Consider the following 72,089-nt stretch of genomic DNA (forward strand, 5'->3'; position numbering starts at 1 on the left):
GTTGGCCACAATTGCTGCAGCATAGACTCCAGCAGAGAGCAGCATTTGGCAACAAGAGACAGATTCAACACAGTGGTCCGGTTTGCCCACTGGTAGTCCCTGTATTTCTTTGTCCAGTTGAAGTAATTGATTATAAAATATTTTACATTCTATATCTACTAAACATCTATTGTTTTAGATCCAAGATGCAAACGAGGTCATTTATGGTATGCACACAGCCAGCTCAGCTCAGAAATCACCTGTACGGTATACTGTGTACAAAACATCAGGAACAGCTTCCTACTATTGAGTGGCACTCCCTTTTTGCCCTCAGAACAGACTCAATTCATCAGGGCATGGACTCAAATCAAATCAAATTTTATTTGTCACATACACATGGTTAGCAGATGTTAATGCGAGTGTAGCGAAATGCTTCTAGTTCCGACAATGCAGTAATAACCAACAAGTAATCTAACTAACAATTCCCAAACTACTGTCTTATACACACAAGTGTAAGGGGATAAAGAATATGTACATAAAGATATATGAATGAGTGATGGTACAGAGCGGCATAGGCAAGATACAGTAGATGGTATCGAGTACAGTATATACATATGAGATGAGTATGTAAACAAAGTGGCATCGTTCAAGTGGCTAGTGATATTACATAAAGATGCAGTAGATGATATAGAGTACAGTATATACGTATACATATGAGATGAATAATGTAGGGTATGTAAACATTATATTAGGTAGCATTGTTTAAAGTGGCTAGTGATATATTTTACATCATTTCCCATCAATTCCCATTATTAAAGTGGCTGGAGTTGAGTCAGTGTGTTGGCAGCAGCCACTCAATGTTAGTGGTGGCTGTTTAACAGTCTGATGGCCTTGAGAAGCTGTTTTTCAGTCTCTCGGTCCCAGCTTTGATGCACCTGTACTGACCTCGCCTTCTGGATGATAGCGGGGTGAACAGGCAGTGGCTCGGGTGGTTGTTGTCCTTGATGATCTTTATGGCCTTCCTGTAACATCGGGTGGTGTAGGTGTCCTGGAGGGCAGGTAGTTTGCCCCCGGTGATGCGTTGTGCAGACCTCACTACCCTCTGGAGAGCCTTACGGTTGTGGGCGGAGCAGTTGCCGTACCAGGCGGTGATACAGCCCGCCAGGATGCTCTCGATTGTGCATCTGTAGAAGTTTGTGAGAGCTTTTGGTGACAAGCCGAATTTCTTCAGCCTCCTGAGGTTGAAGAGGCACTACTGCGCCTTCTTCACGATGCTGTCTGTGTGGGTGGACCAATTCAGTTTGTCTGTGATGTGTATGCCGAGGAACTTAAAACTTGCTACCCTCTCCACTACTGTTCCATCGATGTGGATAGGGGGGTGTTCCCTCTGCTGTTTCCTGAAGTCCACAATCATCTCCTTATTTTTGTTGACGTTGAGTGTGAGGTTATTTTCCTGACACCACACTCCGAGGGCCCTCACCTCCTCCCTGTAGGCCGTCTCGTCGTTGTTGGTAATCAAGCCTACCACTGTTGTGTCGTCCGCAAACTTGATGATTGAGTTGGAGGCGTGCGTGGCCACGCAGTCGTGGGTGAACAGGGAGTACAGGAGAGGGCTCAGAACGCTCCCGTGTTGAGGATCAGCGGGGTGGAGATGTTGTTGCCTACCCTCACCACCTGGGGGCGGCCCGTCAGGAAGTCCAGTACCCAGTTGCACAGGGCGGGGTCGAGACCCAATCGATATGCTGATACAATTTAGGGAGTCTTGTTTTCAGATTAGCCTTGTTAAAATCCCCAGCTACAATGAATGCAGCCTCAGGATGTATGGATTCCAGTTTGCAAAGAGTCAAATAAAGTTCGTTCAGAGCCATCAATGTGTCTGCTTGGGGGGGAATATATACGGCTGTGATTATAATCGAAGAGAATTCCCTTGGTAGATAATGCGGTCGACATTTGATTGTGAGGAATTCTAAATCAGGTGAACAGAAGGACTTGAGTTCCTGTATGCTTTTGTGACCACACCATGTCTCGTTAGCCATAAGACATACGCCCCCGCCCCTCTTCTTACCAGAAAGATGTTTGTTTCTGTCGGCACGATGCGTGGAGAAACCAACAAGGTGTCAAAAGCATTCCACCGTCGTGTCAAGTTGGCTGGATGTCCTTTGGGTTGGTGGACCATTCTTGATGCACACGGGAAACTTGAGCGTGAAAACCCCCAGCAGCGTTGCATTTCTAGATACAAACCGGTGTGCCTTGGTACCTACTGCCATACCCTGTTCAAAAGCACCTAAATGTTGTGTCTTGCCCGGTCCCCCTCTGAAGGGCACACATACACCACCCACGTGTCAAAGCTTCAAAACCCTTTAACCCGTCTCCTCCGATTCATCTACACGGATTGAAGTGGATGTAACAAGGGACATCGATAAGTGTGTACAGCTTTCACCTTTTCAGTCCATGGCATGGAAAGAGCAGATGTTCCTAATGTTTAGTACACCCAGTGTATATTGAACACTTGCTGACTAGGGACACCTAAAACGGCACAATTACCAGACTACTAAAAGTTCCTGTTAATGAGGGGGAACATCTCAATTAGTATAAGATATTAGTAGAAGTAGTAAAATATATATTTGTGACAGGCCACCTATTGAGGAATAGAATGGACCAGACAACATGATAAAATAATTATATATATATATTGGTTTTATCATGTCTGGTCCATTGGTCCATTCCTCAATATATATATATATATGTGTGTGTGCTATTTAAAGAAAATCACATTTTTGTCCATTAAAATAACATAGAATTGATCAGAAATACAGTATAGACATACAGGGATTCGATGGAGCGGAAGGTTATCGGAGAATGGAGTTGGCGAAGCAAGCACGGCGGCGCGGACGGAAGCCCGAGAGTCATCCCCAAAAATCTATTGAGGGGGGGCTCACAGGGAGTATGGCTACGCCAGGTAGGAGACCTGTGCAAACTCCCTGTGCTTACCGGGGGGCTAGAGAGACCGGGCAGGCACCGTGTTATGCAGTGGTGCGCACGGTGTCCCCAGTGCGGGTGCATAGCCCGGTGCGGTATATTACAGCTCCGCGTATCGGCCGGGCTAGAGTGGGCATCGAGCCAGGTAAGGTTGGGCAGGCTCGGTGCTCAAGAGCTCCAGTGCGCCTGCACGGTCCGGTCTATCCAGTACCACCTCCACACACCAGCCCTCCGGTGGCAGCTCCCCGCACCAGGCTTCCTGTGCGTGTTCTCGGTCCAGTACCACCAGTACCAGCACCACGCATCAGGCCTACAGTGCGCCTCGCCTCTCCAGCGCTGTTGGAGCCTTTCTCCTCTCCTGCGCAGCCGGAGTCTCCCGCCTGTTCAGCGCAGCCAGAGCCTTCCTCCTCTACTGTGCTGCCGGAGTCTCCCGCCTGTTCAGTGCAGCCAGAGCTGCCAGCCTGCATGGAGCAGCCAGAGCTGTCGGTCTGCATGGGGCTGCCAGTCTGCAAGGAGCAGCCAGAGCTGTCAGTCTGCATGAAGCAGCCAGTGCTGTCAGTCTGCATGGAGCAGCCAGAGATGTCAGTCTGCAAGGAGCTGCCAGTCTGCAAGGAGCTGCCAGTCTGCAAGGAGCTGCCAGTCTGCAAGGAGCTGCCAGTCTGCAAGGAGCTGCCAGTCTGCACGGAGCTGTCAGTCTGCAAGGAGCTGTCAGTCTGCAAGGAGCTGCCAGTCTGTAAGGAGCTGTCAGTCTGCAAGGAACTGCCAGTCTGCACGGAGCCGCCAGAGCTGCCAGTCTGTAAGAAGCCGCCAGAGCTGTCAGCCTACATGGAGCAGCCAGAGCCGCCAGTCAGCGTGGAGCAGCCAGAGCCGCCAGTCAGCATGGAGCAGCCAGATCTTTCAGTCAGCCAGGATCCGCCAGTCAGCCAGGATCTGCCAGATCCGCCAGTCAGCCAGGATCCGCCTGTCAGCCAGGGTCAGCCAGGATCTGCAAGTCAGCCAGGATCTGCCGAAACCACCAGCCAGCCAGGATCTGGTAGATCCATCAACCTGCCTGAGCTTCCTCTCACTCCTGAGCTTCCTCTCACTCCTGAGATAATTGATAATTGATCATTAGAAAACCCAATTATGATAGCACAGCTGAAAACTGTTGTCCTGATTTAAAGAAACAATAAAGCGGGCCTTCTTTAGACAAGTTGAGTATCTGGAGCATCAGCAGTTGTGAGTTCAATTACAGGCTCAAAATGGCCAGAAACAAATAATTTTCTAATGAAACTCGTCAGTCTATTCGTGTTCTGAGAAATGAAGGCTATTCCATGCGAGAAATTGCCAAGAAACGGAAGATCTCGTACAACGCTGTGTACTACTCCCTTCACAGAACAGCGCAAACTGACTCTAACCAGAATAGAAAGAGGAATGTGAAGCCCCGGTGCACAACTGAGCAAGAGGACAAGTACATTAGAGTGTCTAGTTTGAGAAACAGACACCTCACAAGTCCTCAACTGGCAGCTTCAATAAATAGCACCTGCAATACACCAGTCTCAACGTCAACAGTGAAGAGGCGACTCTGGGATGCTGGCCTTCTAGGCAGAGTTGCAAAGAAAAAGCCATTTCTCAGACTGGCCAATAAAAAGAAAAGATGAAGATGGGCAAAATAACAGACACTGGACAAAGGAAGTCTGCCTGAAGGCCAGCATCCCGGAGTCGCCTCATCACTGTTGACGTTGAGACTGGTGTTTTGCGGGTCCATGCATCCAAAGCTCTCTCTATGAATTTGAAATGGTTACATTTCTCCAGCCCCATCCATCAGCTTTTTACCGAAATGGGGGTGAAGTAAGCTTTGTTATTTTTTCTACTGCTGCTTGCCGTTTTTAATTAACAATCACATACACCTGGCACTGGCAGACCAACAAGGGTGTGTTCACAATAGGTTGACAGTTCTACCCGTTTTGCACCAGGTTATCAGCCTCTCTCATCTGGACATCATTTCCTTGTTCTACGCAGCCAAGGAAACTTTTGGACCGTGAAAGGAACCTCACACAATGGCTCTTCCATATTTTTATTAATTGATCCTGGCGCTTCCTGGTCCATTTGCTAATGTTCGTTTTCAGACATCACACCAGGAAGAGAGTACTCAGGAGGACTAGAAAGGTTTTCCACACAGGACCAATGGCCCCTGCCCCGTTGGCATTGGGCTCCTCAACCCTGGCTTCACCATGCTCTGGTACCAAGTTGCTGGTCAGGTAGGCTCCGGTACTGGGGATCCACAGGGAGCAGTTGTAGGCCCCTTCCCCAGAGATGGTCTTTCTATTCAGAGAACTAGTTATTGTAAAAAATGTTCCATCCTTCACTTGTTTAGTTTTGATTTTAGGGTCCCCAGTCACATTGTTGTGTCCCTGGAACCAGTGCACCTCTCCGTCAGGGTAGACCTCAGTGAAGGTGCAGGTTGGGCCCTCATCACTGACGCTGGACTGGGCCTCCCTGTAGCACTCTGAATGGAAACAGAGCAAGTTTTTTTTAAACACAAAGAATATGGCTGAGGTGGGGGGTTCTTGAGAAATGGTGCAATGCGCTTCCGTAAGCCCCCTGACACCATTAGTCATACATTTTGCTCAGTGGAGGCACTATAAAGTGCCTTGTACTTCCTGGTGGTTAGGCAATGTCCATTTGCTACCACTGACCTATATGCAATATTGACAAACAGTGCAAAATACCAATTGCAGAGGAGGCTGGTGGGAGGAGCTATAGGAGGACTGGCTCATTGTAATGGCTGGAATGGAATTAATGGAACAGTCAAACAAGACTACTATTCCATTTAACCCATTCCAGCCATTACCATGAGCCAGTCCTCCTATACCTCCTACCACCAGCCTCTTGTCAAAGTCTTCGGGAATACATGCTTGACAGATGTCTAGGTTATGACAGTATTACATGAGTGAGAATGGGCCAGGACACTCGCCTTGCAGCTTCACCGTTGTGGTGACCTCCTTTACTCCTTGATTGGAGCGCAGCTTGCACAAGTACTTTCCCTGCTCCAGTGGCTGTACCTGCAGCAGAGTCAGGGTCAGCTGTGTCTGTGGGGTATAACTACACTCCATGGCACTAGGTGTGTTCCCTGGGTGGGTCCCCATCACTCCAGTCGCGTTAACATCACACAGGCACTTCCCGTCCTGCCCGACCCAGGCCAGATGATTTATTGACAGCCCCTCCTGGAAGGTGGAGATTCTGCATTGGAGGGTAAGACTCTGGTGACATGGCACAATCAGAGAGTCAACAGTGCTTAGCTTCACCAGCTCTGTGGATTAAGGAGATATTGGAGTTAGTTTCTTCACTTAGCTCTCTTGGAATGGCTGTGCTCTACTAATGCTTGTTCCTGACTTAAACCACTCCATTTAATGTTAGGAAGTGTTTCAACTTGATTTGCTTACCTGTCGTGAGCGTGACAGCAACACAGAGCCAAAGTATCACAGTTTGCTGGGTGAATAGGTTCATCTTGTGTCTCCTGACTTGATCTCCTATAGAGAGACATAAGTTACACATTGGTCATGTTAAACTAGTACAGTATGTCCCTCTCACTCAGTCTACCGGATATTCACCTTTACCTGTTGCAAACACAGTGCACTTATTCATGCAACTGATTGATCCTTACAAGAAAAGTACATATCTGATGCAACACTACATCACTCTCCTACATCGTCAAATAGTCCTTACAGAGCCTGGAGGTGTGTTTTGGGTCATTGTCCTGTTGAAAAACAAATGATAGTCCCTCTAAGCGCAAACCTGATGGGATGGCATATTGCTGCAGAATGCCGTGGTAGCCATGCTGGTTAAGTGTGCCTTGAATTATAAATAAATCACTGACAGTGTTACCAGAAAAGCACCCCCACACCATCACACCTCCTCCTCCATGCTTCCCAGTGGGTACCACACATGCAGAGATTATTCGTTCACCTACTCTGCGTCTCACAAAGACATAGCAAATGGAACCAAAAATATAACATTTGGACTCATCATACCAAAGAACAGATTTCCACCAGTCTAATGTCCATTAATCGTGTTTCTTGGCTCAAGCAAGTCTCTTCTTCTCATTGGTGTACTTTAGTAGTGTTTTTTGTTGTTGCAGTAATTCGACCATTAAGGCCTGATTCATGCAGTCTCCTCTAAACAGTTGATATTGAGATGGGTCTTACATTAACTCTGTGAAGCATTTATTTGTGCTGCAATCTGAGACTGGTAACTCTAATGAACTTATCCTCTGTAGCAGAGGTAACTCTGGGTCTTCCTTTCCTATGGCGGACCTCATGAGAGCTGGTTTCATCATAGTGCTTTATGGTTTTGTGACTGCACTTGAGGAAGCTTTCAAAGTTATTGAAATGTTTCGTATTGACTGACCTTCATGTCATAAAGTAATTGACTGTCATTTCCCTTTGCTTATTTGAGCTGTTCTTGCCATAATATGGACTTGATCTTTTACCAAATAGGGCTATCTTCTGTATAGCACCCCTACCATGTCACAATAAAAAAAATGATTGGCTCAAACGCATTAAGAAGGAAATAAATTCCACAAATTAACTTTTAAGAAGGCACACCTGTTAATTCAAATGCATTCCAGGTGACAACCTCATGAAGATGGTTGAGAGAATGCCAAGAGTGTGCAAAGCTGTCATCAAGGCAAAGGGTGGCTATTTGAAGAATCTCAAATCTCAAATATTTAGTTTTATTTAACACTTTATTGGTTACTACATGATTCCATATGTATTATTTCATAGTTTTGATGTATTCACTGTTATTCTTGTCACGCTCGTTATCCTCAAACTCCCTGTCATAAATCGACCAAGGCGCAGCCGTGCATGTAGTTCCACATCAGTTAATCAATTTTTAAAAAAACAGGTTAACAGCAAAGACCGTGACGCAACCGAGGTGCACACAAACACACACGGAAAAATTATTACCCACAACACACAGGTGGGAAAAGGCTAACTAAGTATGGTTCTCAATCAGAGACAATGATAGACAGCTGCCTCTGATTGAGAACCACACCCAGCCAAACACATAGAAATAGAAAATCATAGAACATGGAACATAGAACTGCCCACCCAAATCACCCAAATCACACCCTGACCAAACCAAAATAGAGACATAAAAAACTCTCTACGGTCAGGGCGTGACAATTGTACAACGTAGAAAATGGTAAAATAAAGAAAAACCTTTGAATGAGTAGGTGTGTCCAAACTTTTGACTGGTACTGTACATTACATATGTGGTGTTTGGGTCGACTGGACCCGGGGGTAATACACGCGTGGAAAAGTGTGTGTGTAGGTGAAAACATTTTTATTTATTTAAATGGAACAAAAAGGTTTGCTATGTGCCTTCACTCTGTCTTCCTCTTCAGCATAGCATCAATACCCTGTCTGTCTCTTTGCCTGTCTGCCTGTCTCCCACTTTTCTCGCACTCTTTACCCTTTGCAGTGTGTGAAACTACACACTATCTAGTAGGAATCTGCAGAATGTTATTACATTCAGGAGAAGGATGGTGGTGCCCCATCCACCCGACCCACAGAAACCAACAACTCCAATACCAGAAGTAAGTGTGAGTGATGTTGTTGCATGTGTGTGTGTCTGACTCTCCTACCTTGGCCTGCTGTAACTATATGTTAGTGATATGTTAAGTAAAATTCCTGAACGAAATGTTTTAATCCTTCTAGATTGCAGCCGGTGGCAACAAGAAGAGCTGCGATGTGTGTGGACCCAAGAAGGACAGGAAGACAGTACACATCAAGAGCAAGAAATACATTTGCAACACACACACAGTAAAACTCTGTCCCTCATGTGATGTGTAGACCGGCCTTAATTTGGTTCAATTGGGCTCATTTCCATAAAATTCTGTATGTAGAATTAGTCTTTCCAATTTGTTCAGGTCAACCAAACATAAATCGTAATGAAAACCTTGTTTCATTTATATTTGTTCAAGATACCCATGTCTCGATTATAATAGATTTTTGTTGTCAAAAATCTAATTTCATTTAAAAAACGAATAGCGGTTTTATTGATAAATGTGATGTCACCATGGAAAGGCCAAAACTCCATCCCACCCCATAGTTTTGACAAGTTGGCTGGATGTCCTTTGGGTGGTAGACTGGGAAACTGTTGAGCGTGAAAAACCCAGCAGCGTTGCCGTTCTTGACACAAACCGGTGTGCTTGGCACCTACTACCATACCCTGTTCAAAGGCACTTAAATCTTTGTCTTGCCCATTCACACTCTTAATGGCACACATATACAATCCATGTCTCAATTTTCTCAAGGCTTAAAAATCCTTATTTAACCTGTCTCCTCCCCTTCATCTACACTGATTGAAGTGGATTTAACAAGTAACATCAATATCGGATCATAGCTTTCACCTGGATTCACCTGGTCAATTTGTCATGGAAAGAGTGTTTTGTACACAGAAAAATCACTTTTTTTGTCTGCACTAGGCCTTTAAAAGTACAGCTAGATAAGTTATATTGCGATAGGTCTGACGGATACAGAAGCAAACTTGACTCACCCCAATGTGAAGTAGTGCTTGTCCCTTGCTTCTTTGAGTAACTGTTTCTGAGTCCTTCTGAGCTCCTTCTCAAATAAATCCTCCCATTTCCTTGTAGGTTCCTTTAGCAAGGTAAGGAGGCTTTGTGGGGCTGCTGTACTTATCTCTGAGAAGGGTATGTCTCATAACTACCTCTTGCTGCTGTTCTGAAAGAGAGTAAGAGAAAGTGTGTGTGACAGAGAGAGTGATGGGTTAATGATAAGTCAAGGGAAATTGTAATATAATAGGAGATGTTGCTCTGATTGGGTGCCAACATCAAAGGGTGTTGTTGCAGAAATCACTCCCACTCACGTGATTGGCTCATTCATAATAAGGAAGTGCTTTCACTTGATAGGTTTCAGTGTTAACTTTTTCAACGTCATCGCTTAGACATGGTCAAATGGATAGAATGTGTCTTTACATTTGGTACTATAAGTTTATGACGGTGTTTTGACTGACATCTTAATCTCACAGACAGCATATTCAAGTAACTCATCAATGCATTCATGTTGTAGAACAAGGGTGAAAACACAGATGTTCTGCAAATTATCCTGCAGTAACAGGATCTCTGAGAGTGTTATAAAGTTTTTCGAAGGTTTGCGAAGTTCAAAAACATTTGAACCCTTTTTTGCTCGAGTCATCTATCATCATCACACAGTCAGACAGATAAGACTTCATTAGTGAGTGTTTATGCCACTTTGTTTCCTGAGTTAAAAAGAAAAAGATCACTCTCTGCGCTAGCGTGACACACACCTACACTCATCACTCCGAAGTGCCCTTTAGATTGTCCATGGGCGTTTTGTAAACTGACTAAGTAAATCACTAACCACTGTACCCGACAAGCCTTTCTCCTGCGCCGAGCTTGTATGTAAGCTGTGACAGTTCTACTCTGAGGGAACAGGTCAGGTCCCCCAAACTTGAGTGTTGTGGGTGTGAGGCAACTCAATATGCATGTAGAATTCTGACTATACCTTGACCCCTCAGTGGTGGATGACCTCTAGTGGAACACCCCAGGGTGGGAGACAACAGCAAAGAGAGAGGAGCCTGGCAGGGTTTCACTGATGGCTGACCCACAGGGCTGACCTCTCTGTTGGACCTATGTGGTCTACTCTGTGGAAGTGGTGTGTGTGTGCAAGTGTGTGTGTGTGTGTGTGCTGCAGTTCTTCTGTCTGTGTATGTACTGCATATGGTGTACTCTCGTCTGTGTGTGTGTGTGTGTGTGTGTGTGTGCGTGTGTGTTCAGGCTGACTGTCTCAGCTCTAGGGGCATCAGTTCTCCTCCCACATCAGCACTGCAGTAGCTGCCAACAACAAAGATATAGGAGACGCTGCAGGCTCCAGTAACATGAAGGCTACATCTCCACTAAAACAATACACCGCTATAGAACAGAGAGCCTCTGCCTGCTTCATCACCAGCCCACTACCAGTGCTTACGTTTGAGATTGAACATGGTGGTAGCGTGAGACGAAGAGATTTTCTGCCGTGTTCTGACCTTTTGTGCTGTACCCCACACTAGGCCGTGTTGATATAGCAATGTGCTGCTTGGATGCCTCTCCTCTGATAGGTGTGTATATTCCTCAGTGCATCTGCATTTTAATGCTCAATTGTTTGGTCTGCCACCAGCACAGCAACCTTATGTGATGGGAAACAAGCCATGTGCTAAGAGCAACTTTGAATAAAACATGAAGTCTAATAATAACTGTGTTGTCACCACCGACAACAGGAAATCTTTGCCAACAATGCCACGCTGCATTTCACACTTTCAGCCAACCGTTTCCCTGCAAATGACAGAATGTGGTGACTCTTTCTATCTCTGTCTCTCTCGCCCTGGCACGACACACTGCGTTACAGTTTATTTTCACAGCTTGTCGACACTCATCCAATACTTAATTGCTGTTGGGCCAGATTATCCCAAAATGCAGTTTTTGTCCCCGTAATGGTGTCTAAAATGATCCGGCTCTAATGCGAGTGACTCATGCGACTTTGCCGAGGTAGTTCGTAAAGTCGTTAAGTTAACATTTTCAAAAGTTGACACTAATTCCACACTGGGAGAGAGGCTGTGGCATGACTTCCTGCACTCTGGGCAGTTGTCATGGTTATTAGTCAGGTGGATTTACGATCGCATTTCCGTGGTAATCCTAGACCAGAGGTGACAGCAGCCTATCGGTACCAAGCACATACTTTATGCCCTTCCGCCTCATCCTTCTCCCCTTTTGGCATTTCGGAGATATCCTTGCCTGGCTGTTTTAAGCTTGTACTAGGTCAGCTTACTGTATGAATCACACTTCTCCCATATATCATGAGCCAGAGTCCTAAGGGACAAAGTCAAAAGTACAATCCAAAGTACCAATTGTTATTCAACTCCTTAGGCCCTGACTATTATGACTAAAGCCAAAGCTATACAAATCTTCTGCAAAGTTCAGCTAACTTGGTTTGAGATGTAGAATTCTGATGGGCACCAAGTTGGCACCAATAGTTTGGAGGACAGTTTTCCAAACTCTACAGTTTTGCGCTTAAACCAGACCAGCTCAGCTCCTCTGAGCAGTGACAGGTCAATGAATGATCTTTTGGTCATACTCTCTGGCTGAATTTCTTAAGTGGTCTTCTAATGTCTGTCCTTTTTCTCTCTCTCCCTCTCTCTCTTAGGACTGGACAAAGCAAGAATAAAAGGGGATGGTTAGCTTACACAGACAGAGCTGTTACATGGGACCTGCAGAGCTGCCAGACCTCTTTACTCGGTCTGCCTCTGAGAAGTTGAAAGGAGAAGGAGCTTTTAGGCCTAGTCCATTAACTAAAGGGCAAGCGAGTAACTGTTCTCCCTCTCCATTCCATCCCCATCTCTCCATAGAGCTTTTCTCAGTGCTTTGTCCACGGCAGCGTAGCCTAGTGGTTAGAGCATTGGACTAGTAACCGGAAGGTTCCGAGTTCAAACCCCCGAGCTGACAAGGTACAAATCTGTCGTTCTGCCCCTGAACAGGCAGTTAACCCACTGTTCCCAGGCCGTCATTGAAAATAAGAATGTGTTCTTAACTGACTTGCCTGGTTAAATAAAGGTAAAATAAAATAAAATAAAAAATTCAGGGGCACAGGGGCATCTTCGAAATGAGATGGAATGTTGACCAACTCCCACCACATTCACTACCCACTCAAGCCTGGAAGGCTACATGAAAAGAAATTGGTCTTTTTTTAATGTTTCATGGAGAAGTGATGGAGTGAGTGGTAAGCCAAGAAAGAGTTGGTTGTACCTATCACCATTTCTCATTTATACGTGTTGTATGCCCCTTTCTAAAGGTAGTTCCTCAGCAGGTTACTGTACTCAGGGGTGTTTTTAGACTTTATCAGAGTTGATTTCAAACATCTAAGAACTCAAACAATAGTGTGAAAACAACTCTTCAAAGACGAACGCTAATTTAAAGGAAATGGGTTGTACTATATTTCAATGAAAGAATATGGGAACATTTGGGACTTTCCCCTTTTCCCCATGAATAGGCTGTTTATTCTATGGCTTGCAGCAGCTCGTCAGAACATTTCTGTTGCATGTGTCAAGGTTTGGCACAGCCTTATAAACTTTGACCCAAGGAATGAATTCTCATTTTTTAATTTCATGCATTGTTTCAACTTCTACATACCAGTCACAGTAAGGTTGGACTCTCCTGTGCATCTAATATTTAGCTACACCACCAACATCTAACATCGAAATGTAGCATTGTTATCATGCGTGAGTCATCATGTGTGAGACATTATGAATGAGGACTATTGGGAACTTTTCTCCTGCCTGTATCCATCAAAAGGCCAATGAAAAGCCATTTGACATCCCATCAGACCTTATCTCTTCCACTTCAACTCCCTCATGCGACCACAATAACACAATGACAGACAATGTTATATCCGTTGTATGGGAGTCATTGACACATGGTGGAAGAATGGGCATGCTGGGTCGACTGTTACACAAAGTAACACAGAGGAACTGACATTCATAGATGGCCACATGGCTTTGATTTTCTCTCATAGAAGATGCATCTCAATACTCTAAAGCAGCTGCTTTCCCTCATCCATTCCACTGGTGAAAGATTCCACACAAAAAAATACCCAGTGCAGATAAATGGGAGAGGAAGCCACTTTACACTATTGAGATATACCCAAAGTTCTGTACAGGCTCCTTCACTCACAGTAAGCAACAGCAGCACTCATTGCCACTAAAAGGAGCTGCATGGTCAATCTGATGTCTGCATTCCTACTTCTTGCACTTCGCGGAGCAGTGCGGAGCTATTGTGAAGGAAGTAGTCAAGGAAATAAGTTTGTGTTCATACAGGAACTCCCGCCCCCACGTACCGTCAACCAATCATGTCAATGCGGAGCTATACAGAGCCCTCCGCATTGTTACAACATTTGAGAGGCGCACGACAATGACATATAGAGTTTGATTTGGCCTCTGCCCCCTCTCATTGACACCATGGAAATTCAAGGGTGACTGGGGTACTGCAGGCATTGTTTGCAGAAAACAGGATCCCCCATTATAGTGAATAGACAAATGCCGATCTTCGTGATAAATCTGTGTAAATAAAATACAAAATCAAAGACAATCATGGCACCAATAACTGCTTCTAATACACCAGATGTATGTCCATGAACCGATAATTTTTTATATCACACACAGAAGTTATAAGAATCATTTTGCAACTAATGGCAGTTACTCAATGAGGGGGCAGCACTGAGCTAGCCTGAAATGTCACTTCCTGAAGTAACTCAAACGGCGCATGTTATGTCTCCATGAGATGCCATCTTAATAAAGGGGGACTGCCTCCTAAAGGGCCTATGTGGCATCGATATGAGTCAGAAACATTCATTATAGTGTCAAAATTGACTACAAAATGTAAATAAGAGCAGTAAAGTCAGTCTCGTCCAAAAACAAGATTTGGATGTGAGTGCGTCATGACGAGTATTGGTTGGGTATGGATTACTTACATGTAGAAACTAAATCAATGGCTACAGAGGGACTTATCTTTAAAAGGTAGAGTCCTAATAACCAAGGCTGAAGGTATCTCTAGAAGGACATATGGTGCTCTATCTTTATATCTTGACAGTAAAATAAGCAAGGAGAAAGACCAGATGCTTTTCAACTTTCTTTGGAGAAACCGTACCCATTACATTAGGAAAACTGTTGTAATGAACACTTATGAGAATGGAGGACTGAATTTTCTGGACTTTAAATGAGACTTTTAAGATCAATTGGATAAAACAATTCCTAAGAAGACCCACTTCTATCTGGAATTGTATTCCTCATCATGTCTTCTCTGTCTTCTCTACTTCTGGTGGCCTTAACACCTGTTAGGGAGGCTGCGAATTTTCGCAGCTTGTTGTTAAAAATCGCACAAGATTTCAACGTCCTGCTACTCATGCAAGGAATATAGTAAATGCATATGATTAGTATGTGTGGATGGAAAACACTCTGAAGTCTCTAAAACTGATTAAATCATGTCTGTGGCTATAACAGAACGTGTTTAGGAGACAAAATCGCAAGGAAAACTGTTCACCAAAAACACAAAGAAAATATCCATCCGCCAGTCTCTGTATTGTCTAAGGCAAGGGAAAATAGATAGAGCCCCGTTTACAATGCCTACAGCTTCCACACGATGTACTGGAAATTCAGTTGTAGTTTATCCTTGGTGGGATGACGTATAGGCACTTCCTGTCTTGGGGTCCACCGAAGGAAGTTATGAAAGGGAGAATATGGACGAGGATTTCAAGACTTGCTGCTATCGAATACAGATCGCCCCGTGATCAATTTGATCGATTATTAACATTTATTAATACCTAAAGTTGGTTTACAAAGGTAGTTTGAAGTGTTTTGTTAAAGTTTATAGGCAACTTTTTTAATTAAAAAAAACGCGGTTGCGTTTTAGAAAGGTGCTTTTTCCTGGATCAGACGGGCTTCATAAATGGACATTTTGGGTATACATAGACCGATTTAATCGAAAAAAAGACCCAATTGTGATGTTTATGGGACATATAGGAGTGCCAACAAAGAAGCTCGTCAAAGGTAATGAATGTTTTATATTTTATTTCTGCGTTTTGTGTAGCGCCGGCTACGCTAATTATTTCTGTTTACGTCCCCTTTGGGTATTTCGGGGGTTGCATGCTATCAGATAATAGCTTCTCATGCTTTCACCGAAAAGCATTTGACAAATCTGACATGTTGCCTAGATTCACAACGAGTGTAGCTTTAATTGAGTACCCTGCATGTGTGTTTTAATGAAAGTTTGAGTTGTATCGAGTACTATTAGTTGGCGCTCTGAAATTTCCGCTGATTTGGTCCCTGTACAGGGACAGCAGCCTTAACTTCATATTGTTTTGCAATTATAATATTGACAAAGTTCCAGTGAAACTTTCTGCTTTTCATCTGCAGCTTTTCTTGTCATGGTCCTTAATTTATTAAAAAAAATTCTCCACACAGATATTATATATGGAATAAATCGGAATATATTGTATAAAAATACCTCTCTGTTTTTAGAATATTGGTTCCGAAATAATATCCTATTGGTGAGCCAACTGGTAAATGCAGAGGGTCTTTTACTCAGTTAAATAATTCTTATCACTTTACAAGGTCTCTGTAACACCTAAAGATTTTGCAATTGTTTTAGATGCCATTCCCTCAGGTGATGCTATGTTATTCAGAAACGTGTCAAGACCTGACCCTCAGAGCCTACCTTCTATTGACCCTGTTGACTCATCAGTAGGAAAGATTTGTTTCTCTTTTGGTCCATTCAACAACAGAGCGATACGATCCTTGTTTCAGCAGGATGTTGTATCTATACCTTATGTCGTGCCTTATTGGAATGGATTTATTGATAATATCTGTTGGGAAAAGTTTGGATGGTGCCACACACACACATACCTACTTGTTAACAAAATTAAGGAGGTTTCCTTTAAAATTATTCATAAATATTATCCTGCCAACCACTATATGAAGAAGTTTAAGGAAAACATAAACTCAAATTGCTCCTTTTGTGTAATGACCATCCAGAAACAGTGTTGCATCTTTTTTGGCATTGTATGCATGTAAGAAAAATGTGGCAAGACATCAATAGGTTTATAATTGAACACATTTATGAAGATTTGACACTATTGTGGAGAGATGTACTGTTTGGATTCTTTACATACAATAGAAATAAGCTGAAACATTTTTATGTAATTCATTTCATTATTCTTTTGGCCAAATTTCATATACACAAATGTAAATTTACAAACAGAAAACCACATTTTCGTACCCTACAAAAAGAAATTGAATTGAATTTTAAGACGGTTAAATGCTCTACTAACAAAAAAGCTGTTAGAATTGTAAGTATATGCATGTCCCTTAAGGTCCTTGTGTAATTGTAATGTGATATTGTACCCCCTAGCTCGATTGTCCATTGTTTGTAATCTATGTATGCTTGTGTTCCCTCATGTGCTTTATGTATTGATTTGTTGTTAATAAAATAAAATAAAATGAATAACTTACATGCCCGCTTTTGCTAATGATGTCCAATTTGCAAAAAGACAACAAGGTGGGATCCGCCCCCAGCTGCCATGTGTTGTGGACATGTTGTCAAGTCTGCAACGCATGGACACTTGCTCAGCATAGTGAAAATTGGCTTCCATAAAGTTGGTGCAAACTTCTAATACATTCAACAATGTTGCGCAAGATGGCAAAGAATGTATTACATACAACAAACGTACGACACGACAGCTGTGAGGTGAGTAACTAGCTAGATAGCTGTCACGTTCTGACCATCGTTCGTGTGTGTTTTCCTTGTTTTAGTGTTGGTCAGGACGTGAGCTGGGTGGGCATTCTATGTGGTGTGTCTGGTTTGTCTATTTCTATGTTTGGCCTGATATGGTTCTCAATCAGAGGCAGAGTCATTGTCTCTGATTGGGAACCATATTTAGGTAGCCTGTTTTGTGTTGGGTTTTGTGGGTGATTGTTCCTGTCTCTGTGTTTGCACCAGATAGGGCTGTTTAGGTTTTCGCACGTTTATTGTTTTTGTTAGTTTATTCATGTATAGTGTCTTTATAAATTAAACATGAATAACCACCACGCTGCATTTTGGTCCGCCTCTCTTTCCCCAGAAGAAAACCATTACAATAGCTATGATACTGGGATCTAGCTAAATAAATAGCCTCACCCTGAGGGTGGGTATATGGAATGTTCCAACAGGAATCTGTTCCAAAAACTTTGTAAAGTACAAGGTTGCCAACAAACAACGCATACAAAGTAGCACAATCAATTCATCTTGCTTACTGCCAAATAGGCATAAACTCACCACGTAGCTTATTCTTAATGTTTGTCCATAGGCTACCAGAGTGAGGACAGACATTCTTTGGAATAAACGTGGTGAGTAAAAACTTAATGAAAGCCAACTCCCTACCTGGCATCTTATCGACAGCTATACAGCTTTGTACACGTTATTTGTTGGCAACCTTTTTTGGAACAGATTCCTGTTGGAACGTTCAACAAATTATACCCACCCTCTCCCTAATGTGTAATTTGATGTATTGTCATAGAGAGGAAGATTTGCATAGCTAACGTTGCACCTGACGATAAGGTTTGATAGGATGTAACGTTAACCAGCTTGCTATAAATAATGTTTCAACTCGAACTAGCTAGCTAAGAAGATAATTACACTTTACACCCTGCTAGCTAACGTTATCTAGCTAGCCAATTCATTTCAACTCGGACAAAGATATTGATAACTAACCTGATTTTGATAAATAACAAGGATATTGGTAACTAACCTGATATTGATAACTAACCTAAACTGATTTGCAAGTTAGGTAGCGAGCTACTTTTATGAGAAAAGGCAGGTTGTTTGGGTTAGCACTCGTTCTCGATAACCCAGACCCTGTCGGCATTCTGCCTTTACTGTAATGGAACTGGGAGTCATGATCAAGGGCTAGGTTAGAACCAGCGAACGTTAGCTAGCATTCAGGGGCTTCTTTGCTTCTAGTGCTAAAGCAACATGCCTGTTATCATGAAAGTCTATTGTGTATTATGTAGCGCAAAGATAAAGGATGGTACCTGTCTAGCCTGAGTACCAGTCTTTTTAGCTAACATGCTATAAATAAGTGTCCGCAAGTATACAGCAAAGGAACAATACACATCTGGTTGCATAGTAACGATGTCAGGGCCACTGGCCTGAATCTCAAACACGAGACCTATGTGGCAGGGTCTACAGAGAATGACAGATTACAAGGCTTTGAGGACAATACAGTGCCACTGACGCGGCCCGCTACCAAAGACTGTGGGCTCTGCTTCTCCGTAGCCAACGTGAGTAAAACATTTAAACATGTTAACCCTCGCAAGGCTGCCAGCCCAGACTGCATCCCTAGCCTCGCCCTCAAAGCATGCGCAGACCAGCTGGCTGGTGTGGTTACAGACCTATTCAGTCAATCCCTATCCCAGTCTGCTGTCCCCACATGCTTCAAGATAGCCACCATTGTTCCTGTTCCCAAGAAACCTAAGGTAACTGAACTAAATTACTATCCCCACATAGCACTCACTTCTGTCATCATGAAGTGCTTTGAGATACTAGTCAAGGACCATATCACCTCCACCCTACCGGTCACCCTAGACCCACTTAAATTTGCTTACCGCCCCAATAGGTCCACAGACGATGCAATCGCAATCACACTGCACACTGCCCTAACCCATCTGGACAAGAGGAATACCTATGTAAGAATGCTGTTCATTGACAACAGCTCAGCATTCAACACCATAGTACCCTTCAAACCCATCATTAAGGTTGAGTCCCTGGGTCTTGACCCTGCCCTGTGCAACTGGGTCCTGGACTTCCTGACGGGCCGCCCCCAGGTGGTGAAGTTAGGAAACAACATCTCCATTCCGCTGATCCTCAACCCTCGGGCCACACAAGGGTGCGTTCTCAGCCCCCTCCTGCACTCCTTATTCGCCCACGACTGCGTGGCCATGCATGCCTCCAACTCAATCATCAAGTTCAGACGACACAACAGTGGTAGGCTTGATTACCAACAACAACAACACAGCCTACAGGGAGGAGGTGAGGGCCCTCGGAGTGTGGTGTCAGGAAAATAACCTCTCACTCAATGTCATCAAAACAAAAGAGATGATCGTGGACGAGGGAGCACCCTCCTATCCACATCGACAGGACAGCAGTGGAGAAGGTGGAACGTTATAAGTTCCTTGGTGTACATATCACCGACAAACTGAAATGTTCCAACCACACAGACAGTGACATCTACAAACACCCAATGTCACAGGAAGGCAAAAAAGATAATCAAGGACAATAACCACCCGAGCCACTGCCTGTTCACCCCGCTTCCATCCATAAGTCAAGGTCAGTACAGGTGCATCAAAGCTGGAACAGAGAGATTGAAAAACAGCTTCTGTCTCAAGGCCGTTAGATTGTTGGAATAATGATATTTATTTTAATTCACAGGCTATACATAACCTGGTGGATTTGTTGTTCAGCAGTGTCGTGGGAACCCCCCACCACATCAGGAGCAGAAGGCTGAGGCAGTACGTGGCCATGCACCAGTCTCACATCAGGTTGGTCACATTGGATCTGGCTATACGTCTGATAAAGGAGTTTATATGTTTAAAGTAATGACTAAAGAATTCCACCCTGAAACGTAATTAACGATGTGAAATGTATTAGAATTATTAGACTATTATCCAATAATGTATGGTTGAGACAAGTTAAGGGTGAGAAATGTGTGGTTGAGAAAACACAGAGGACAATTGAACTACACATGACCTGGTTGTAACTCTAAAAAACTTACGACAGAAAAGAGGACCTGCCAAGGCCCCTCTAATCTAGGGAGGAAAGGAATGGAGAGGAACTGCCAGGCTGGTAGAATAGTGATAAACGAGGAATGTGAACTGTGGAAAAAGATACAGCCCACCTACTGTTTGTGTGTGTATGGGGGGTTATAAAGACTGTTCACATTTTGGTTGACTTTAGAGCTCTCTGAATAAAGAACAAGAGTCTTTGCCTAATTATTATTAAACCAAGGGTCTTACAAACCTTAGGGATTGGTCAAAGCTTAAATTATTATTTAGTTATCATCATTGGGATTGAAAATTCTCGTGACAACGTCACAATACAATCACTCGTCTGTCTTGGAGTTAACCTAACAACCATTGATAATATAGTGCTGTGTGTATCAACTTTACCTAGCTTTTCTACCGATGAAGGACAAGAGAGATGGTTTGTCATGGAGTCCCCTGACTAAAAGACAGATTGATACACTTAGCATTACAATTATACAATTATACAATTATTTCATCGTATTTTGTTGTTTTTGAATTGAATGGGGTCGGGGGAACTGTCTTATATGAGACACTATACGAAGGGATGATGACTAACATGTTCCACCAAACAAGGTACAGTATCTGTATCGGCTGTGAATGATGATAGAAGAAAGACAAGTGTAATATTGGCACATTGTTATATTAGCAGGACACCACTTCTACAGTATTACTTGAAGGATTGTTTATTCTACATGGAACTATTACACTTGAAAGTCATCAGAACATTTTGTTTAGAATATCTACACAAGTTCAGCAATTACACACTTCTCATATTACTCTTTAGGCTACTGTCCGAGTCAAAGCTTCCTGCAGGAAGCTAGGCCAGTACATACAGGGTGCAATAAGATCATCTTCCTGCATCTCACATCTGCCTGTATTCATTGAACTCCTGCTGGACCCATGGGTTAAGGCAAACTGTCATATCCAGGATGTAATGTCAGGCACTCCACCCCTCCTGCCACCTATCTGCACCTGTCTGTAACCTGTAATAAATCACATAGATGAAGGGGACTTCCTCACCCGCTGGAGACTTGAAGACAAAACTTCACCCAGAGAGCTGTGCATGTCAGTGTGTGGTTAGACAGTCAAATCCTTAGAATAGACATTGTGTAGAATGCCATGCTAGTTCTGGGACAGCTGAAGTTGTACCAACGATTTTTATGCTCCTTGTTCTGTGGTTGTACTCTATACACAACTTATTTTCATTTGCTAGGTAGTGTAGGCATACTGTCTTTACAAGCAAATTACTATGATAGCCTATTTACAGCAGAAAATGTTTTGTCTTTGTAACACAAACACACCCATCGATTTTTGTTGTTGTTGATAAATGTAGCTACTTTCAAGATAGCCATGTTTGTGCAATGTCCACATGTAGCCTACACCTGTTGGAATACTAGTTCTGGGATTTGTCCTAACAGTGGACATAAGGAGAGATGAGATGAGACAAAACTAGCTAGTTATTTTTTGAAAGCTGAGTTGACTGAAGAACGGTCATTCAACTTGCAGTTGTTGATATCATTTCCACGGTAACATGCCTTTACATGACCATAATAAAACTTAAAGTTGCAAGCTACTTTTGTAGTAAGGTGTTGTATAACGAGTGTCTCATGAAACACATTCCAGACACTTGTACCTTTTGCTATCTTGGCATAACTGTGATTTGACAGAAATATCAGATAGCTAGCTAGGCTATACCCAAGCTATGCTAGCTAGCTAGCTAGCTGCTGTCAGGTTGACTAAACACAAGGTTTGTGAAGGCTTTAGCCGGCATACTGTATAGAACTGAATTAGGAGATCATTAGCAGGGACACGTCCTCAATTCAGCAGATATGAATTAGCAGGAACATGTCCTCAACTTCAAAACTTCTCTCCATAGCAAAGCTAGCCTAGCTTACCTTGCTGTCACTACGTTACTCACTACTGCCCTTGTTTGTTTGTTGTGATTGAATGGCAGACACACCCAATAAACACCCACATTATACCACACCCTAAAGACAACTCTTGTTTGGGCTTCAGTAATGGCCGCTGCATTTTGTAATGAGCACCGTAAGAAACACGTTCATAATAGGTGAGTGCAGTTCACCTTTAACCGACTTCATTTGGCTTCAATGTGCTATTGAATCTTCACATATGATTGGTGTCACTTGATTGATGGCTTTGTCCATTCATATACAGTGACTTCAGAAAGTATTCATACCCCTTGACTTATTCCAAATGTTCAAGTCTTGCCATAGATTTTCAAGCTGATTTATTCCAAAACAGTAACTAGGCCACTCAGGTGATTGGTCTTGGTAAGTAACCCAGTGTCTGTTGGAAAACAGACTGAGCCAGGTTATCCTCTAAGATTCCTTTCTTTTTCACCTAAAAAAACTCCATAGTCCTTGCCGATGACAAACATACTCATAACATGATGCAGCCACCACCATGCTTGAAGATATGAAGAGTGGTACTCGGTGATGTGTTGTGTTGGATTTGCCCCAAACATACACTACTGGTCAAAAGTTTTAGAACACCTACTCATTCAAGGGTTTTTCTTAATATTTAATTTTTTCTACATTGTAGAACAATAGTGAATACATCAAAACTATGAAAGAACACATATGGAATCATGTAGTAACCCCAAAAATCTAAATGTATTTATATTTGAGATTCTTCAAAGTAGTCACCCTTTGCCTTGATGACAGATTTGCACAATCTTGGCATTCTCGCAACCAGCTTCATGAGGTACAGTAGTCACCTGGAATGCATTTCAATTAACAGGTGTGCCTTGTTAAAAGTTAATTTGTGGAAGTTCTTTCCTTCTTAATGTGTTTGAGCCAATCAGTTGTGTTGTGACAAGGTAGGGGTGGTATTAAAAAGAGATCCCTATTTGGTAAAAAACCAAGTCCATATTATGGCAAGAACAGCTCGAATAAGCAAAGGGAAATGACAGTCAATTACTTTAAGACATGAAGGTCAGTCAATACGAAACATTTCAATAACTTTGAACGCTTCCTCAAGTGCAGTCACAAAAACCATCTAATGCTATGATGAAACTTGCTCTCATGAGGACCGCCACAGGAAAGGAAGACCCAGAGTTACCTCTGCTGCAGAGGGTCAGTTCATTAGAGTTAGCAGCACCAGACATTTCAGCCCAAATAAATTCTTCAGAGTTCAAGTAACAGACACATCTCAACATCAACTGTTCATATGAGACTGTGAGACTGTGTGAATCAGGCCTTCATGGTTGATTGCTGCAAAGAAACCTCTACTAAAGGACAACAATAAGAAGAAGAGACTTGCTTGGGCCATGAAACATGAGCAATGGACATTAGAACAGTGGAAATATGTCCTTTGGTCTGATGAGTCCAAATGTGAGATTTATGGTTCCAAACGCTGATTATTTTTGAGACGTGGATTAGGTGAACGGATGATGTCCACATGTGTGGTTCCCACCGTGAAACATGGAGGAGGAGGTGTGGGGGTGCTTTGCTGGTAACGCTGTCAGTGATTTATTTAGAATTCAAGGCACACTTAGCCAGCAAGGCTACCACAACATTCTGCTGCGATATGCCATCCCATCTGGTTTGCAGTTAGTGAGACTATAATTAGTTTTTCAATAGGACAGTGACCCAAAACACCAGGCTGTGTAAGGGCTATTTGACCAAGAAGGAGGGTGATTGAGTGCTGCATCAGATGACCTGGCTTCCACAATCACCCAACCTCAACCCAATTGAGATGGTTTGGGATGAGTTGGACTGCAGAGTGAAGGAAAAGCAGCCAACAAGTGCTCAGCATATGTGGGAATTCCTTTAAGACTTTTGGAAAAGCTTTCCAGGTGAAGCTGGTTGAGAGAATGACAAGAGTGTGCAAAGCTGTCATCAAGGCAAAGGGTGGCTATTTGAAGGATCTGAAATATAACATATTTTGATTAGTTTAACACTTTTTTGGTTACTACATGATTCTATGTGTTATTTCATAGTTTTGATGTCTTCACTATTTTTCCATAATGTAGAAAATAGTAAAAAATAAAGAAAAACCCTTGAATGAGTAAGTGTTCTAAAACCTTTGACCAGTAGTGTAACACTTTGTATTCAGGGCATAAAGTACATGTCTTTGCCACATTCTATGCAGTTTTACTTTAGTGCCTTATTGCATACAGGATGCATATTTTGGCATATATTTTATTCTGTACAAGCTTCCTTCTTTCCACTCTGTCATTTAGGATAGTATTGTGGAGTAACTACAATGTTGTTGATCAATCCTCAGTTTACTCCCATCACAGCTATTGGACTCTGTAACGGTTTTGAATTCAGGCTGTAACACAACAAAATGTAGAATAAGTCAAAGGGTGTGAATACTTCCTGAAAGCACAGTATGCTTCATTGAGAGGATAATAATCTCTGAAGTAAACCTGAACAATAATGTAAATCCACTGACGCCATATCTTATTCACTGGAGAGTAGGGACTGTGGTTGTGGAGACGTATGTTTGTGTGTGTGTGTGTGTGTGTGTGCACACATGCATGCAAACACAGACATACTGTACGTAGAAGGACATACCTTTTATGCATGCATGCACGCTTCACTGAGAAATTACAGATTTGGCATTTCTTTACTCCAGCTAGGGACGCAAATACATTAGCGACACAGGTCTAATGGACTAGGCCTCTAGGGCTCGTACGGACCACTAATGCACTTGTCAACCACATACAACCCCAAGGGCCAATCGGCCCTAACTTTAGGCCTCTCCGTCTCTAAGCCCCTAAACTTTGAGGACACCTTAACCTCTGATTGCGACGGTCATTTATCTGCTTTACGAGCCATCCGCCTCTACACCGCTACTTATCGTAAAGGCAGCCCAGCGCCTGTACCACAGTGCATAAAGACAGAGATCGCACTGAGACTGCGGACAGGCGCCTGCAATCTGATCAGACATAGAGGGGGGGGGGGGGGGGGGGGGAGGGTTGAGTAGATGAGGAAATACTGTGTTTTAGCCCGAGCTCCCTCTCATTTGATCGTCACTTGATGGCCATGCTTGAATGGACATAATCTCATTAAAGTTTAGGACTTTTGTTATTTCTGTCATGTCAGATAGTGGCATTTCTATCATTCTGTGCTGTTATACAGCTCTATCTTTCTCCTGTTATTAAAGTGGGGTGGTGAAATGGTAGTATGGGTCGATGTACTTCTGCATTATGCAGTCTTTGTCAGAACTTGTTAAGGCAAAAGCTCTTGCATGTTGGTATTGAATGACTTTGCTAGGTTGTTTGGACCATACACCCTCTCTTGATATTGTTTCTATCTTGATGTCACTGCCTAATGCCCATAGGTTAATATTGGTCTCTTTGTTTTGATCTGTTTAAGACCTAGTGAAGTTTTATATTCTTATTTTCATCTAAAATGCCGTCTACTCAACTTTACATCAAGTAGTCTGTCACTTTTTTCGAGGGGACCTGAATCCCTGAAAGTGTATAAGAGATATTTAGGAATATTTATGATTCAGACTTTCCTGTCTTTTCCTGACAGGGGAGAAGGGGACATGTCCCACTAAGGGTTGGTGTTAAACTGAACAGTGAAAGCCCAGTGAAGACATTTAGACAGGAGAGGCCAACTGGCAAACAGGGGGCATCCTTAAAATGTTCTATCCATGTCACTTGCTATTGAACTTACACTTACATCCTTCTTTTGATATATTAATTAATATCATAATCATGGCTATCCATGTAACGTACAGTTGACCTTAGACTTCATTAAATATTATACTGAACAAAAATATAAAAGCAACATGTAAAGTGTTGGTCCCATGTTTCAGGAACTGAAATAAAAGATCCCAGAAATGTTCCATACACACAAAAATATTATTTCTCTAAAATGTTGTGCACTAATTTGTTTATATCCCTGTTAGTGAACATTTCTCATTTGCCAAGATAATCCTTCCACCTGACAGGTGTGGCATATCAAGAAGCTGATTAAACAGCATGATCATTACACAGGTGCAACTTGTGCTGGCGGCAATAGAAGGCCACTCTAAAATGTGCAGTTGTGTCATACAACACAATGCCATAGATGTCTCAGGTTTTGAGAGAGCATGCAATTGGCATGCTGACTGCAGGAATATCCACCAGAGCTGTTGCCAGAGAATTGAATGTTCATTTCTCTACCATAAGCCGCCTCCAACGTCGTTTTAGAGAATTTGGCAGTACGTCCAACCGGCCTCACAACCGCAGACCATGTGTAACCACGCCAGTCCAGGACCTCCACATCGTTCTTTTTTCACCTGCGGGATCGACTTAAACCAGCTACCCGGACAGCGGATGAAATTTAGTATTTCTGTCTGTAATAAAGCCCTTTTTGTGGGAAAAACTCATACTGATTGGCTGGGCCTGGCTCTCAAGGCCCACCAATGGCTGTGCCCCTGCCCAGTCATGTGAAATCCATAGATTAGGGCCTAAGGAATTTGTCAATTAACTGATTTCCTTATATGAAATGTAACTCAGTAAAATCGTTGCGTTTCTATTTTTGTTCAGTATACATTAAATTCTTCTGTGGATATACAATGCATAGAGCTTCATAATCAATGTAAAATTCCCGTTATCTGTCCATGGGACCATTGATCCATTCTCAGTCTCTAGCTGTCATTGAAGGTCATATCGCTCCACTTAAAGACATTTCTGATTGGAATAAACACCGTTGTCAGAAACTGGATGGGGATATATCGATTGATATTAAAGCAGCATCGTCACAGCAGTTAGCCTAGGGCCGATAGCGATGCTACAGATGCTATACGACCATAAAGGGACTGAAAGGCGCTCGATTAAGTTAACCCCGCCATCTGTGGCCTCATCATAATAGTTTCATCAATGGTTATCAGCGAACCATCACAGCGAACCATCACTAGAATAACAAAACCCTCAGTCTCTCAAAATGATGATTAGCTGGACAATAGCCATAGCCAACACAGCAGCCAAGAGACGTATCTGCCTATACAGATTGCCTATATACTTATAGTTATAGAGAGCTTTGGAATGATTGTTGACAAGAAAAATGGTCTAATAAATGTCGCTAGGACAAAGTGACAGGCTTAAATTGCTGTCTCTCTTTCACCAGCTGACTAATTGCTAAGGGCATTTGGCCTCATGTTTGAAATGCCACTGTATTGATTTTCTAATCATGACAGTTCATGGAAGTCTAGATAGCTCTCACCGAGAGGTGGCTGGCATTTTGTGCTTTTGATGCCACTGACGTGTCGCTCTGCACAATTCTGTCCGTATGGAGAGGGTGACCACATGTTAAACGTGGATAGTTCACTCCAAAATCGAAGGTTGCGAGATTCTTTCAGACCTCAGGAGCAGTCCAACGTTGATATTGGTGCACATCCCCTGTCATCTGGTGTGTAGAACCAGCTACATGCCTTAATCATATGAAAGTTAAGGCAAATTCGATCTTTCCCTCTCATCTGGAATTGAAAAATGTAGCTGGATCAAAACAGAATGGTCCGCGATGTGGACTCGACATTTGACCACGTTTTGAGGGTGTACATTGGAGTGAACTATCACTTCAACGTTTTGCCACTAGACTTGAAAAATCCAAGAGCGATATTATTAGCGTCATCGTGACCACTTCACTTCGTCTCTCCAGCCTTGACGTGATATGAGGAGGACTCATCGATTCTAACCAGGCTGTACTCATCCCACTGAAGTCACCCCCCCATCCCTCTTTCTCTCTAATCAGAATTAGCTCTGTTGTTGTACTCCCCTTCTAACCTATACAGGAGTGGCCATCTCAGAGATGCTTGTTGTCCTTTGTCTCCTCTCTAGATTGTAAATGGCGTCCATGTTTGCCCACAGAATATCACAGACGCATGCATCCATACACGGATGCAAGCACACACACACACGCACACACACACACACACACACACACACACACACACACACACACACACACACACACACACACACACACACACACACACACACACACACACACACACACACACACACACACACATCATAATCCCCATAGTGAAGGTTTGATGAAGGATATCAGTGTTAAACTCGTGTTTGAAGGAGGGTTATCCCTCGGAAAATGAGCTCGCAGGAGATCAGGGACACATTGTGTTGGGATCAGGGATGCTAATCTGGCTCAAAAACAACATTAGCTACCTGCTAAGATGCACAGCCATACCCAAACCCAGGGCCAGTGTTTGCTGAGATAGAGGATTATAGCCCATAGTGTTTGCCTGCACTTTGTTTTATCTACCTGCTGGCTTGGTATGTTTGTCCCTCTGGTCTGCGTCAAACATAGGTGTGTCGGAAATAGCACCCAATTCCCTATTTGACCATAGGGCTCTCAAAAGTAGTGCACTATTTTACATTTTTGTCATTTAGCAGACGCTCTTATCCAGAGCGACTTAAAGTAGTGAGTTTATACATTTTCATATTTTTTTTCGTACTGGTCCCTGTGGAAATCAAACCCACAACCCTGATGTTGCAATATCCATATTGGTCACCGCCATAGCCCTAGTTCTGGCTTCGTTCCTGGATATAAATGCTGTTCAGATGACGGTTGGAGGTGGTTTTATGATTTATTGCAGAGCAAACTCCCACGGCTAAAAGACTGACCCGGGGGCGATGAGCAACACTCAATGTCCACTTCACATATTCAGAGCTAATAGGAGAAAGTGGTCGTTTTATTGCCCAAGCTCTAAAGTGGATATTTCTCCTCAATTATAAGATTTTGATAATTATAACAATTCGACAAGAGTATCCTTGGCCATGAAATGTCTTTTCCTCTAAAATGCTTTGGTTTACACCCCCTCATCAGCTGTTTAGCGCTACACAAAACTTTAGTCACAGCTAAGAGACATCTCTATAGTCAAAACAGCCAATTTCAAAACTGCTGTTTTCTAATTGATCATTTTATTACTTTGTATACAGTATGTTGTGAAGGATCATGGACTCTAATTGCTTCCAATCACCCCAGGCCACGCACCTTCCCTACACACCTGTTCCCAATCCCTTAATCACCTCTCCTCTACCCTTTTCACTCATCTCACCCCCCCCCCCCCCCATATTAGCTTCTACCTGAGCACCAGTAATGGGTCATGCCTGGTGATGCCATGGGGCGGCCATTTTAAGTGACTAGTTATTATGTTGTTGGAGACACTATGTGCATATGCTGCCTTTGCGCTATGTTCTCTTTTGTATATGCATGTGCTTACTTTGATAATGCTAATGCCCTTTTTACATTTTGTCCTGGCAGCCTCCTTAGTTTGTCCCATTTCCTGTAATAGTCACCTGGCACTACTTTGTCATGCCTGCACCTTTTATGTTGTGTTCCTAATGTTTCCAGACCACCACATCCTTGTTATCCACATCCAATCTCCAAGGCCTTACAAGCCACAACTCCTAACCCACCCACCCTACCTGCATACCTACAAGCCCTGTGTGTATGTGTGTGTAAGACCTCTAAACCTGGATTCCTTCTCCATCCACTTAATTTGCATTCTGATAGATGTGCCATGGTAGCAGCAACAGTCCTGAATCTTATAGTCCGTCCTAGTCCGTTTCTTCAATATACATACTATATATATATATATATATATATATATATATATATATATATATATATATATATGATGTACCCTCTCGGATTCATAAGCCATCTTCTTATGGTACCGTGACAATTTGGCAGGAAGGAGAGCTATTGACGTAAACCTTACTCCCAATTACAAATATCATTTTGCAATTCATTTGAATCAGTGCCCGCAATCTGTGTCTGCTTGTTTGCTGGCATCACACACAATCTACAAATTACTAAGCTGGGAAGATGACTGCCATTTCAGACGCAAGCCATGATCTCACCCATAAAATATGGCCAAATGGTGCAGTAAAGAGAACACACCTCCATGATAGACCTCGAGGCGTTCTGTTCGCAACACTCTGATTTCACCCCTGCGGATGTTGTTAGGGAGGAGAAAGGGCAACTCAGAGGGAACGTGAAGGTGTGCAGACCTGGAGGAGTCTGCAGAAGTCGTTCACTTTTACTTTCAAAAGAACAAAGTCTAGACTTAACCGTTCATTCAGCTTTAGTATTCTGATCATGGCATTCCGAACGCATCATGCGTCTACATCTAAATGTGTCTACCGTGTCCGGATTCCCTTGTCCCGCACTATATTCAAATGCCAGTATGCATTCTACAAACTGGAATAGGCTAAATATGATAACACAACTGATGGCAGTAGCTTACTACTGTAGCTAACTAGCCAGCTAACCTCTGTATCAAGCTAGCAAGCAACGCTAAAGGGATTGCAAACGGGTTTGCATTTCAGGCCAGCAAACATGTTCCTCACAGGCTAAGAATGTATTTCCTCCAACGTTATGATGAAAAGGAGCCTCTCGGGCCCCAAAACTCATTAACTGAGAATTGTGGGAGGGGTGCTGATGACGTTGCCCACTGTATGCGCTTTTAGTAGCGTGACTGCATCCAGACAGAGGAGAAATCTGTACCCAATGCATTCCAGATCTGATCACAATCAGACAACAAAGCAACTTTTGTGCTTCTAGACCAGTCTTTTCAATGCGACCTTTGATTCTGATAGCAGAAGTCACATGTAAGTGTCAAGTGTAGACATGACCGAGGACTAGTGAGACAGACAGTTCCTCTATTGATTTACAGCAGACATGAGCAGATATGCCTCTCTTCTTCTCTGTATCAAAGTACTGTATCACCACAGACAACACAGATTTGTTTTCTTTGCCAAGAAAAGCAAATAGTCCGATTAGGTGTTGGTGTCTTATTTCTTTGATATACAGTTGAGTCTAATTTTGTTAAAGAACAATGGTTTCGACTTTTTCTGGAAACCTGGATACCAACTGTGATTGAATAGCGACCACGTGTCGCCTCTCTCAAAGACTCCCCAAGCCAGCCACCCGCAAATGACTTTCACCACTACTCACTCCACCAACACGCCGCTCTGATCATCTCTACCAGTCACCACTGCAAAGTAGCTCGTTACGGCGGTGAGGCAAGGTGACAATGTCACCTCGCACACAAGATTCCTTTTAACAAAGTGCTGGGCAGCTCGTTAGCCCATTTCATAGCACCTAATAAAACTATTACCCTTCAGGATTGATGAACTTGTCCATTAGAGAGAACATCACATTAGGATAAGCTGTTTCCTCCCAGGGATGCTGCTGATGAGAAAATGGCCTCCATGCTCCATCAATGTTCCCACACCATTTGTGACCCTGAGACTGAAGCCATCTCCCAGGAGAGCGGCTGGCTGCTTTCATCAGCAGTGTTGTTTATTATCTATGAATATCTCCCTGGTGTAGGCAACCAAAACAAATACGCCAGGACAAACATATTACACCCTAATCGATGACAACGGCACTCCACTGGGGTTTAAAAGTGTGTCGTTCTTGTTTTGAGCTCAGATGGGTTCCTGAAGGGGGAAAGTAAAACGCGTGACACGTTGATGCGTGGTGCATCTTGTTGGCTGCAGTCTGATAGTTGGCTGCAGTCTGCAGGGGTGACAGGTAGCCTAGTGGTTAGAGCTTTGACCTACTAACCGAAAGGTTGCGAGGTCAAATCCCTGAGCTGACAAGGTAAAAATCTGTTGCTCTGCCCCTGAACAAGGCAATTAACCCAAGCTGTCATTGAAAATAAGAATTTGTTCTTAACTGACTTGCCTAGTTAAAAAACAAACATATTTATATCCTCGTTCACTCTAATGGATTGGATAGTTCAGACAGACTTTTGAAAAGCCATCACCTGCTCGGTACTCAGCCCTGCACCTTTAGACTACTGCCCCAAGTATATATTCATTGAACACTGGTCACCTCACATTCTGTTTATATACTGTTGTTTACTCACTGTGTATGTACTATATTCTTGGCATAGTTCATCCTAATATATCTACTACTGTACATAGGGGAGAGTGGGGTAAGTTGAACCAATTTTATATTCAGCATCATTCCATCAAGGTAAATAGAGTATTTTTTCTAACAGATATCTACATATATTTCAAGGTGTTGTGTATCCATGGAAATAACAGGAATTCATATAAACATTCATTTTGAAAACAAAAAAGAAGTGGTCTCTTGGCACAACTTCTCCAGGGTATGGGGATAAGTAAAAAAAAAAATGTATGTACTGAATTAAATATTACCACTCACCTTTTTAAAACCATGTCTATCTTAATTTCCCAAACACAATTCAAAACAATCACAATTGCTTTTATTGTCTTTTAAGCATCTTTTAGCAGAGGCTTAACACCTGCAGTAACAAAAACTTTTTTTGAACACAACATAGGCCAGGCCCTGTTGTTACGTCATATCCCAGTGATAATGTCTTGCATTACACCTGGGAAGGAAACACTTTTTACTCAACTTGTCGTTGGCTCAACCAATGGCTCAACTTACCCCAAGGAAAACATTTTGCTACATTACGCACACAGTTACAAGGGTGCCCTTTCATGATAAGCTTCAATATGAAATTGTAAGCCTATCTATAAAATGATCTACTTTGGTTTAGATACTAGCATCGTGAAACGTCTTGGCCTAGATTGTGAAACGTAAGTGGCCTAGAGGAAGTTTTCCCTCTATTCCTAGACACAACCCAAAGCACACACTCTTTATCTGGTAACTGTTCTATCGTCTTAGATGTAGTTCTTAGGAAGTAGGTGGAGTAAATTAAACATCCTTCTCAATAGGTATCGAAAATGAAACCTGAAACACTCAATTTATCTTTCCGGACGGTGCTGCTTTGAACAACCTCAAAGTGTCTATGTCTGAAAAGTAAACTAATTGACTTTCACAACCTGTCAGAAACAGGCTTCAACTAGTTCAACAGCAGCCAGTGGGGTTTGTCTCCCTGTCAGAACGAGGTTTGTTGCTGAGCAAAGCTTGAGGTGACAGTCGGAGGAACACACATCAACAGAGCTTTGCGTTGGGCGGCTGCCAAGGCCATCCACTGAGCTATTCACACGGCTGAGGTGAGATAAACACCAACAGGCTGCTGCTGGGTTGATATTAGAAATACCACAAACCTCTGCAAACTGTAGGTTTATGTTTAGAGAGGCTTGAACGTAGATATCATCAGAGAATGAGAGACAGACATACAGATCTATGTAACCTATCCCAGAGAGGCTCAACAATCGCATGCTGTGCTCAAACAAATGGAACATATCCATTTACCAAGGTCGCAGCCTGCACTGCACTTCAGGTAATTTTATATGGGAACTGAGTGTGTGTACGTGTGTATTTCACCATGTGCATACTTCTACAATATAAACTCAGCAAAAAAAGAAAACTGCCCTTTTTCAGGACCCTGTCTTTCAAAGAATTCGTAAACATCCAAATAATTTCACAGATTGTAATGGGGTGCGTGCTGGTGGCAGGGAAGTCAGGCGCAGGAGAATGAAATTAGTATAAACAGAGTTATTTAATAAGTGCTTACAAACTCCGAAAACCAACATACAAAATAAAGAAAGTGGGTAAAAACCCGTCGCACACCATAACATACTTGGCACCAATACATACAACAAACAATTCCCGACAAGGGCATGGGGGAAAACAGTACGGAAAACAGTAGGGAAAATATAGAACATGTAATTTAGGGAATTGAAACCAGGTGAGTGTGAAAACAAGACAAAACAAATGGAACATGAAAAATGGATCGGCGATGGCTAGAAGACCGGTGACGTCGACTGCCTGAACAAGGAGATGAACAGACTTCGGCAGAAGTCGTGACACAGATCTTCATTGTAAAGGGTTTAAACACTGTTTCCCATGCTTATTCAATGAACCATAAACAATTAATGAACATGCACCTGTGGAACGGTCATTAAGACACTAATAGCTTACAGACGGCTGGCAATTAAGGTCACAGTTAAGAAAACTTAGGACACTAAAGAGGACTTTCTACTGACTCTGACAAACACCAAAAGAAAGATGCCCAGGGTCCCTGCTCATCTGCGTGAACGTGCCTTAGGCATGCTGCAAGGAGGCATGAGGACTGCAGATGTGGCCAGGGCAATAAATTGCAATGTCCGTACTGTGAGACGCCTAACACAGCATTACAGGGAGACAGGACGGACAGCTGATCATCCTCGCAGTGGCAGACCACGTGTAACAACACCTGCACCAGATCAGTACATCCAAACATCACACCTGCGGGACAGGTACAGGATGGCAACAACAACTGCCCGAGTTACACCAAGAACGCACAATCCCTCCATCAGTGCTCCGACTGTCCGCAATAGGATGGGAGAGGCTGGACTGAGGGCTTGTAGACCTGTTGAAAGGCAGGCCCTCACCAGATATCACCGGCAACAACGTCGCCTATGGGAACAAACCCACTGTCGCTGGACCAGACAGGACTGGCAAAAAGGGCTCTTCACTGACGAGACAAGGTTTTGTCTCACCTGGGGTGATGGTAGGATTCACGTTTATCGTCGAAGGAATGAACGATACACCGAGGCATGTACTCTGGAGCGGGATCGATTTGGAGGTGGAGGGTCCGTCATGGTCTGTGGCGGTGTGTCACAGCATCATCGGACTGAGCATGTTGTCATTGCAAGCAATCTAAACTCTGCATTACAGGGAAGACATGACCATGACATGACCCTCCAGCATGACAATGCCACCAGCCATACTGCTCATTGTGTGTGATTTCCTGCAAGACAGGAATGTCAGTGTTCTGCCATGGCCAGCGAATAACCTGTTGGATCAGAGGGTGAGGGCGAGGGCCATTCCCCCCAGAAATGTCTAGGAACTTGCAGGTGCCTTGGTGGTAGAGTGGGGTAACATCTCACAGTAAGAAGTGGCAAATCTGGTGCAGTCCATGAGGAGGAGATGCACTGCAGTACTTAATGCAGCTGGTGGCCACACCAGATAATAACTGTTACTTTTGATTTTGATCCCCCCTTTGTTCAGGGACACTTTATTCCATTTATGTTAGTAACATGTCTGTGGAACTTGTTCAGTTTATGTCTCAGTTGTTGAATCTTGTTATGTTCATACAAATATTTACACATGTTAAGTTTGCTGAAAAGAAACACAATTGACAGTGAGAGGATGTGTCTTTTGTGGATATATTGAAGAAACATCAAGATCGGTCAGGAAGTTAAAGCTTGGTCGCAAATGGGTCTTCCAAATGGACAATGCATACTTAAAGTTGTGGCAAAATGGTTTAAGGACAACAAAGTCAAGGTAGTGGAGTGGCCATCACAAGGCCCTGAGCTCAATCCCATAGAAGATTTGTGGGCAGAACTGAGAGAGTGTGTGCGAGCAACAAACCTACAAACCTGACTCAGTTACACCAGCTCTGTCAGGAGGAATGGGCCAAAATTCACCCAACTTATTTTGGAAGTCTACCCAAAACGTTTGACCCAAACAATTTAAAGGCAATGCTACCAAATACTAGTTGAGTGTATTTAAACTTCTGCCCCACTGGGAATGTGATGAAAGAAATAAAAGTTGAAATAAATCATTCTCTCTACTATTATTCTGACAATAAAAAATAAAGTGGTGATCCTAACTGACCTAAGGCAGGGAATTTGTACTAGGATTAAATGTCAGGAATTGTTAAAAACTGAGTTTAAATGTATTTGGCTAAGGTGTAAGTAAACCTCCGACTTCAACTGTATTTCCAGTATCAGTCAAAAGTTTGGACACACCTACTCATTCCAGGATATATTTTCTACATTTGGAATAATTAGTGAAGACATCAAAACTATAAAATAACACATGGAATCATGTAACCAACAAGTGTATTAAATGTCATTATTCAAAGTAGGCACCCTTTGCCTAGATGACAGCATTGCACACTCTTAGCATTCTCTCAATCAGCCTCATGAGGTAGTGACATGGAATGCATTCCTAATAACAGGGGTGCTTTGTTAAAGGTTCATTCGTGGAATTTCTTTCCTTCTTAATGCATTTGAGCCAATCAGTTATGTTGTGACAAGGTAGGGGTGTCATACAGAAGATAGCCCTATTAGTTAAAAGACCAAGTCCATATTATGGCAGAACAGCTTAAATATGAAGAGAAACAACAGTCCATTACTTTTAAGACATGAAGGTCAATCAATAAGGATTTTCTTTTTGAAGTTTCTTCAAGTGCAGTCGCAAAAACAATCAAGCGCTATAAGACCCAGAGTTACCTCTGCTGTAGAGGATACGTTTTGTTGGTGAAATTCATACTGAGAGAGACTTTGTCATTTCTTCAGACAATCATCTGTATTTAATATTGATTCATTTTTGCAATAACAAAACTAGTCAACCCAACAGTATGTACACAAATGCAGAGTTATTTATATAGCTGACACAAAGAATGCTTAGTCATGGTTGGTTCCACCCCTCATGCAGATTGGGGCATCATTTGCCACTCTGGGTTCATCCAGTCGTTATCTGCACGGGGTGGTTGTCTTAACCCCACCCTGGCTTAGTTTCCCAGTTGCAAGGATCATTTTGAGACAATGAGAGATTGTTCTACTCCTTAGCTATCTCTAGTTAAACACATTTGTGTCTATGCAATAGAGTCGAACTCATTTGTCATCTCAAGCCATCTCTAGTGACTCCCAGATTAGCTGCAGGGAACTAGATTGGAGACAATAAAAGCACAGCAGGACATAAATATCTTCCTATGTGTTAAGTATTAATGGCTAACTCTTAATATCAAACAAATCCGGGAAATACGTCATTTTTCCATCCCAATTCATTAGAGTTAACTGCACCTCAGATTGGAGCCCAAATAAATGCTTCAGAGTTCAAGTAACAGACACATCTCAACATCAACTGTTCAGAGGAACCTGCGTGAATCAGGCCTTCATGGTCAAATTGGTGCAAAGAAACCACTACTAAAGGACACCAATAATAAGAATAGACTTGCTTTGGCCAAGAAAGATGAGAAATAGACATTAGACCCGATGGAAAGCTCTCCTTTTGTCTGATGAGTACAAATGTGAGATTTTTTGTTCCAATCGCAGTGTCTTTGAGAGATGCAGAGTAGGTGAATGGATGATCTCTGCAGGTGTTGTTCCCACAGTGAAACGTGGAGGAGGATGTGTGATGGTGTGGGGGTGTTTTGCTGGTGACACTGTCATTGATTTATTTAGAATTCAAGGCACACTTAACCAGCATGGCTACCACAGCATTTTGCTGAGATATTCCATCCCATCTGGTTTGCGTTAGTGGGACTATAATTTGTTTTTCAACAGGACAATGACCCAAAACACACCTCCAGGCTGTGTACGGGCTATTTGACCAAGAAGGAGAGTGATGGAGTGCTGCATCAGATAAACCTGACCTCCACAATCACCTATCCTCAGGTGCCCAGCATCTGTGGGAACTCCTTCAAGACTGTTAGAAAGCATTCCAGGTGAAGCTGGTTGAGAGAATGGCAAGAGCGTGCAAAGCTGTCAAGGCAAAGGGTGAGTACTTTTAAGAATCTAGAATCTAAAATATATTTGGATTTGTTTAACACTTTTTTTGGTTACTACATGATTCCAAATGTTTTGATATCCTCTATATTATTCTACAATAGAAAAAATAAAGAAAAACCATTCAATGAGTAGATGCATCCAACTTTTGAATGATACTGTATATACATATTTGGAGGAATTTTGCTTGTTTAAGTGCTACCTTCCCCTCCCCTTTCCTTTCCTGTCCTTTCCTGTTTCCCTTATACAATAGTGCCAGGTTAAGGAAGGATGCAGCTGCAGGGAGTCTCTTGTACATTCCAAGAAGATCATGCCTACTTCACAGTACTTTCCAGAGAACAAATGGAGGATTGGCTAATTCAACAATAATACCGCTTTCCCTTTGCCCTGTTTCAACCTGCCTAATCTGTCTATTTACCGACAATGACAGATAGGGTGCACACACTGCCCAACTTTTTGAATTCTCCTCTCGATTCCTCTTTTTTACAACTTTGGCACAGTGTGAGATACCAATTTCATGTATGAACTTGGAAACTGTGTACTGTCCCAGCAAACATGACCCTATTGACCCCATGTGAGTATTCGGTGGGCAAGGGCTAGCCCACACCAAGCCCACGCCTGCCCAACACAGACTAGCCCACAGAAATCCCACATAACGCCAACACGGCCTAGCCTGCAAGCCCAGCTCCGGATAGCCCACACCAAGCCCAGCTAGAGGCAGGGCCTCATTATTATATTTGGAGGCGTGGTTTGTACACGTTACTTTTGTGCAACCATTACTGAGTGTGTCATTCCAGTTTAAGTTCTCTGTTGTGCGATGCCCAATTTTTCTGTACAATGCTGATGATGAAGTCTTTAAAACGTGTGTGTGAAATTTCTATAAACTAGTGTACCTGTGAGGATTTTCTACACTGGACAACTTGTTACAGCTGTAATAATGCCAAAGTCATTATTAAGATATAAGGGGGTATTATAGCTGTCATGACATTGGCCTGTGGGTAAGGTTTATGACCCCCCCCCCCCCCCCCCATAAATACCTTTCTCTCTTCCCTCTCTCTTGACTCTATGAAACACACCCTCCTCTCCCTTCCTATATAAAGCCTTGACGACAATATAACTTTCTGTTCTGGGTACATTAGGATGACGATCCGATGTCAGAAGGGTTCAGATAATAACTACAGAATGAATGGTATGAACTTTGCACTCTTATTCGCTACAGAAGTGATACCTCCTAGCTGTTGAGTTAGCAGAGGCCACTGTAAATGTGGGCTAGGAAAGGACGAACAGAGTATCGTCTACCACACAATGACGTTAATACAACATATCCAATTTACCACCAGAGACATTCTTCCGGGGACATGAATATCTCTGTTGGCCAACACGACCAGCGTAAATATCAGAGTAAATATTTATTGCATTTTCCTTTTCCAAATGGGCGGTAATTCAGAATGCATAAGATTCTGTATTTACGATAGAGTATCTGCCTATGGCCCGATAGAGACATCGCTTCTCCCTTTGTTCTTCAGTCTTCCCGCTCTTTCACTAAAACCCAACCCACGTTCTTTGGGTAACCAGCTGTCATATCTGTTCCGTCCGCTAGAGACGTTTTCCTTCATGACATAATTTGTAATCAATGTATGGTTCATTCTGTGTATACGTAATTCTGTGTGATTAGTTAGGTATTTAGTAAATAAACAATTTAACCCAATTTTGTATTGCTGATTCAACTTGTTAGCCAGGGTTCGTGAAGATGAAGAATTTACAACTTTCAAATGAGACTGAAATAAGGTGATGATTAATATTGACTGCTATTGATGTAAAATATTACTAGGTCTTTAAGAGTTTATTCGGAAGATAACTGCTCTATCAATATCATTTTGTGGTGCCCCGACTTGAGCTTAGCTATGTCGTGTCTTTGGCTATGTCGTGTCTTTGGATTAGGTGATATGACATGCTCTTCTATAAAATCCTTTCTCTGTAATTAATATTACCTGATTGAGCTAATCATGTAAATGTAATTCTAGTTAATTACATTTACATGATTAGCTCAATCAGGTAATATTAATTACAGAGAAAGGATTTTATAGAAGAGCATGTCATATCACCTGATTCCAAAGACACGACATAGCCAAAGACACGACATAGCTAAGCTCAATAAAATTCACAAGTTAGTTTAAAACCCTTTATCATGGTTGGTGTTTTGACGGATTTGTCCAAAATCGTGTGACATAAAACATAACTTTTCAGTCCTTGCATTTATGGCAGTGTAAGTTGTTGTTATATCATATATTTAGCATTAATCAGTTAAATTAGACATTGAACCTTGTAAGAATCCTGGATCTAGCTGTCAGACAGTTATTTGTATAGAGATCTTCAAAATGCAGTGTAACTATGTAACATTTCGTGTCCTGCACGAAATGCACTGTTGGGACTAGGAATGCAAGCATTTCGCTACACTGGCAATAACATCTGCTAAAAACGTTGTATCCCAATGAGCAGAGTTGGGATACAGCCTTTATAGACTAAGCACATCCGTCTGAGTACATGGCAAACTACAGATGTGTGGAATGGGTCAAAGGTGAGGTTTTGTATGTGAGAAAGGAATATCTCCCAGCCAGATAGCATTTGCTGTGAAAACTGTTCTAATTGTATATAAACCAGAGTTTGGCCCCTAAGACAAGGTTCTTCTTATCAGCTGCCCATACCAGAGCCATCTCCTCCCTGGTACCTCACAGTACACTAACACCAATTCAATCTATGGAATCAGTTGCTAGCCTAAATCCCAGAACCCAGCTCAGTTCACACAGACACAGATGAGGGAGTACTGAGAAACCTTATTCGATGCATAAACAGTATTAAAACATGATCTTGTAATTTTCTACCATAAAGGCAACTCTAAAATGTGCAGTTTGTCACACAACACAATGCCACAGCAGTTTTGAGGGAGCATGCAATTGGCATGCTGACTGCAGTAATGTCCACCAGAGTTGTTACCAGAGAATTTAATGTGAATTTCTCTACTATAAGCCGCCTCCAACATAGTTTTAGAGAATTTGGCAGTATGTCCAACCGGCCTCACAACCGCAGACCATGTGTATGGGCAGGCATACACTACGGACAACGAACACAAATACAGATGCATATCTGTATTCCCAGTCATGTGAAATCCATAGATTAGGGGCTACGGAATTGATTTCAACTGACTGATTTCCTCATATGAACTGTAACTCAGTAAAATCTTTGAAATTGTTCTAGAGATTCTGAGTCAGAGTCCAGGCTCTGTTGCAGCCGGCCAATACCGGGAGACCCATGGGGCGGTGCACAATTGGCCCAGCACCGTCCGGGTTAGGGAAGGGTTTGGCCGGCAGGGATGTCCTTGTCCCATCCCGCACTAGTGACTCCTGTGGGGGGCGGGAGCAGTGCACGCTGATATGGTCACCAGGCGTACGGTGTGACACATTGGTGCGGCTGGCTTCCAGGTTAAGTGGGCATTGTGTCAAAAGCTGCAAAGCTGTCATCAAGGCAAACGGTGGATACTTTGAATAATCTAAAATATATTTTGATTTGTGTAACACTTTTTTGGTTACTACATGATTCCATATGTGTTATCTCATAGTTTTGATGTCTTCACTATTATTCTACAATGTAGAAAATAGTAAAAAATAAAAGACAAACCCTTAAATGAGTAGGTTTGTCCAAACTTTTGATTGGTACTGTATGTGGAACTGCATAAAGATAATAATTTGATAATAGTTTGAAACCATTTTGAATTGTTGATCTGAATGTCGCATATTGGCCCCATTATTTATAAAGACCCATATGAAAAACTTAACCGTTTCTTTTTTTAACATATATGTATGATAGCAACAACTTTGTTGTGTTTCTGATACAGACACTTAATTAAATTGTAATTAATAACTCAAATACATTTCTATTAAATAGAAATGTTGGCAGCCTACATGTGGCCAATATTTTAGCCCGCATTAGGCCAATGTGGACATGTTTTCTGGGGTGCCGAGGCTGCTGTTTTGTAATGGCATTACTCACATGGCCTGAGGGCTCAATCACTGTTGGGCAACCAGGGAACGTTATTATAGGGAAGGTTTACCGCAGAAGATGAAGGCAACAAAGTAACACATCCATCTTTGACAATTTTGCTCAGTATGATGGCCTGAAGCTACACAACATGTAAACATACACCACCAACACAGGAAAGGCAAAGACGCAGCAAAGACATCACTTGAACCTTGCAGGAGATGGAGTGGGATTTTTTTAGATGGTGGTTAGCAGTGGCAATTTTAGCATGTACATCTTGGTGGGGCAAACAAAAACAAAATGTGGGATGCATGCCAGGAAGCCACAACACAAGATTAAACAATACATTAATTGCACTATAACGGTGACAAACGGTGCCCACAAACTGTTAGGGCCTACATAAAGCTGCCCCAACAGCAGTCCCAACACCTTACCACTGCTACAACTGGCTATCAGCGAAGCCTTGTCTGGCAGCGAAACAGTTATTTCAGCCTCATTTACTGACTTTAAAAAAAACATAGCTGATATGGCTGACTTGCTTAAGCAAATGTGGTTTCTACTGACAATTGAGATGTACAAACTATGGCATAAGACGCAATCTTTAATTTCGATTAAGACATTAATGAGCGAGCGATGACAGACGTAGTCGATATAACTAGTTGTTCACACTTTTGAAATGTACAGCGACAGAATTCAGAACATGGGCCATTTTTACAGTGTTCTCCCTGTACACCAGGTTAGAACTATAGGATCAATAAATGGGGCATATAAACACACAATGAAAGCTCTTACAATATTCATTGACATTTCTCTAAAACAGGTTATAGGCTACATGTGCACCACCAAGTTAGAATAGTATGCGAAATTAAGAGGTGAAAATAGACCAAATTATTAAAGGTGAGGCACATTGAACGCTGTGTGGGTCTTCGCTTGTCAAAAATTATACATATATCACTATTTGACGCGTTAAATAAGCTTTTAACTTGACACGCCAAATAACACAATTCTATTATAGAATGTGGTGTGCTGAATTTGCACGTGCAAGCCAAGCGCCACAACTACTATCATTTGCACTGTCAAAGCTGTACGAAACAAGCACACACCGGCCACAAACGGTGTGTGTACAATACCGCGTTGGTGAAAATAGACCAAATCCTACCTCATGTTGCCATCTATTTTGTGAAGTGCACCAGTCCCTCCTGCAGCAAAACACCCCCACAACATGATGCTGCCACCGCCGTGCTTCATGGTTGGGCTGGTATTCTTCGGTTTGCAAGCCTCCCCCTTTTTCCTCCAAAACATAACGATGGTCATTATGGCCAAACAGTTCTATTTTTGTTTCATCAGACCAGAGGACATTTCTCCAAAAAGTACAATCTTTGTCCCCATGTGCAGTTGCAAACCGTAGTCTGGCTTTTTTATGGTGGTTTTGGAGCAGGTTATTTCAAGTTATGTCAATATAGGTCTCGTTTTACTGTGGATATAGATACTTTTGTACCTGTTTCCTCCAGCATCTTCACAAGGTCCTTTGCTGTTGTTCTGGGATTGATTTGCACTTTTCGCACCAAAGTACGTTCATCTTTAGGATACAGAATGCGTCTCCTTCCTGAGCGGTATGACAGCTGTGTGGTCCCATGGTGTTTATACTTGCGTACTATTGTTTGTACAGATGAACGTGGTACCTTCAAGCGTTTGGAAATTGCTCCCAAGGATGGACCAGACTTGTGGAGGTCTCCAAATTTTTTTCTGAGGTCTTGGCTGAGGTCTTGACTCAAATGATGTCAATTAGCCTATCAGAAGCTGAATTTTCCAAGCTGTTTAAAGGCACAGTCAACTTGGTGTATGTAAACTTCTGACCCACTGGAATTGTGATACAGTGAAATAATGTCTGTAAACAATTGTTGTAAAAATGACTTGTGTCATGCACAAAGTAGGTGTCGTAACCGACTTGCCAAGACTATAGTTTGTTCACAAGAAATTTGTGGAGTGGTTGAAAAACGAGTTTTAATGACTCTAACCTAAGTGTATCTAAATCTCTGACTTCAACTGTATATATGTATATATTTTTTGTTCCTAAAAATGTGGGGCTCAAAAAGCAGGTCGCCACTGGTGGTTGGGGTTGAATAGGGTTTGCAACATTTTGTAGCTTTCTCCCAAAAGTATTTCTGGAAAACCTCTGAATTTTGGGAAAGTGGAGTTTTGCAACCATACTCTTGCTCTCTCTTTGCTACACAGTGCAGACATAGAACTATCTATAACTGCAGGGAAACAGTATCCTAACAATGCATATTCTCACTCACCCCAGCACTGAAACATGAATCCACAGATGATTATCAGTTCTTGCTAGCAATCAGACATTCAGCTATTGTTAAGACCATACAGCACACTACACCAAGTACAGCAACTATAAAATTAATCTTACTGTTGCTCTACTGTACAGTTAGAACCGTTTGTTAATATTGAAAGTAGCATTCCACGTACATACCTTGTCTTGCCTGGCTGCTTGTTAAATATGAACGGATTGCTTCTCAGTTTTGCTTTCCTTATTTAACAAACTGCTATTTCAGTAGGGTATTTCCTGTCACCCTTTCCATGGTGCCTGTTTCCCTTTCATATACAGGAAGTTGCCTAACACCTACCACGTCTTAACACGAAGTCACTTCTCTATTGGAAAGTGGACATTCCCTGTTGGTTACGTCACCCTCCTTGTGATTATACCCTGTATATAAATATATACATATTTGTGCTGTATAGTGTTGTTTGGCATTGACAAAAAAAAAACACTTGAGATCTAGGACCAGGCAATAATGCCAAAGGAGAAGAGTTTCCACTTCTCACATTACCCCAAGAAATCACTACACCCTAGAGAGAGGACGGCAGAGGATAAGTAGAGAATAGGTGTATGTCTGTGTACTAATTCCCTCTCATAGCAACTCAGCGAGCTGAAGTAAGCTTCTGTTATTGCCAGGAGCATTATGGGTCCCTAAATATTTAAAATAAACTATCGATCTGCTTCACTGAGGGCCACATAGACGCTTTTCTTTCAGTGGTCTAGTAAAAACATGGACTGCGTCCCAAATGGTCCTCAATCCCTATATAGTAAGGATCTGAAAAAGTAGTGCCACACAGTGAACAGGGTGCCATTTGGGGCACAGACATGCTTTAGTGGCATAGTTGTTATAGAGTGTTGTGCAACTGCTTGAAAATATGAGAAACCTTATAAGAATGCAGTAGTGTGTCATGCTTCAACAAGAACAATGTATTGATGCCACAACCCAGCTCAAATCAGACAGTCAGTCATACAGCATTTCTATAGAGCTGAATTTCTATAATGCAGCTATTAGTCACTGATGAATGCTCAGTATTCAACACTGAAGAAAATATATTATTAATCCCTCCCCCCCTTTCTCCTCGGTGGCCTGCGTTTTGTTATCAATTTCACTCCCTTTCCACTTCCCTCTCTCTCTCTCTCTCCCTCTCTCTCTCACTCTCTTCCCCTCTCTCTCTCTCTGACTCTCTCTCTCTCTCTCTCCCCCCACTCTCTCTCTCTCTCTCTCTCTCTCTCTCTCTCTCTCTCTCTCTCTCTCTCTCGTGGAGAGTTAGATATTCCCAACTTTCTTTTGGTTTTTAATTTCTTGGTGGCTTTTTTTGGTTTTCTTCTTTGCAGGATTAAGGTTATTATTTTTGTTGTGGTAGAATTAAGTATTTGTTTTTCATATCGAAAGTACCCTGATTTTGGCAGGGATGGCAGCCTGAATGGGGATGCCGTCCCTGTCACTTCGGCGCGACTTTAGGTGTGTTACTGAAGCTACTGTCACAGTGGAGGTGTTTCTGGTCGCCGTAGGAGAGAAGGTAGGCTATTAGAATGTTGCTTATGCGTCGCAGATGAATAAAGCGGTGGTGGTACTTCTTAAAGAAGAGTGTCTGGTTGATCGGATGGTTGAGCATGGTGTACTTCTTAAAGAAGAGTGTCTGGTTGATCGTATGGTTGAGCATGGTGCACTTCTTAAAGAAGAGTGTCTGGTTGATCGGATGGTTGAGCATGGCGTACTTCTTAAAGAAGAGTTTCTGGTTGATCGGATGGTTGAGCATGGCGTACTTCTTAAAGAAGAGTGTCTGGTTGATCGGATGGTTGAGCATGGTGTACTTCTTAAAGAAGTGTGTCTGGTTGATTGTATGGTTGAGCATGGTGTACTTCTTAAAGAAGAGTGTCTGGTTGATCGGATGGTTGAGCATGGCGTACTTCTTAAAGAAGAGTGTCTTGTTGATCGGATGGTTGAGCATGGTGTACTTCTTAAAGAAGAGTGTCTGGTTGATCGGATGGTTGAGCATGGCGTACTTCTTAAAGAAGAGTGTCTGGTAGAACGGATGGTTGAGCATGGCGTACTTCTTAAAGAATAGTGTCTTGTAGATTGGATGGTTGAGCATGGCGTACTTCTTAAAGAAGAGTGTCTTGTAGATCGTAGGGTTGAGCATTGTGTACTTCTTAAAGAAGAGCGTCTGGTTGATCGTATGGTTGAGCATGGCGTACTTCTTAAAGAAGAGTGTCTGGTTGATCGGATGGTTGAGCATGGTGTACTTCTTAAAGAAGAGTGTCTGGTTGATCGGATGGTTGAGCATGGCGTACTTCTTAAAGAAGAGTGTCTGGTTGATCGTATGGTTGAGCATGGCGTACTTCTTAAAGAAGAGTGTCTGGTTGATCGGATGGTTGAGCATGGCGTACTTCTTAAAGAAGAGTGTCTGGTTGATCGGATGGTTGAGCATGGTGTACTTCTTAAAGAAGAGTGTCTGGTTGATCGGATGGTTGAGCATGGTGTACTTCTTAAAGAAGAGTGTCTGGTTGATTGTATGGTTGAGCATGGTGTACTTCTTAAAGAAGAGTGTCTGGTTGATCGGATGGTTGAGCATGGTGTACTTCTTAAATAAGAGTGTCTTGTTGATCGGATGGTTGAGCATGGCGTACTTCTTAAAGAAGAGTGTCTGGTAGAACGGATGGTTGAGCATGGCGTACTTCTTAAAGAATAGTGTCTTGTAGATTGGATGGTTGAGCATGGCGTACTTCTTAAAGAAGAGTGTCTTGTAGATCGTAGGGTTGAGCATTGTGTACTTCTTAAAGAAGAGTGTCTGGTTGATCGTATGGTTGAGCATGGTGTACTTCTTAAAGAAGAGCGTCTGGTTGATCGTATGGTTGAGCATGGCGTACTTCTTAAAGAAGAGCGTCTGGTTGATCGGATGGTTGAGCATGGTGTACTTCTTAAAGAAGAGCGTCTGGTTGATCGTATGGTTGAGCATGGCGTACTTCTTAAAGAAGAGTGTCTGGTTGATCGGATGGTTGAGCATGGCGTACTTCTTAAAGAAGAGTGTCTGGTTGATCGTATGGTTGAGCATGGTGTACTTCTTAAAGAAGAGTGTCTTGTTGATCGTATGGTTGAGCATGGTGTACTTCTTAAAGAAGAGTGTCTGGTTGATCGGATGGTTGAGCATGTCGTACTTCTTAAAGAAGAGTGTCTGGTTGATCAGATGGTTGAGCATGGTGTACTTCTTAAAGAAGAGTGTCTGGTTGATCGGATGGTTGAGCATGGTGTACTTCTTAAAGAAGAGTGTCTGGTTGATCGGATGGTTGAGCATGGCGTACTTCTTAAAGGAATGTTTATTCAAGTTACGCCGCTTTTTTCTCCGTCAACAAGGGTAACGATTTCAAATGTACCGCCGTTTATTCCCAATGAGCTATTGGAGCACGAGTTATTGCGCTTTGGGAAGTTCGCCAGTTCAATTAAGGTTGTCCCGTTGGGTTGCAAACACCCGGCGTTGAAACAGGTTATGTCGTTTCGGCGACAGGTGTTTATGTTTTTGGACTCACCGGAGCAGACTTTAGAGTTATCATTTAAAATCAAGTATGACAATAGAATGTATATGGCTTATGCTAATACGGGTAGTCAACTGTGTTTTGAGTGTGGGGATATTGGTCATAAGTGACAAGCTTGCCCGAAAAGGGAGAAGGCCGAGGGAGGGGCGCAGGTGGTCCTCTTTACGCCTGGGCCCACTGATGTAGGGAGAGGTGGACCGACAGTGGTAGAGCAGCCACAAGCACCTGTTGCTGAGGAACAAGTTATCCGTGTTGAGGGCACGGAGTTGCAACTTGTCTTAGAGGGAAATGTTATGCAGCAGAAAAGTATTGTTGTAGAAGGTAAGGATGTATCTGAAGAGCCAGTTCCTCAGACTGGTGAGCAGGTGCCCAGTACAAGTGCTGGGGTAAAGGACGGGGTTCATGTGGAGCTAGGCTCCCAGGTAGTGGAGGAGGTGCCCAGTACGAGTGCTGGGGTAGAGGAGGGGGTTCATGTGGAGCTAGGCTCCCAGGTAGTGGAGGAGATGCCCACTACGAGTAACGGGGTACAGGAGGGTTTTCATGTGGAGCTAGGCTCCCAGGTAGTGGAGGAAATGCCCACTATGAGTAATGAGGTTCAGGTGGGGCTAGTCTCCCAGGTAGTGGAGGAGATGCCTGGTACAAGTGATGAGGTGCAAGTGGGGAGTGTTGAAAGGGATGTGGTAGAGGGGAGTCAGTTGTCTGTGGTCTCAGCTGAGGATCAGGAGAAGGATATGGATATCTCTTTTAATATGATAGCTGCTGGTGAGGACTCAATTTACGATCTAGAGGAGGTCAATTAGTTTCTGGATCAGACTTTTGGGAAATCTGTCAAATTGTCAGATTATTTTGATGTTGATGAGTTTGTGAGGTCAGCTGTGATGTTACAGAAGACGGTGGGGTTAGACCAGCTGAGTGAGAAGAAGCGGTTTCGCTTGAGGAAATGTATTACTGCTGTTGCAGCAAAAGGTGGTGGGAAACGTGGTCAGGTTAAGAGAAGATTAAATTAATGATGATGATCATGGTTCATAGGGTGTCTTTTTTCTCCTTGGTTTCTTCTGCTTTACTTTTCTCTTTTCTACATGGAGGTACTAAGGGTAGGTTCTCTTAAAATTAATGGGGAAGGGACAGGAAAAAGAGGGCTTGGGTATTAGAAGTAATAAAACAGAAAAGGCTTAATGTAGTTTTCCTACAGGAGACGCATAGCGATGAGGAAAATGAGGTTGACTGGGGTATGTGGTGGGAGGGGCAGCATGTACTCAGTCATGGTACTAATTTCAGTGCTGGGGTGGCAATCTTGTTTTCCTCAGGTTTAGGGGTGACTGTGGTATCTACAACAGAGATTGTCAAGGGTCGGGTTTTATTGGTTAAGGTGGATGTTATGTTTTTTTTTTTGAATGTTTATGCTCCTAATGAGGGTACAGAGCGTATTGCTATATTTGATCAAATAAAGGAAACCTTAACAGTGTGATCAAGAGGGGTGTATGGTTTTAGGGGGTGACTGGAACTGTACAGTGGATTTTACTGTTGATCGCGCCTCTGAAGAACCACTCCTGCGGTCAGCCACTTGCCTGTCTGGTCTATTAACTGAGTTTGAGCTTTCTGATGTGTGGAGAGTAAGGAATGCAAAAGTTAGGCAGTACACATGGCTAAAAATGAATGAAGGTCGTGTCAGTGCAGCAAGGTTAAACAGGTTGTATGTATCTGAGCAATACTGTAGTAGGGTTGGAAAGTGTGCCATTACTCCTGTGGGTTTCTCTGATCATCATATTGTTACTGTTGATATTCACTTGTCCTGTCCACGAAGGTCATCACCTTACTGGTATTTTAATGTTAAGTTGTTACATGATGTCATGTTTTGTGACAGGTTGTCCTTGAGACGATGGTGGGAGGTTAGGAAGGCCCAAATACGAGTGTTTTGTCAACAGTATACTGCTCTGTCTCAAATTGATAAAGAGACTATCAAGGCCCTTGAACAGGACATAAAGTCTATTGAATTGAAGCTGCTCACTCAGAACGACCCTGGACTAGTCATGAACTTACAGGACAAGAGACATGAACTGAGGTCGTTTCTGCATGAAAGAGTGAAGGGTGCCTTGATTAGGTCTCGTTTCGCTTCCCTCGAGGATATGGATGCTCCTAGCGCTTTAAAAAAAACTGGGACAGTCGACATTGCATCGTAAACAGATGATCTGCCTTCGTCTCCCTGATGGGAAGGTGACCACGGATGACATTGAAATGCGTCAACACTCGGCCCTCTATAACGCGGAGGATTGTGACTCTCTGTGTACTGAACAGTTGTTACACGTTCTTCCTCAATTGGGACCTGAGCAGAGAGTCGCATTGGACTCTGACATTACACTGCAAGAGCTGTCCACAGCAGTTATGCAGCTCTCAACAGGCCGAGCCCCTGGCATCGATGGTTTACCATCTCAGTTTTATAAGCACTTTTGGGGTTCTTTTCATGAGGGTTCTCTTCCTGTATTCTGTCAACGTGCGGTGCTTTCACTGTTGCCAAAAAAGGGTGATTTGGCTCTCATAAAAAATTGGAGACCTGTTGCTTTGCTGTGCGCTGAATACAAAATTGTTTCTAAATGTCTCTCAAACAGGTTGAAAGAGTATCTGGGATTGTTGATCCACAAGGACCAGTCCTACTGTGTTACCTGATCGCTCTATTGTTGACAACTTGTTTCTGATAAGAGATGTTTTAGACATTTGTAAACTGTCTGATGTAAATGTGGGTTTACTTTCTTAGGATCAGGAGAAGGCTTTTGATCGTGTGGACCACCAGTATTTGTTTAAAACGATGAAAGCCTTTGGGTTTGGGGATGTTTTTTTGTCTTGGATGAATTTACTGTATGCTGGGGCCTCTTGTATGGTGAAGGTGGGGGGTGGTTTGAGTTGCCCCATCCCTGTCTAAAGGGGCATCAGGCAGGGATGCCCAATTTCAGGGCAGTTATATAGTCTGGCGATTGAACCAATGCTTTGTTTCTTAAGAGCGAAGCTTACTGGTTTCTCCGTGCCAGGTGTAATGAAGGGTCCCACGATAGCACTGTCTGCATATGCAGATGACGTTATAGTTTTTATTACATTGGGTGAGGATGTTAAGGTTCTCTCAAACACTTTAAAGGTGTATGAGGGGGCCTCCTCAGCTAGAGTCAATTGGGGAAAGAGTGAAGCGCTGTGGGCAGGTCGGCTTCAAATGGGGTCCGTTCCACGGTTACTAGGGGGGCTTCAGTGGGGCAGAGATGGGATGAAGACTTCGTTTTTTTTTCTAGGCTCCGGTGTCTTTCAGAAAAATAACTGGGAGGAGGTAGCGGAGAAAGTGTGTGCCAGACTGTCTTATAGGGGAAGGGTCCTGGTAGCTAATAATCTTGCTGCCTCTACCCTGTGGCACAGACTAATAATTTTGCAGCCACCAAAGGGTCTGATACAAGAGCTTCAGAGGACCCTGGTCAATTTCTTCTGGTCTGGACAACACTGGATTAAAGCTGCAGCCCTGTATCTGCCACTGCACGAGGGTGGGCAAGGCCTGGTGGACATTTCCTATAGAATCATGGCTTTCTGGCTTCAAGCAGCCCAGAGATTGTTGTACAGAGACGGTTCTAGCTGGGTCGAAATAGCCTACATATTGATGAGGAAAGCGGGCTGTTTGGGCTTAGACAAGTACCTTTTCCTCTTAAACCTGGAGCGGGGTGATTTGCCTGGACTGACTCCATTTTATGAGTCTGTTATGCAGGCTTGGAGAGTCCATGTCAAGTCCCGTAAGGCTGGCACGCCACCAGGGATGTGGCTTTTTGAAGAGCCTCTTTTTCACAACACTGCCATCCAGTCCCTTGTTTTGGGTTCAGCTAGCCTACGTTCATGCCTGTTAGGCGTGGGGTGTACCAAGCTGGGTCATCTGATGCGGAGCAGGAGCAGATCGTTGGAGGAGCTGGGAGAAAGAGTGGGGATCCGATCATCTCGCCTACTGAGGAAGGTCGTCGCTGAGGTCTGCGACTCCTTGCCAGTGCTTCATCTGCAGTATGTCACTGACACTTCCAATTCTGATCGGTGGAAGGAGGGTCTGGATTATGTGTTCCTTGCACTGATTGTTAGTGCTGCGATGGGGACATTCGAGGAGGATGTGGGGACGCTGCTTTCCTTCGATAGCCCGGACCTGGGGGAGTTCAAGGAGGTGGGAAAGAAGGCCATGTACAGAATATGTGTAAAGGTGTCCCATGCCTCTTCCTTGGAAGGGGTAAAATCAACGAGGTGGGCGGGTGTGCTTGGTCCAGGTACCTCTCCAAAAGGCTGTTGGCGATGATTATACAAACTGCCTATTGATAAGAGGACAGCTGGCCTCCAATGGAGGATAATACATGGAGCTATAGCCACCAATATGCATCTCGTACACCTGGACCCTACTGTTGGGGAGGGGTGTCCATTCTCTGCCGAGTCTGAATCTCTGGCACATCTGTTTTTACTGTGTCCCAGGTTGGTCGGGATGATTGAACTGATCACTAATTGGAGCTTTTCTCTTCCCAACTGTATATTTGGACCAAAGTACAGGTTCAGTCAAAAGGGTGTAGTTGTTGCTTAATTTTGTGTTAGGGGCAGCAAAATTAGCGATATGGAAGACCCGAAAGAACAGTATTCGGGGACAGGGGTCTGTGGATGTGGTGGGAATGCTGGAGGGAATGTTGGCAGCGAGACTAAGGGTTGAGTTTGCCTATTATAAACTTGTCAACAATATTGATCTGTTTTTGAGTATATGGGGTATTCAGAGGCTTTTGTAACTGTGGTTTTGTATGAGTATTTATTGTGTGGTGGTCCCAGTAAAGATGATTTAAATCTCTCTCTCTCTCTCTCTCTCTCTCTCTCTCTTATATATTTATATATATATATATATATCTTCCCCATCTTGGTCCATTGATTGGCAGGCTTCAGAAATTGGGAAAGACCCCAGCCACCCAAGTCATAGACTCTGTTACCGCACGGCAAGCGGTCTGGAACTAACAGGGCCCTGAACAGCTTCTACCCCCAAGCCATAAGACTGCTAAATAGTTAGTCTGGGAAGGTATTTGGTTAACTATTTAACTATCTGCATTTGTACATATCTACCTCAATTACCTCATACCCCTCACATCGACTCGGTACTGGTACCTCGTGTATATAGCCAAGTTATCGTTACTCATTGTCTATTTATTATTACTTTTATTATTACGTGTTTTACTTTTCTAGTATTTCTCTATTTTCTTTCTTTCTGTGTTGCTGTGAAGGGCCTGTAAGTAAGCATTTCACTGTCTACTCCTGACTTTTACAACACGTGACAAATAACATTTGATTTTTCTGAGCCAAGCTCCCTTAGGCACCCAGCCTCATACAACCCTGGTCTGCTACAGGGCCTTCTGTTTTAATGAGACACACACACACACACACACACACACACACACACACACACACACACACACACACACACACACACACACACACACACACACACACACACACACACACACACACACACACACACACACACACACACACACACACACACACACACACACACACACACACACACACACACACACACACAGAGCGGACAGATCCAGGTAAATAATTACCTGTGTTGTGGAGGAATCCCTTTGGCATTTAACATGTCTCACGGATGAATGGGAGATTTATGTGTGAAAGTCAGGGGCCGTGGCTCAAACTCATGCTGGTGGCAGGTGTGTGTGTGTGCAGGGGCTAGTTCTATAGTGAAAGATGGCTAATAAAACTGACAGGCAGGAGAAATGGGAAAAACAGTAGGAATCCTCATGTCTTGCAAGTTGGCGGGTGTGACAGAATCGATGTAGGGAGGGAGGAAGTGAATGAGCGGGGCTAAGACAATGAAAGAGGTGGTGGTGGTGGTGGGGGGGGGGTCTCTAGGTAGAGTAGAGAGAGTTGGCTCTGGAACAGTGGTGATGGATCAGTAGAGACACTGCATGGGAAAACCTCCTCTCCTGCCTGTACAGACAGAGACCAGGTGTATTGATCTAGCATACCTATCGCTTGCAAAGTAAACAGAACCCCAAATCAATAGATTCGCTGTTTCTTTCATATAGCAGTTGGTGAAAACAAAAAATCGTATAAATGAATGAGCGCTTCCCGCTTTCTGCGCTCTGGGTCATTTAATGTGAATAAAGATGTTTTAAGAGTGCGGCAGTTTATCCGTTTGCTGAACAACAAGGGGCTGAGCCCACAAATTGTACGTTTGTTATTGTGTAGCTCTGTGTTGTTGTTTTTGTCGGACTGCTTTGCTTTATCTTGGCCAGGTCGCAAGTCGCAGTTGTAAATGAAAACTCAACTGACCTACATGGGCAAATAAAGGTGAAATATATATATATATATTTTAAATTACTCCCTTCAGCCCCCAGCCCATGAAACCTAATGTCTACACTGACTGTCATATGCGTTCAGAATTTGTACCGTCCTGAGAATTCCTGTCTGGGTCAGTACACAGCACTATCTCTGCAGCCATCTGTAGACAAGCATATTAGGGCATAATGGACTTGTCTCATAGCCCCCAGTGCTCAGCTGGAGTGTGTGTGCGTGCGTGCGTGCGTGCGTGCGTATTAAGGAAAGACTTTGTGTGTGCACGTTTGTGCGAGTATCTATGTGTGTGTGCATGTGTATCTCTGTATGTGCCTTGGCCTTGATAGGAGCAGTGCAGGCTGATGAGCTGTGTACTCTGGGAGTAGAATCTTTGCTCTTTGTTTTGCATCCCATTTCCTCCTGGCCCGTCAGCCGATCAATAATGTCATTCTTAACCAGTCAGTGCTGTGCCGGGCTGAGACTGCAGTAATTACCTTCTCCATTAACGGACCACATCTCCCATTATACTGTAAGCAGCTTTCATTAGCCTCCTCTCTGCTGCCACTGCCAGGCCCTGCCAAGGGCCAAAATACATACTCAGGAAGTCATCATGTGAGCGCACACACCAACTCAATCTTATCCTTGCAGATACATTCACATGTACACACACACACACACACACACACACACACACACACACACACACACACACACACACACACACACACACACACACACACACACACACACACACAAGACTTGATAATGTCCAATGTAGTAATTATATTAATATGTGGCTGACCACCCAGTGGTCAGAGTCTTTTAGTCTGGAGTCAGAGACAAAGAGCTAACATCTCTCTGTATATACAGTAGGACAGTCTTTATTCAACGACCTTTGAGCCAAGCCAGATTCATCTCTTTGACCAACGCTATCTTTTTGACCAATAGGTCTATTCTTGCTATTTGACCAATCAAATTTTGATTGCCAAATATGGTTTTGACACTGCAGTTATCTGGGTAGATTTCAAGGAAACAATAATGTATTTTCTATAGGTTTGTGAAATTTGTGCAAAAAAGCACAACCACAATCCAAAGACCCATATCCTTATATTCTCCCTGAGTGTCTAATAAATGAGACCTTTTCTTTGTACTTAGGGATGCGTGGCCTGACCCGTGAAAAGGAAGTGCAAAAAGAAACCGTTATCCATCTGCATTCTCTCTGGCGCCACATGTTCCGCTTCTTTTATATTACTCTGCTATCTCCCTGAATCGACGGCAGTGTGCTCATGGTGTCAGGAGACTTCAATTAGCTCTCCGCTACGCTCCGTTGCACGCTCTGTCCTTTCTCCGGGAGAGGGCCTTAAATCGTCTGAAATACCACGGCCATTAAGTGTTAACAGCCCTAATGTCTGTTTAAACAGGATACTGAAACAGGCAGGCAAGGCAAAGACCCTCTGTACACTCTTAGTCATGATGCAGATCCTTTTGGAGTAGTTTTGGAATATTGAGTCATCAGTTCACCCCACAGGAGGTGTGTGGCACCTTAAATGGGGAGAACATGCTCGTGGTAATGACTGGATCGGAATGAGTGGAATGGTATGAAATACATTAAACACATGGTTTCCAAGTGTTTGATGCCATTCCATGAACTCCATTCCGGATGTTATTATGAGCCAGTCTCCCCTCAGCACAGTATGTTTTTGTTATGATCTGCCTATAGCTTTGCGAATGCCTTTTGAAAGACTAAGGAATATTATACAGACTAGACTGCCGCTAGCTAGTGTCTGTAACTGTTGCCACCGCATCAGGTCAAGGTCAAGTATTGACTTATTCTGCTGCATCCAGACGGTCTAGCCTGTCTGAAAATAGACTGTCATCCTCTCCTGTCTCTGGCAAACCCTGCGGCAGAAGCTAAATTAAATCACCAAACTGTATTTAACACAGATACCACAGCCACTGTAAGAAAAAACACCACTGACTTTCCTCCCCAAGGACATTCCCGAGGTCCATAGATGCTAAGTAAGAAACCTCCAAATGGTCGACATAACCATGATAATCCATGCAGCACCTGGGATAATACAAAGAAAGGGAAATAACAAAATGCACTTTTTGACGTCCTCTCCTTTTTGACGTCCTCTCCCCTGACAACTGATGGATGGGTGTTTAATGGAGGGGACCCGTGGCTGATGCCAGTGGGGTGTGAAAGGCACATTGGCACAGCGTGAGAGCCTGCCAGCCATGACCGGCACAGCTAGCGGTAAAGCCAGCCATTATGCCCGTGCAGGGCAACTCAACTTCACCACACGTCAGAACCCACCGCTCTCACCAAGGTGAATTCTTTAAAGGTAAACTGCCCCTTAAAACCAACTTCTCTGAATTTAAACTGCCCATGGGGCATAGATATGAGTAGGAAACGCTAATTATAGTGTCAAATTGGACTACAAGTGTAAATAGGATAATTTGGGTCATAAAGTCAGTCTCTTTCAAAATAGAGTTTAGTCAGACTTCAGACATACTCGAGGGTTTAGTTTGGATTACAATTATGACAACAATTCATGGCCATTTTTTGACCCGTTAAGACGTTATGGCACCGCGTTTTCTGTGACTGGGCGAGTTCGCTTTGCATGGCTTGGTGACCCGGGTGGGCAGAGATCTCTCTTTAGGAGGACCAATGGAATGGTCGAACATGAGCAAACCCTGCCCACCCGTGGCACCGGGTTCACACTAAATGAATTTGCCCACCCAGACAACATGTGGTTAGAACTTGCCTTTGCTCGGGAAATAGCTACTCTAGTGATAATGGGCTTCAATAAAGTTGGTCAACAAACTTCGGGAGATGGGCAGGATATGGATGTCAAACCTGAGACTAGTGTGTTGGTAAGTAGCTAAGTTTTGTTTTCAGCTAGCTAGCTGCATGTCATTATTTGATAGGCTTTATCGGCAGGTAGCCTAGTGGTTAGAGCGTTGGGCCAGTAACCAAAAGGTTGCTAGATCAAATCCCAGAGCTGGCAAGGTAAAAATATGTAGTTCTGCCCCTGAACAAGGCAGTTAACCCACTGTTTTATCTATAGCTAGCTAGCTGCATGTCATTATTTGGTAGGTTATACAGGCAGGTATGGCAGGTAGCCTAGTGGTTAGAGCGTTGGACTAGTAACCAAAAGTTGCCAGATCAAATGGCTGAGCTGACAAGGTCAAAATCTGTCGTTCTGCCCCTGAACTAGGCAGTTCACCCACTGTTCCTAGGCTGTCGTTGTAAATAAGAATTTGTTCTTAACTGACTTGCTGCTATGATACTCTGCAACTAGCTACGTACATAGCCTCTCCCTAACCTTCAATGTGAGAGGAAGATTTGCATAGCAAACATGAGTGTTACTTATACGCTCCCATTAATCTATATACCGTTATTTGCATGCTTTGCTTAAGTTTAATAACATTCCCATCCATCCATTTTGTAAATTTTACTACATTTCTGCAAGTGTGTGTTTACTGTATATTCATTTGAAGTCGTCGTGTTCGAGTTTGACTTCGAGCTCCAAGCTTGCCAAGGTGACACCCAAAATAAAATGGACTTGGCTTCGATTCACCACATCTCCTCTGCTTGGATATCCCTCCCACTAGGCTAATCATGACGACCAACCCAAACGCCTGCCAAATGATTGGCAGCCAGCCCGCCAAGCGCTTGGAGACAGAAATGTAAGAAATGCCCTTGCAATGGTGTCACCCTGACAACCTGTTTAAGGCTATTTCCTAACATGTCGATTAAAAGTCACTTATTATTTCTGCTATTTATGCCACTCGCCTTTTAAAGACCCACTCCTCAATGGGTAGGCCTATATACTATTCATTTAAATCAGGGGTGTCAAACTCATTCTACGGTGGGCCGAGTGTTTGCAGGTTTTGGGTTTTTCCTTTCAATTAAGACCTAGACAGCCAGGTGAGGGGAGTTCCTTACTAATTAGTGACCTTAATTCATCAATCAAGTACAAGGGCGGCACAAAAGCCCACAGAGACTTTACCCTCCATGGAATGAGTTTAATGTCATTTAAATGATCAAAACCAGCTGGAAATATCAGAGAGAGTGGGGCTTTAATACAGGCTTTGATTCAGCCAGACTCACAGATACCCCACTGCTTTAAAGGATGTTAAATGGGACTGTTGTTGGTCTTCTTCTAGGGTCGTGTGTCTCACTTGTCCTTCTTTCCGATTCACCTACCGCTGTGCTACATGAGATCACACATTCCCAGTGTGAGCGAGCTCGGGAATCAGGGAACACCGCTGACTCATTCCCGCTAACTTTCCCAGATGCAACTCCATGACATTCTGTTATTTTGAGTTTCCCCCTGGTTTTTCCCCGTCTGTGTTGTTACAGACAATTAGGGGGGGACATAAGTATTCAGCTGGCATGGCAGCAACGGTGGTGTGGCAGCCTGTGCATGTCATAGCCAATCACGTTCAAAGTGACAAACTGGTGGTGACACCTCGGCGTGACTAAATAAATGATGGAGTGTAGAGCTGAGGGAGAAGAGGGCCGGGTGTTTCTATTATCTTTATGGGCGCTTTACAGGCTACACTTCCCCCTCTCTCTGACTCTCCCCCCTCTCTCTGACTCTCCCCCTTCTCTGACTCCCCCCCCCCCTCTGACTCTCCTCCCCTCTGACTCTCCCCCTCTCTCTGACTCTCCCCCCTCTCTCTGACTCTCCCCCTTCTCTCAGACACTCTCCCCCTCTCTCTGACTCTCCCCCCTCTCTCTGACTCTCCCCCTTCTCTGACTCTCCCCCCTCTCTCTGACTCTCCCCCTTCTCTCAGACACTCTCCCCCTCTCTGACTCTCCCCCCTCTCTCAGACACTCTCCCCCTCTCTGACTCTCCCCCCTCTCTCTGACTCTCCCCCTCAGACAATCTCCCCCCTCTCTCTGACTCTCCTCTCTGACTCTCCCCCCTCTCTCTCTGACTCTCCCCCTTCTCTGAACCTTCCTCAGAATCTCCCCCTCGCTCTCTCTGACTCTCCCCCCTCTTTCTCTGACTCGTCCCCCCTCTCTGACTCTCCCTCCTCTCTCCCCCCTCGCTCTCTCTAACTCTTCCCCCCTCTCTCTCTCTCTCGCTCCCTGACTCTCTCCCTTCTTTCTCTCTGACTCTCCCCCTCTCTCTCTCTCTCTCTCTCTGACTCTCTCCCTTCTTTCTCTCTGACTCTCCCCCTCTCTCTCTCTCTCTCTCTCTGACTCTCCCCCCCTCTCTCTCTCTGACTCATCCCCTCTCTCTCTCTGACTCATCCCCTCTCTCTCTCTGACTCTCCCTCTCTCTCTCTGACTCTCCCCCTCTCTCTCTGACTCTCCCCACTCTCTCTGACTTCCCCCTCTCTCTTTCTTTCTCCCTCTCTGACTTCCCCCCTCTCTCTTTCTCTCCCTCCCTCTCTGACTTCCCCCCTCTCTCTTTCTCTCCCTCTCTCTCTCCGACCCTCCCCCCTCTCACTCGCTCTAAAACCTGCCCATTACTCTGTCATGGAGTATGTCTATATATTTCACCACCCTGCTTGTTTCCGCTTGAATGTGACACATTAAGTAATTTTCCCACCACTACATCATGAATGTGAATTCTAACCGGAGAGAGCTGTTTGTGGCTATAGAGATTCATGAGTGTCCTTCTGACTGTGTGGCTAAGGAGCCAGGATAAAATTGTCCCATTTATGCACTGTAGTATAAACAAACAGAGGTGTGACTCCGAGAGAGAGTGTCCAGGATGAGCCACAAAACAATCACACTCACATTTAGTGCACCAGTTGTGATGGGCCCTGGTCAAAAGTAGTGCCCTATATAGGGAACAGTGTGCCATTTGGGACGCAGGCTGGATCTCCCCAATGATGATTCATGGGTTTAATCTAGTCTGCCCCACACCCTCCCACCAACAATGCCGGAGCTTAACACATCACTGCCTCCACAGGACCCACCACCATTTGTCCTATTTAGGACAACGTCATCCCCCGCTGATATTCCGAGACAATTCAGGCGCAGTGTCTCGCTCTGCCGGCAGGCAACCATCCTCACATTGGGCGCCAAGCCACCATCTAAGAGAGAGAGCATAACATTGGACGCTACCAACTCCAATTACTTTTAAAACAGGTTGAATAGTGTAGTTTTAAAGTGTATTGTCATTCAACAACTTATATCATCACAAATTAAAGCGAAGTAGAAAATCCCTTTGAAGTAAATCTGACCTGGAAGTAAACAGCATCTCTCTCTACAAGACATTGCAGTGTAAAGAGTAGTATTCCATTGTCCCTCTTTGACCTTAAGTCCATCACTGGCCTCAATAAACCTCAATTGATTTTGCTGTGGCTTTTTATTGCTACATAACTTGAAAACCAGATAGCATCAGTCCTCCTATTCCCATTTCCACCTCCGGGCTGGCTAAGGGTTGTCCAATCCCAGATCCTTTGTGTTGTATTGCCCATAGAAATATAATCTCTAGAACGGGCCCATTCAAGTAAATTATGCTGTAATGCGGTGGGCTCGCAGCCATTGTGTACCATTCAAATTGCCAGGGTTAGTGGTTCCAAGCCCCTTCTATAGATTCTATTTCTATGGTATTGCCAACTCCTATGGTAGCACAAACATATTACCAGGCTAGAGCTATGCTAAATAAGCTATTTAACATGTCTTAAATATTACTTTAATGTCCCAGCAGGGAACAAAGAAAAATTCAAAGGGGGCATGAGGATACAGTTTTGCAGGAAGAAGAGCAGAAGAAGGCCCCAGAGTTTTCCAAGCTGGAGTTTTGAAGCCGAAAGATAAGGCTGTTTGTGCCCAGCGTGAAATAGCAGGAATCCTCTCAATGTGAGGTAAAAGGCTCATTTTCAGCTCAGATTGCTCTGGCTCCAAACGCTGTTACTCCCCGCGTCTCATCTCTCCATCCATATGCCTCTTTCTCCGTCTCTTTCTCTACCTCTCTCTCTCCCTCCTTATCCCTCGCCTCTTCTGCCCTTTGATAATTGCACAGAGCCCCCATGCAACAGCAGGCAAGACTTTTATTAGGTGTGGCACGGTGTCAGGGAATGGCCACAGCCTCCGAACAGGGATGGACAGAGTACTGACACTCAGTGGAATACTCACCAAAAACCAACACGCACTGCAGACACCAAACAAAAACTCCCTTGCTTTCCTTAAGTAATGAAACTCTTTGGTTGAAACGGGAAATCCCCCTGCTTCCACCCAGCGGGCCTCACTGCAGCGTAGCCCGGCATTAATCTCATTATGACTCTGACTGTGAGTGGGATTGGATTGGAAGGGAGCCGGAGCTCTGAATAAACAGTGGGATGCGAGAGGCTGTCCACCTGATGATGGCACTCCTCCTTCTCCACTAGAGCCTCAGGCTGCCTGGCTGGCCCACTGTTGGACTGCAATGAATGAGCAGTTTCAGAGGAAGATTGGATTTGAGATTTGTGTGCACGACCACTGTTGGAAAAGGGCTGTCTGCGTATGTATCTGTGGGAGAGTGTGAAGGTCAGTTAGTTCGTTTTTTTCTGTGTATGTCTTTAGATCACATTGTGTATTAGATAGATTTGGTCTTTCCAAGGGGACTTGCCCTCTATGTGTTTCCCTTCTGACCCTCTGTTACGCTGTGGGCCTGCGGACCCATCAGTCACAGTCTCATCCTGGGGCCTGTGTGGCACCTCTGGTCCCTTCTCCCCTCAGCCCTCCAGTCAACACACTGACTGCACCATCGCTGTATCTTGTCTAATGCAGCAGTTTGTGTGTGTGTGTGTGTGTGTGTGTGTGTGTGTGTGTGTGTGTGTGTGTGTGTGTGTGTGTGTGTGTGTGTGTGTGTGTGTGTGTGTGTGTGTGTGTGTGTGTGTGTGTGTGTGTGTGTGTGTGTGTGTGTGTGTGTGTGTTCATAAAAACAGTGTTGGAATATGTCGAAAAACATACCATTTGAAGATGCATGGTATTATTAAAGATTCCTTGAAGCAATATTTTTCAACAGATGGACATTGTGGTATATTATACTGTATATAATTAACTGTGCTGTGCAACTGTTACAGAGGCCTTCACTGGTAGGATCTTTAGCTTGCTTTCATATGGACGAAATACTGGAACGAGTGGCACTAGTGAAAACTAGTGGCATTGTAAGTAGGTGTGTGTTATTATCAGGGTCAGAGAACGTCAGCTCTCCAGCTGCACTCTGATCCTCTGGGGGTCCTGAACCACTTTGAGACCAGGCTTACCGTCATTCTCATTTGGGGACATTACTACGTATACACCACAAGTATGCAAAACACCCCAGATGTCATCCCATATATCATGATTACTGACAAAGTCGGGGGCCACACCTAGAAACCAAAAGTGACTGTCCCCAACCTCCACGTCCCAGCTGTTTGTCACTGAGTTGAAACCCCCAGAACCCCTAACACATACATAGCCAAAACTCTCTGGGTGGTCAGGAAGCTGCAGTGTTCTATCACCAACTCTCACATGGGTCAGATCCTCAGACAGGATAAGACAGGGGTGGGCAGTGTTGGGGTCCAGAATCACAGGAGTTGAACAGAGGAAACAAGGTTTTAATATGTCATTTAGCAGAAACTTTTATCCAAAGCAACTTAGTCAAGCGTGCATGTACGTATGGGTGGTCCAGGGAATCAAACCCCCAATCCTAGCGTTGCAAGCGCCGTGCTCTACCAACTGAGCCATACGGGACCATTTGAACTATTTAACATAAAATCAGACCCACAATCTTATCAGAGATCATAAATGTATTTTTTTCTGTAAGAAACTGTATTGAACAATCCCCTGCATCTTCTCCCAGGCTTTGTAGGACAGATTGCCCAATTGTTTGGCCACGTCTATCAGCTCTCCTGAGACTAGCTGTGGAGCCGGCAGTGTCCACTGGGCTCTGAAAGAACATTAGTGCTGCTGTGGGATCGGGTTCAGAACCCACAGAGAAGAGAGAGACAGTCACAGGAGGGAGATCACTTACCTGTTCACTGTGGCCTGGTAGGTCTGCAGAGGAATGAAAAAAACTGTACGTTTTTAACTAAATTAATGTAAGATGATGCATGATCATATATGATGATATAATGCTATTTTACCATACACCTGTAACGCAAAATTTGTAGTTTTTAAAGTTTAGTGTAAAATAAACTTTAACTGTAAGAATGAGATGTCGTCAGTTCTCAGTTTGTCCTCTATGGCTGTGATAGTGTCTCCTCAATCCTCTTCTTCACCTTCCAACTCTTTTCCACCTCTTCCTTTTTCAGGGCAGCTATCCTGGCCACCTCTTCATCTCGTAGGAACTGGTGAAGCTTCTCAAACGCTTTCTTAATCTGCTTCTCTGTGTTCTGGGTCTGGAGACACAATCTAATTACATCTCTGAAAGTATGACCTCTGTCATTTTAACTTTCAGCATCCTGTAAAATGTCAACATCACCTCAGATACCACTCCGGGGAGATGGAGGATAACGTTTTTTTGTATTGCCCACAATGAGAGGAGAATGGAGAGAAAAAGGACTGGAATATGTCTGGAGAAGCAGTAAGGAGAAGCCTCGCTTGGTATTTAGGCCATGTTGGTGCAACAGTTGAAGATGGATGGAAGATGGGCTTTTTTTTGGTCCCATCATCCTCATCATCATTTTCACCATCTGCTACACCATCTTAGTTAACCTGCTAAGGCTAAAGAAGAGAGCAAGAGTGTGGAGGCGTGCTACACTGCTCCCTGCCAATGACCTTTTTTGATGTTGAATGTTGCTAAGAGATGGAACTGAAAGGGAACGTTGACCGAGATTGAAAAGTGTCTTGTTACTTGAAGTTGACCTTTGCTTATTGTCTAAGTTTGGGGGGGGGGTTATGTTTTGAGTCAATGGATGTTTGGTTGGTGTCATATCCACATTCAATAACTTTACATTTAGTGGAGACAATGGAGTGTGGTTAGTGTTATATTCACAATCAATCACTTCGAAAATAGTCATGAGTTTGGCTTGCACCGAAGGGTTTTTCCATAAGAGGCGGCCCAATCAGATTAGAAAAGGGGATAAGGGGCCTCCCGGGTGGCGCAGTGGTTAAGGGCGCTGTACTGCAGCGCCAGCTGTGCCACCAGAGACTCTGGGTTTGCGCCCAGGCCCTGTCGTAACCGGCCTCGACCGGGAGGTCCATGGGGCGATGTACAATTGGCCTAGCGTCGTCCGGGTTAGGGAGGGTTTGGCTGGTAGGGATATCCTTGTCTCATTGTGCACCAGCGACTCCTGTGGCGGGCCGGGCGCAGTACACACTAACCAAGGTTGCAAGGTGCACAGTGTTTCCTCCGACACATTGGTGCGGCTGGCTTCCGGGTTGGATGCGCGCTGTGTTAAGAAGCAGTGCTGCTTGGTTGGGTTGTGTATCGGAGGACGCATGACTTTCAACCTTCGTCTCTCCCGAGCCCGTACGGGAGTTTTAGCGATGAGACAAGATAATAGCTACTAACAATTGGATACCACGAAAAGGGGGTAAAATTAAATTTAAAAAAGAGAAGGGGATAGGATAACAGAGAGCATTCTTCTTCTTCTTTTGGATAATGAAGATCTGCTAGACTTGTGAGCAGTAGAGGCTGGTGGGAGGAGCTATAGGAGGACAAGCTCATTGTAATGGCTGGAATGGCATGAAACGAATGAAGTCAAACGTGGTTTCCAACGCTTGATGATACCATTCCATTTATTCCGTTCCAAACATTACAAATGAGCCTGTCCTATTATAGCTCCTCCCACCAGCCTCTACTGCTTGTGAGTATTCTTAGGGAGTTTTACTTAAAAGCTACAGATCTAGTTATGCATGTCTGTCTTTACTAAAGGTGTTTCATGCCAATACTGTGTGTTGGTGAACTGCCGTTAGCACAAGATTCATTGTTATTACAGACCACAAGAGAGAATAGAGTAGATGTCACGGGTCAAAATTTTGATTGATGACCCTATGTGAACTCTATGTGAACCCTATGTAGTGATGACGTGTGCATGTCTTCTGGTCAGGCAAGCCTGGTTAGGTGGGGGCTATGGGGTGAGTAAGGGTCCCTTTGACAGGCCGTTAATGATTGATGACCCAAGCCTGATAGACAAGCCTGGTTAGGTGGGGGCTATGGGGTGAGTAAGGGTCCCTTTGACAGGCCGTTAATGATTGATGACCCAAGCCTGATTTATGACCCTATGTAATGATTTATGACCCTATGTCATGTAGAAGGGTGCATGCCCTGGGTTGAGTAAGTGACCATGTGTCAGGTCAACCTGTTACTGTTTCTCACGGTTTGGGTTGGTTAAGGCCCCTTATAAAGCCGCTGAACAATACCTGTTTAAGACTGTACATGATAACCCCCCTGAATATTAAACAAAAATGACACCTATGCCAATTTTAGGGATGTTATGCTCGGCTTGTCATGAACCCAGTGACCAAAGCCTTGAAGAAGTTCTGTGTGAAGCTCCAGAATGTTTTAAAGGATTTTTGGGGACGAGTGAGGGCCACATGTCTTACATATTCCACCCGGAGGATTCTACGGTAAAGATATTCACAGACCGTGGACCCAAACCCCTTTATCCTGCAAAACCTGGGAGTTTTCCCCCGGCTCTGGGGATGAGAGAATGGCTAAACATCAGGCTGGCTCTTTGTAAAATTGAACAGGTCCTAAGTGTTACAAATGTGCCAGGATATGCGTTGGAAGAACAGGTCTGCGGCCGCAGTGATCTCAAGGCTCTAAGAATTGCTTCAATGGACTATAGCCCTGACAACAAAGTGACAATTTTAGCCTGTGACCTTTATGATAAGGCTAATGCTACAAAGTCTGTCAATTCTCCGGTAGCTTCCAGAGCCCGCAAACATGTAAACTTTTTTATTCCTGTGTTTAGTTTTAAATGGGTGGATTATCCAATTTTCATAACACTTATGAATAAGCTGGACATTCTCTTCCAAAATGGGGAACAGTTAAAGCGCTGGGCGAGGCTTTCCTTGAGACAGAGTCAAGACCAAAAGGCCCGACGGCGGATCTACCCCTGGAGTGAAAACTTACCATGTGTTGATGGACATAGCAAGAGAGCCTTGCCTTTTGAGGGTGAACTCGACACGGACAATTGCGGTTGGTTGCATAAGCTCCCAGGATCTGTAAGAAAGGCATCGTAAAATACCTTAAGAATGTAACGATATAAAATGTATGTACTAAATATTTTGAATGAAATAAATGGTTTTAAAATCAGAATCTCACCACGTTATGAACTCTCGCGTTTGTTCACTCTTAGCGCAGTCTGTCCCTGAGAAAAATCTTGCGGAAAAAGCCATGTGCGCGCGCATGTGCGTGAGGGAGTTTTCTGTAGTGGCTGTGTGTGTGTGTGTGTGTGTGTGTGTGTGTGTGTGTGTGTGTTTCAAAAACAGAAAAAGGGGGGCGGGTTGTTTGTTAAAAAAATACCCCTGCATGCCTGGTGGGTCGTTTGAAACCAAGGTTTACACTAGCCTGCAAAACAGATGCCTACCCCCCAACAATAATATTGTGTCTTACGACTCCTAATCTTAAAGGCCTTTCATAAAACTATTTTTTTAGGGGGGCTAAAAAGTCATTCATCCCAGCGATGTCGAGAACAACACACCCCATGCATCTAGGTGCTAGCACCCCGGAGATTTTAGAAGCTCCAAAAGGATCCTAATGTTTAGACACACCCAATACCATGTGTTTGAAATGTGTCAAATATACCATGGGCGGGGGTATAGCCCGAAAAAAACGACAAACCCCAAATGCTATGTAAAAAAATCATTCAGGGGTTTTTCTCTAGGTCGTAGGGTACAAAAGCGCTAGAAACCATGGGCAATGTTAGCAGCGTTTTAGTTCCGATGCAAACAGCACCTCCAGAAACTCCAAGAATCGTTATCGGACTGAAGCGTTAAAAAAGATAATCGGGGAAAAAAGTCTAATGGATCTATCACAAGGTGAGTTCTTGAAATAAATCTTTATTAGATTTGGTTGTTGTTGGGGAATTGTTTGAAAAGCGTGGGATGTTATAGAAATATTAAACAATCATTAGGATCAGTATGCTTACCGTATAACAAGGCAATATTAGCTAAAGTGATTATAGCTTTAATATTGTCGAATGTTTTATAGATTCTGAAGCATTCACGCAGATACTCCGAGGTATAACTGAGCTCGAATCATCCCATGGGTCTCCGAAACAAACGCCTGCCCTGAATTGTCAACGTAAGTAAGCTCCAAGAATTCCATACATAAAAATATTTATACCTTAAAAACAAAAAGTGTGGGCATCTTATATTAAAAGTTATTTTATATGTTTACAGAGGACCTAAAGCCTAGAAGGTTAAACGATGCCCTATGGAGCCTGAACGGTTTCTGCGAAGCATATGACTACGAGACAATTCTGCCCTACTCCCAGGATGTATTTACCCAAAAGCAGCGAACAGAGACTTTAAACGGCAGGTCAACTCCCCTTGGCCAGGACAACGTTGTCCCCCATATTTCTAAACACCAAAGGATAATTAGTGCTCAGATCCACAGTTCCGCTTCACCCGAACAATTCTACTTGGCCGATATTCACGAGACGTCGTTCCAAGGACTAGGTATGAATCAATTATATATTATTATTTATATATATTATTATTTTAATATTTATATATTTTTTTTTTTATGCCGGAATATGTTAAAACAAGGCCTAATGCTGTTTTTTTGTTTTTTTCAGGCTCCCCATCTACCGGACCTGCAGATGCTGTAATACAGGTTGAACAAAGACATAAGCCCATGGTTTCAGAGCTTCTTCAGAACAGCCCTCGTCAAAAAAGCCGAGGTATTTAATTAATGTATTGTTAATATATAGGCTTATATCTGAAATGTATTTGGCATTTTTAACATATTTTAGGGTTAATAACCTATTTGTGTATGTATTATTTTTATTTCAGACTCCTCACCGGCTTATGAACACAACGCACAAACATCGGAGGATGCCCAGACAAGCATCCCCGAGGAGGCTCCAAAGACACCAGCGAAACCTGATGATGTCAAAGATTTAAATGACATTTCTGAGGTAGACGATTTGATGTTCTGTGAAGCTGCCAACCTTCTTGAATCGGCCAATTCTGTGGGGGAAACAGCAGATTCTGAAATAGACCAAGAACGTTTTTTCAAAGCGTTTACCCTGGGTTTAAAATCACGAAAGGCTCTACTCCAGAGGCGCATGTGTATTCTACTCGAGCATCAATACAATCAGGATGTGTCATTCTGGCGTAGCGAGCTACCCCGTATGTTAAAAAACATTAGGGCTAAAACAAGCAAATACCGCCGTTAAAAAACACACATGTAAACACACACACACACACACACACACATCCTTAATTAGACAGATGGCGCCCCCTATAGACCAAAGTGAGACAATTGAAACACTCTTAGCCAGGATCCCTACAGAGCTCCAAGATATAGTTAACCATATGAATGATTCGGGGGTAATTGACATAATGACAATAGATGAAAATCTATTATCCCAGATTCCCTCCGAACTCATAGACATTATTACACGTATGAATGAGTCAGGGCCTTCCGAGGAAAACATGTTAACACAGATTCCCGAAACCATCATATCTCTAATTACCCAGCTTAACGCGAGCCCTAGGTTTAATACGGCCCCACAGACACCTCTAAGACAGCCTTTAACAACATTGTCCGAAGAGTCTGAAAGTCAATATGATGTTTTTGAACAGTTGGACAAATGTCTAGCAAATCTGGAGGGGGGCGGTCTTGAGATCAGTGTACAGAACGAGAGCGCTAGGTTTAATTCGGCACCCCAGACACCTATAAATCAGCCTTTAACACCAATGTCCGAAGAGTCTGAAACCCAATACGATGTTTTTGAACAGTTGGACAATTGCCTAGTAAATCTGGAGGGGGGAGGTCTTGATCGAAGTGTACATGTTTTGCGTCGAAATAAATTCAACAATATTGAGGTTCGCCAGTTTTTCAATTTCGCATGGGGGGGTCAGATTCGGGAATATGCTGTGTTTTACGTAATGCTTATGGACACTTTGAATGAACTGTTAGCTAGGATCAGAGATTATAGCGAACCTAGGGATCTCTTACAGTTGGAAATTTGTGGAGACAGTCTACAGAGCAAGGTATCGCTTATTTTACAGAATGGTGAAGCAGAGCTTGAACAATTTGTTAAACTGCTAGAACGCCTTGTACAGTCAAATTTAAACGTGCTAGCAGATAGGACCCTCGAACTTGTAGTACAATTAGTACGCCAACCACAAGGGGGCGGGGGTCAGAGACGAAAGCTCGAGAGTTTAATGCAGTCCGAAATCATAAGCAATAAAAGGGCCTATCTCATAAACGTTCACAATCCAGGTAATAAGCTATGTTTTGCCATAGGTTTGGCCCACTTACTCAGCCCCGGATGTACTGATCAAGCCGCGTTACATAAAGCTCTCGAGCTACAAACTGCGGTGGGTCTCGGTATACAGGATGCTGTGGCTTTCTCAGACATAGTCAAATTTGAAAACTTTCTGAACATCAAGATTGTGGTTTTGTACCACAGTAGGGCTAATGACGCTCTCCTCAAGTTCCAAAATATACCCGAACCACATCCTAAGACTATGTACTTTTATGTGCAAAATGAGCATTACTATGCCGTAACTAACATCACAGCCTTTTTAGGCGCGCCATATGTCTGTCCAGCCTGTCATACCGGCTACACACGCATGGGGGGGCACTCGTGCCGTTACAACTGTTCAGTATGTCTGGATAAACATTGCCCTATGCAGCCGCTAAACTTGACCCCCTGTGCGGATTGTCACCGCACATGTCGTTCGGCCTACTGTTACGAAAAACACAAAACTGAAACATGGCATCCCAAGGCATGTAAATCTGTAAGCAGTTGTGACATTAACAAGAAATGTCCAAAATGTCATTGCAATTACAACCTTAAAATAGATAGCCCTAAACCTCATGTTTGTGGAATTATACACTGCCCAATCTGTAAAGGTCCTTTGAAAAGCAGAGACGCGGAAGCAGTTCAAGAAGTAACACATGAGTGTTACATTCAGCCCTTGGCTGAAGATGAACATACAGAGAAATATGTGTTTTATGATTTTGAGACAACTCAGCAATCAGGGGTTCATTTGCCTATTTTTGTGTCAACCATGACTTTCAAGGGTGAAAAATGGTCGGCCGAGGGACCCGATTGTGCCCGACTCTTTTTAAAACATTTTAGAAAAGCCCAGTACAGAAACTTCACGTTTATAGCTCACAATGCTAGGGCCTATGACTCCTATCTGCTTCTGAACCCTTTGATACAGCAAGGCGTGGCACCCAGTGTCATAGCTCAAGGGAGTAAAATATTATGCTTTGTTGACCCCGCCTTCAAACAGAGATACATTGACAGCTTAAGCTTCTTACCCATGAGATTGGCTCAAATGCCAGAGGCCTTGGGTTTTGAAAACTCTGTCAAAGGCTATTTCCCTCATTTCTTCACATCTGAGGAGAATCTACATTATATAGGATCTTATCCAGCCCCCGAAATGTACGGGTGTGATCAAATGTCTCCCAAAGAGCGTGAGAGATTCATGACATGGTACGAGACCGTAAGACATGGCACTTTTGATTTCCATAAAGAGATGGAATCATACTGTGACAATGACGTTGTTATACTTCGTGAAGGATGCCTCAGATTCAGAGAAGAGGTAATCAAAGATGCGGGCATTGACCCCTGGAGCTGTACAACTATTGCATCAGCGTGCATGAAAACCTATCGTACACACTATCTAACTCCTGAATCTATAGCTATCCCATCGCCAGACAACTACCGACGCCAATTCAAGGCCTACTCTAGTGGTTCCATTCAATGGTTGGAGTACTTGGCCCAGGATAAAGATATTTTTATCCAACATGCTTTGAATCGGGGGGAGAAGGCTTTTGGGCCTTACCATGTAGATGGATACACACAGATTGACGGGGTTGAGACAGTGTATGAGTACAACGGTTGTTTCTTCCACGGTTGTAAATTATGCTTTGTCCCCCACACCTTGTGTGTCCTAACCCAAAAGACTTTTGGGGAAATGTACCAAGAGTTTCAAGACAAACTGAATTCTTTAAAGGCTACTTACGGGTTAAAAGTTGTGGTTTTGTGGGAGCACGAATGGACAGCCCTCAAAAAGGCAGATCCTAGTGTTAAGGCCTTCCTTACCCATTATGACCCTCCAGAGCCCCTGGAACCGCGACAGGCCTTGTTTGGAGGCCGGACCAATGCTTTGACATTGCGTTATGTAGCTCAACCCGACGAGACAATAGGCTATGTAGATTTTACATCCCTATATCCTCATGTAATGAGTTCCTCATTCTATCCTATAGGGCATCCTGAAATTATTCACAGCGACTTTGACGAACCCCAAAATTATTTTGGTTTAATCAAAGCGACTGTCTACCCTCCTAGGGGGCTGTTTATACCTGTGTTGCCTTACAAGGGTCCTAAAGGAAAACTTTTCTTTCCCCTTTGTCGCACATGCTGTGAAAACCCCAACCAGGAAAACCCCTGTGATCACACAGATCAAGAAAGAGCCCTGACCGGTGTATGGGTCACTGTAGAATTCTCTAAGGCTTTAGAGAAGGGGTATCGTGTGGCCAAAATCTTTGAAGTGTGGAACTTTTCCAGGAAATCAGACACACTTTTTAAAGAGTACATCAAAACCTTCTTGAGATGCAAGCAGATGGCTTCAGGCTATCCTGCATCGGTCACAGATCAAGAAAGTAAAGACCAGTACATTCAAGACTACCATGACAGAGAAGGCATACTTCTTGACCCTGACAGAATAGAGGTCAACAAAACCAAAAGAAATGTGTCGAAATTGTACTTGAACTCCCTTTGGGGGAAATTAGCGCAGAGATGCAATATGCTAACAACTTCGATCATTAAAGACCCCGAAGAATTTTTGGAATTTGTTTTTTCGGACCAATACGAAATTTCACATTTTTCCTTCTTGAGTCAAGACATTGCCTTGGTGCAATGGAGGCGCCACCAAAAGTGGGTTCTACCCCCGGGTAATGTAAATGTGTTTCTTGCAGCATTTACCACAGCCTATGGCCGCCT

At 43.5% G+C, this 72,089-nt stretch overlaps 1 protein-coding gene across 2 annotated transcripts; it reads right to left on the bottom strand.

The window, feature by feature from the left end:
• Positions 1–4,998: 4,998 nt before the first annotated feature.
• Positions 4,999–44,405, bottom strand: LOC109875960 (uncharacterized). Of its 2 annotated transcripts, none has more exons than XM_020468418.2 (5): positions 44,298–44,405; positions 9,502–9,686; positions 6,384–6,470; positions 5,915–6,250; positions 4,999–5,446 (listed from the first exon to the last, which is right to left on the bottom strand). In XM_020468418.2, the coding sequence occupies exons 3-5, from the start codon at positions 6,445–6,447 to the stop codon at positions 5,070–5,072; spliced, it is 777 nt and encodes a 258-aa protein (XP_020324007.1). In that variant the 5' UTR covers positions 6,448–6,470; positions 9,502–9,686; positions 44,298–44,405; the 3' UTR covers positions 4,999–5,069. The 2 variants fall into 2 exon arrangements, with proteins under 2 accessions (XP_020324007.1, XP_031685665.1); XM_031829805.1 differs by having other exon boundaries at positions 9,502–9,681; positions 44,298–44,371.
• Between the last annotated feature and the right edge of the window lie 27,684 nt (positions 44,406–72,089).

Source organism: Oncorhynchus kisutch, linkage group LG1, assembly GCF_002021735.2.
Source record: "Oncorhynchus kisutch isolate 150728-3 linkage group LG1, Okis_V2, whole genome shotgun sequence".
Classification (NCBI taxonomy): Eukaryota; Metazoa; Chordata; class Actinopteri; order Salmoniformes; family Salmonidae; genus Oncorhynchus; species Oncorhynchus kisutch.

Excerpts from the sequence above, each read along its gene's own strand:
- LOC109875960 (XM_020468418.2), bottom strand. The coding sequence starts at position 6,447 with ATGAACCTATTCACCCAGCAAACTGTGATACTTTGGCTCTGTGTTGCT. Across the intron at positions 6,251-6,383 it reads TGCTGTCACGCTCACGACAG|AGCTGGTGAAGCTAAGCACT; the intron begins GTAAGCAAATCA and ends CTTAATCCACAG. Across the intron at positions 5,447-5,914 it reads CACAACGGTGAAGCTGCAAG|AGTGCTACAGGGAGGCCCAG; the intron begins GCGAGTGTCCTG and ends GTTTCCATTCAG.